Below are 66,619 nucleotides of genomic sequence, written 5' to 3'. Positions count from 1 at the left end.
TGAGACAGGGTCTCCCTAAGTTGCTCAGGGCCTCACTAAGTTGCTGAGGCTGGCCTTGAACTTGAGATCCTCCTGCCACAGCCTCAGCAACTTAGTGAGACCCTTAGCAATTTAGTAAGATCCTGTCTCAAAATAAGCAAGGGCTGTGGAAATAGCTCAGTGGTAAAACAACCCTTGGTTCAATCCTTAGTACAAAAAAAAAAAAAAGAAAGGAGAAAAAATAATGAATGGTAGAAACTCATCAACTAAAATACTTTCAGATATTGTTTTGGGAAAACTAAATGCAAACATATTTCATTGATTAAAGATATACCTAGCCAGGTACAGTGGTACATGCCTCTAATCCCAGCAACTTGGGAGGCTGAGGCAGGGAGGCTCACAAGTTCAAGGCCAGCCTCAGCAATTTAGCAAGACCTTCAGCAGTTTAATGAAACCCTGTCTTATAATAAAAAATAAAAAGACCCAGGGTTGTAGCTCGGTGGTAGGTTCAAACCCCAGTACTACTAAATAAATAAATAAATAAATAAGAAGAATCAAAAAGGCCGGGGATGTAGCTCAGTGATAAGGTGCTTGCCTGGCAAGCACAAGACCCTGGATTCAATCCCTACTATCACAAAAAAAGTAAATAAGATAGTTAATTAATTAAATTAATAAAATCTAAAATATGCCTAAAATGAAATTGCTTCAGGAGCTTAAAAGTAAAAGTAATAAAATTCTCAGTGGGTTTTAAAATAACTTGACAAGCTGATTCCAAAATACATTCAAAAGGGTAGAGCTGGAGAGTAACAGATATTTGGGTTGCTAATAGGTGCTGCCGGTGTTAGAAAGCTGAAGAAATTAAAACAGTGTAAGGGAAAGCTAGAAATACATAAAGGGAGTCAGAAGGAACAGAATAAAAAGTCTAGAAATAGTCTTATGTATGCATAAATAACAATTTAATCAATGATAAAGATAGTATTTCAAATAGACGGGAAAAAGACAACTTTACTTTCCATTTGTAAAACAATAAACGTAACAGGGCTGGGGTTGTACATCAGTAGTAAAGCTCTTGACAGCAATGCAAATAATAGTAATAATAGTCATTTTTACTAATAAGGAAACAAATACTAAGTGTAAAGTGAAGCCCCAACCCATACAAAAAGAGGCCAGATAGAATAAAGATCTAAACATAGAAACCCCCTGAAGAAGTAGGAGAAAATATAGAAGTCTATTTTTTGTATTGGGTGCTTTGTCTCAACTGCTCAGTGAATTTGAATAAACAGTTGCAGGTGAAAAACGAAGGACAGTTAAGCATATAGAAAATGCTAGTTTAAAATTCCAAATTAATCAGCAAGGAAGTCCTGTGGGAGGGAGGGGAAGGACACACTGGGCATGAGCATAAATTGGCACAACATTTTTTTTTTCTTTTTTCTTTTTGCAGTGCTGAGGATAGAACCCAGGGCCAATGAGCTACAACCCCAACCCCAACCCATGCAACAACTTTTTTTTCTTTTTCTTTTTCTTTTTTCTTTTTTTTTTTGGTGGGGGGTGATACTGGGGATTTAACCTAAAGGCACTTAATCACTGAGCTATATCCCCAAACCTTTTTATTTATTTTTTTAAACTTTGAGATGGGCCTCACTAAGTTGCTTACCACCTCACTAAGTTGCTGAGGCTGAGCTCAAACTTGCAATCCTCCTGCCTCAGCCTCCTGAGTCACTGGGATTACAGGAGTATGTCATCGTGTCAACTTCTAATGGTACAACTTTTTAAAGAAATTAACTCAGCGGTATCTATGCACAATTTAAAATGGGCATTCCCTTTAGTCTAGCAATTCCATTTCTGGGAATTTACCTAGGGGAAATACTACACAAAGAACTTTGAATAATTCTGCATGATTGAAAACAGCAAAATACTTGAGGCAGAACCTAAGTGTCCATTAACAAAAATAGGAAGAAAATTATGCCTCAGAGAAAAGGCCCTGAACCCAGCAGGTGGCTGAGGAAGGGAAACTTTCACTGTGGCTTCTGTGCCTCACAGCTGGGCTCCCCATCAGGCCCTATGCTCAGCAAAACTTTCCTCCCCAGGAGGCCACTGGCCACAGGGGACCAAGGCACTGTGACCCCAGGGGCAGGATAAGTTTTGGCTTCCAACCATCAAGGTTTCTTTTTCTTTAATTATTTTTTGCAGTTGTAGATCCACAGGATGCCTTTATTTTATTTTATTTTATTTATTTAGTTTACTTATTTATTTATTTATTTATTGTGGTGCTAAGGATGGAAACCCAGTGCCTCACATGTACTGAGTGAGTACTCTGCCACTGAGCTACAGCCCCAGCCCCCATCAGGGTTTCTTAATGTTGCTTCACCTTTGGTGACTGACTTTTATTTTGAGAAAAATAGAAAGCCTTAAGCCTTGGGTCTCTTGGTTAGGCAAATTGTAAAGGTAAAGCCAACTTTCCCTTTTAAAATAAAAGTTTAAAACAAGAAGCTGTGCATATTTTCAATTTGGGGGGCTGGAGGGAGAGGGCGTCTTTGGAAAAGGTCCCTTTTCATTCATTGGAAAAGGTCCCTTTTCATTCATTTCCTGATTCCACAAAGGTGGGACAGACAGATACAGCCTCTCATGCTGCTCCCCATGAGGGCAGGAACTCTCATAGTGTGCGGAGGACAGATATTATAATGCAAAACCACAAAATACAAAACTACAAATATCAGTTAGTCTGTGAAGGGAGCGCCTAGGATCACTGGGACTTTATCTCAGTCGGGAGGTGGGGGAGGGTTTCCCTGAGGAAATTACATTAAGCAAGACAGAGAAAGATGAAGAGCTGAAAGGAATTGATCCAGAAGAGTTGGCCCGGCAAGGGAAGGGCTTGTTCAAAGGCCAGATACAGGGCAGAGCTGGGAACATTTACTTATGACATAAAGAAAAGGCTGGTGTGAGCCCAGCATGGTGGCACATGCTTGTAATCCTTGCTACAGGAAAGGCTGAGGCAGAAGGATCACAAGGTTGAGGCTAGCCTGGGTGACATTACAAGACTCTATCTCAAAAAATCAAAAAGGGCTGGGCATGGTGGTGTATGCCTGTAATCCCAGTGGTTTAGGAGGCCTAGACAGGAGGATCACGAGTTCAAAGCCAGCCTCAGCAATTTAGCAAGGCTCTATGCAACTCAGCAAGACCCTGTCTCTAAATAAAATATAAAATAGGGCTGGGGGTGTGGCTCAGTGGTCCAGTGCCCCTGAGTTCAATCCCTGGTACAAAAAAAAAAAAAATTAAGGGGCTAGGGTTGTGGCTCAGCGGTATAGCTCTCAACTTGCATGTGCGAGGCCCTGGGTTCGATCCTCAGCACCACATAAAAATAAATAAATAAAATGAAAGTATTGTGTCCAACTACAACTAAAAAAGAAAATATTTTTTAAAAAATTAAGAAGGGCTGGGGTATGTGGCTCAGTGTTTGGCATCTTGTTGAGTCCTGGGCGGGTTCCTTGCCCATTATGGTGGCTGCCAGGAGAAGGAGAAAAGAAGAAAAAGCTGGTGTGGCCTGAGCACAGATGAGGATAGCAAAAGAGGCAGGAGCCACGCTCCCAAGGCCTCGAGGGCCACTTTTAGGGGCACTTTCAGGATTGAGATTTTCTATTTGGGGTAATTCAAAATTATTTAGGGATTAGGAAAAAACTTCTTTTTAAAAAATATGCTTCAGACCTGGCAGTCTCTACAGCTTTGCTTTGAGCAAGGGTGTGGGTATGTCCTGATCTAAACAGTTATCCACAGGAAATTGGGAAGAGAGCCAGGAAGCTGCTGAAGGACTCCAGGCAAATCTCTCCAGGCCGGGTGCAGTGGTGCATGACTCTCCTCCCAGTGACTAAATTCAAGCCTCAGCCTCAGCAATTTAGCATGACCCTATCTCAAAATAAAAATAATCTTCTAAAAAAGGGCTGGGTAGGGCTGGGATTGTGGCTCAGCGGTAGAGCGCTTGCCTGGCATATGTGAGGTGCTAGGTTTGATTCTCAGCACCACATAAAAATAAATTAAAATTAAAATGCTCATTGACAAAAAAAAAAAATATATATATATATATATATATTTTTTTTTTTAAAGGTCTGTGTAATAGCTCAATGGTTTGAGCACTTCTGGNGCCACCCCGCCTCGCTCGGGGTGAGCGCTACGCCCGCCGGTCTAAACGAAATGCCCGCTCTGCGCCTCCCGGCCAATCCCAAATCTTCCTCCTGCCCCGGGAAGTCCTTGCCTTGAAGTGGTCCTGGCCCACCCTCCTGGGATGGCCATTCCCGTGGCGCGGACTAGTGGGGGTGTTTCGGACCCCTGCTACCTGCCTCTGCCCCGGACACGCACTCCCCTGCTTCAGCTCCCTCCGCCCCATCTGGGAAAGTGCCCTGGTCCAGCCAGAGTGACTCCCCCACCACCCCGCCACGTGATGCCCCGCATCAGCAGCGTGCGAGCTGCCGCCTCCAATCTCCCGGGTGCGGGAAGGGACCTCGGATGCGGCGCGGGAGGGCTGAGAGCAGGGCTCACCCTCCGCGGACACTGCGGCAGAGAGCCGAGTGATGAATAAATGAGTGACCACATCAATATTTAAGCATTGGCTCACAGCACTGTGGCTCTTTGCGTCACGGGTTGGTGGTTTCAAATAATAACCAACACCCATTATAAGTGCCTACTGTGTGCTGAGCCCTCAGTATTACCTGGACAATTGTTTTTGGTTTTCTTTTTGTTTTTCAGTTGTAGATGGACACATACCTTTGTTTTATTTATTTTTATGTGTTGCTGAGGATCGAACCCAGTGGCTCACACGTGCTAGGCAAGCTTTCAACCACTGAGATACAATCCCAGCCCCACGGTTTATTAATAATGACAATCGTTAATAATTATAGACGTTGAATATCGGCCAATGTTGGCCCATGTGCTTTATTTATTTGTATTGCCTCGTTTTATTCTCAGAGCCACCCTATGGAGTATGATTTTTTTTTTATTTACTTATTTTCGGTACAGAGATTGATCCCAGGGGCGCTCTGTCACCTAAGCTACATCCCCAACCCTTTTTGTTTTTTTATTTGAGACAGGGTCTCACTAAATTGCTGAGGCTGGCCTCAAACTTGAGATCCTCCTGTCTCAGCCTCCCAAGTGATTGAGGATTATAGGCATGCATTACCGGCTTGGCTGTGAGTATGATTTTTATTCCGTGTTTTCCAGAAGATAAAATTGAAGTTTAAGTAAATTTGTCCAAGATTCCTAGCTGGCGGAGGTGGGATATAAATCCACACCCAAAGCCTTTGCTCTTCATTTGTTTAATTTTTAGAGCCTATACTTTTAATATAATTTTACCAGGGATTGAACCCAGGGATGCTTCACCACTGAGCTACATCCCCAGCCCTTTTTATTTTTTGAGACAGCATCTTGATAAATTGCAGAGGGCCTCGCTAAGTTGCTGAAGCTGGTCTTGAATTTGTGATCCTCCTGCCTGTACTTCCCAGGCTGCTAGGATTACAAGTGTGCACCACCCCACACCTGGCTAAGATCATTTTTAAATAAGCCAGATGCAATGGAACAATCTGTAATCCCAGCTACTCTGAAGTTTGAGGCAGGAGGATTGCAACTTTGAGACTGGCCTTGGCAATTTAGCAAGACCAAGTCTCAAAATAAAAATAAAAAGGGCTGACGATGTAGCTCAGTGGTAGAGCACTGCTGGGTTCAATACCCAGTACCACAAAATAATAATATTTTTTAAATAAAATGTAATACACAGGGGCTGGGGTTGGGGCTCAAAGGTAGAGCGCTCACCTAACATGTATGGGGCACTGGGTTTGATCCTCAGCACCACATAAACAAATAAAATAAAGATATTGTGTCCACCTAAAACTAAAAAATAAATATTTTTTTTTAAAAATGTAATATACAGCTTAAAAAATATATCAAATAGGTCAGAAGGGCTTATGATGAAAAGTAAAACCTGCCTCTTCACTCCTCAATGAAGGAATACTACTTAAAATCATTTTCCTTTATAGACCTGGTGGTTGCCTCTACATTGCTATACAAAATGCTACATAGCTATATCTGGATTTACCAGGGCTGGCCATTATCTGTTGCCTTCTGGCTCTGATAGATAGTGATTTTAGCTGGTTCACACCTACTTCCCTCCCACAATCTTGTATAACTATTCTATTATTTTTAGTTCACATTTATAGTGGAAGCCTTTATTTCTTCTTAGGGAAACTCTCCTCAGTACTACTTGACTTTCCACCCGCAAGCCATGTTCTCCACCAGGAACATGAATGTAGGAAATCAATAGACTCACAAAGGAGGCTGGTGAGAAAACACCTCGAGCCCAGGTCTGACAGCCTCCACCATAACTCTTCACCCAGCCAACTTTAGTAAGTCCTGGGCACCACCATGCAATTTGTTATGTTGCTTTTCAGTCTTTACACTGTGTTGTTGTTTTATATACATCATGGTCCTGAGGCAACTAGAAGTGTAATAGTTAAACCCAAGGAGTTTTGGAGTCCTTTTCTACCATTTACATTCTTTGTTTGATCTCCTTTACCTCCAAAGACAACCATTGAGGTAGGCACTGTGGCCACCCTCAGTTTCCCTGATGAGAAAACTGAAGCAAAGAGAGCTTGGGTAATTTCCTCCAAGTCAACAGCTGGAAAATTTCAGAGACTGGACTTGAAGTCAAGTCTCAGTTACTGTGGCACCGTGGCACTCTGTCTGACAGGTTGGCCATCTAAGCACAAACTCTGCAGGAAGTGCTCTCATGCCCATAGTACATATAAAAAATTGAGATCCAAAAAAGTTAACTGACTTAACCAAAGTTAGAGTCAGGATGAAGTTTCCACTTTAAGAGTAGATTCCCCAGCAGCTTTGCAAATGAAGATATCTTTTACCAAACTTCAACTAACATAAGTTTGGCACTCTTCTTTAAAGATTCTGTTTCAGGTTTTCCAACCGCTCCTCCTACCTCCCTCTTCCTCCTTGATAAGAGTAGCAAGGTTCCAGGAAAAGGGAAAAGAGAACTCAAAAGGGCTACTCCACCTCGGGCTTTCCTTCCTCCTGCCCTCCTTCCTCCTGCCCTGGCCCACGCAGTTTGGCAAGGGCAAGCTTCCTGCTGGCTCAAGATTGGAGCCCTAGGCGGGCAATGAAGCCAGGCAGAGCTCCCTAGGGTCATTTGGCCCTAGGAGGAAAGGGTGGGACTGCTAGCTGTCTGCAGTTGGTCAGAAAAGAGCAGAAACTCCAGATAGTGAAGACTGGGCCATCTAGAGCTGTTTCCTCCTATAGAAGGTGAGACCACCCACCCCACCCACTGCAGCTGAGAAATGACTAATTCCAGGACTAGTGCAGGGGAAATGCAAGATGAGCCTGGATCATTTTGTAAGAAATCCTCAGAGAAAAAAGGGGTGAGGGGCTGCAGTATGTCAAAAGAACACAGAAGCCACGTGCAATGGCTCACACCTATAATCCCAGTGGCTCAGGAGACTGAGGCAGGAGGATTGCAAGTTCAAGGCTTGCCTCAGCAAATTAGCTAAGCCTAAGCAATTAATTCATCAAGACCCTGTCTCTAAATAAAATATTAAAAAGGACTGACAATGTGGGTCAGTGGTTAAACACCCCTGGTTCAATCCCTGATACCAAAACAAACAACAACAACAAAAAGAACACAGGAACCAACTGCAAAGAGCTTCCAATGGGCAAAGTTAAGACAATTTGAATTGCAAAGTATTGGATTATAGTCTATAAATATTCATGAGTCTGTAGACTATATCACTATAGTGATATCAACAAATGATTGAATGAACAAATAAGAGAAATGAGGGAGAAAAGAAACATCTTCCTTACACAATTCTAAGTGATATATGAAGGTGTGACCCCTCCAAATGGTGTAGTTTAATTCCCCCTCCTTGAGCATGGGCTGGACCCAAGAGACTTCAAAGAGTACAATATGAAAAACAGTAATTTTACAATGGCAAAACCTGCAGATATCCCTTAATCAGTCATCAAGATTAACATCAGGGGCTGGGGCTATAGCTCAGTGGGACAGCACTTACCTTGCACGAGGGAGGCCCGGGGTTCAATCCCCAGCACCACATAAAAACAAATAAAAGTAAAGAGACTGTGTCTATCTGCAACTAAAAAAATATTAAAAAAAAAAAAAAAAGATTAAGATCAGCCCTGATAAATCGTTGATAGATGCACCCCTGACATGACACAATGAGAGGGGCATTTCATCTGTGCTTTTCTAAAAACCCATAGCTGTTTTTTATTTTTGGGTTTGATTTGGGCTTTTGTCTTGTTTGTTGTTTTGGATTTTGAAGTACTGGAGGTTGAGCCCAGGGCCTCGCACATGCCAGGCAAGCCCTCACCACTGAGTTATATCCCCAGACCTATTTTATTTTGAGTCAGGGTCTCACTAAATTGCCCAGATTGGCCTCAAACTTAATCCTCCTGTTTCATCCTCCTAGTAGCTGGGATGATAGATAGGCTTGCACCACCATGCCCGGCTCCCATAGCCGCTTTCTTTTTCTTTTTTTGTAACCACTGAGCCACATCCCCAGCCATTTTCTTTCTTTCTTTTTTTTTTTTTTTTTTTTTTTGAGACAGGGTCTCCCTAAGTTGCTCAGGGCCTCACTAAGTTGCTGAGGCTGGCCTTGAACTTGAGATCCTCCTGCCACAGCCTCAGCAACTTAGTGAGACCCTTAGCAATTTAGTAAGATCCTGTCTCAAAATAAGCAAGGGCTGTGGAAATAGCTCAGTGGTAAAACAACCCTTGGTTCAATCCTTAGTACAAAAAAAAAAAAAAGAAAGGAGAAAAAATAATGAATGGTAGAAACTCATCAACTAAAATACTTTCAGATATTGTTTTGGGAAAACTAAATGCAAACATATTTCATTGATTAAAGATATACCTAGCCAGGTACAGTGGTACATGCCTCTAATCCCAGCAACTTGGGAGGCTGAGGCAGGGAGGCTCACAAGTTCAAGGCCAGCCTCAGCAATTTAGCAAGACCTTCAGCAGTTTAATGAAACCCTGTCTTATAATAAAAAATAAAAAGACCCAGGGTTGTAGCTCGGTGGTAGGTTCAAACCCCAGTACTACTAAATAAATAAATAAATAAATAAGAAGAATCAAAAAGGCCGGGGATGTAGCTCAGTGATAAGGTGCTTGCCTGGCAAGCACAAGACCCTGGATTCAATCCCTACTATCACAAAAAAAGTAAATAAGATAGTTAATTAATTAAATTAATAAAATCTAAAATATGCCTAAAATGAAATTGCTTCAGGAGCTTAAAAGTAAAAGTAATAAAATTCTCAGTGGGTTTTAAAATAACTTGACAAGCTGATTCCAAAATACATTCAAAAGGGTAGAGCTGGAGAGTAACAGATATTTGGGTTGCTAATAGGTGCTGCCGGTGTTAGAAAGCTGAAGAAATTAAAACAGTGTAAGGGAAAGCTAGAAATACATAAAGGGAGTCAGAAGGAACAGAATAAAAAGTCTAGAAATAGTCTTATGTATGCATAAATAACAATTTAATCAATGATAAAGATAGTATTTCAAATAGACGGGAAAAAGACAACTTTACTTTCCATTTGTAAAACAATAAACGTAACAGGGCTGGGGGTGTGGCTCAGTGGTCCAGTGCCCCTGAGTTCAATCCCTGGTACAAAAAAAAAAAAAATTAAGGGGCTAGGGTTGTGGCTCAGCGGTAGAGCGCTTGCCTGGCATATGTGAGGTGCTAGGTTTGATTCTCAGCACCACATAAAAATAAATTAAAATTAAAATGCTCATTGACAAAAAAAAAAAATATATATATATATATATATATTTTTTTTTTTAAAGGTCTGTGTAATAGCTCAATGGTTTGAGCACTTCTGGGTTCAGTTCACAGTATAGAGAGGAAATTCTCCTCTTTGGAATAGAGACACCCCCTCCCATGTCTTCCACTGGCAAAGCCAGAGCACAAACTGCTAATCTTGACTGACGGGTCCAGGCATGGGAGGTGCACTGGTGAGCACGGTGGTACTCTTAGGTGGGGGAGGGAGTGCAGCCATGGAGTGAGGTTTTGGAAAGCTGTCAGTTCTTTTACAGGAGGACAGGTGTGGACAGGCTAATCTTAGAATCCTGACCTGAAACAGGCACTGCAGGAGGCCAGAGCCAGGTAGAGCAAGTTGCTGGAGGTATCATTTCTTGAGGGATAGGAGAGAAGGAGTGCCCGCCCAGGAGAGGACATAAATGGACAGGGCTTGGCTTTTACAAGCTAGGACATTCTTTTCTTTCTTTCTTTTGGTGCTACTGGGTATTGAAGCCACCGTCTCACACATGCTAGGCAAGTGCTCTACCACTGAGCTACACCCTCAGCCCTTTTTATTTATTTATTTTATTTTGAGACAGGGTCTCACTAAGCTGCTGAAGCTGCACTCAAATTTATGATCCTCCTGCCTCAGCCTCCTGAGTACCTGGGATTACAGGTGTGCACCACTATGCCCAGTTAAATACTGGAACTTTCTAACATAAACCTTAAGATTTCTTTTCTGTGCATTGTAATTTACCCAAAGATTTCAGGTAAGTCTGGTCACCTTCACCCTGGGCTGAAGTGGATGCTTCGTTATGTGTTCATGTCCCAAACACAGAGAACAGCTTTCCCCTTCATGCACTACTGAGACTACCAAGATGCTAAGAACATCTTTCAGGAGAGGATGGTGGTTCTGGAACTCCAGGAAGTGATACATGAGTCCGTAGCTAGTGAAAAATGCAGCAAGGAGGCACTCAAGAGATTCCTTAACCCTGAAATATTCTAGAAAGGCCAGAGGCTCGCAGAGGAAATAAGTCCCTCTGGCAACATTGACATGGGCTTAGCCAGAAGATGTGTAGGTAACACAGGATGGAATAATCAGGTATCCTTAGAAGGAACCCCTAGATACCCTTTAGGAATGCTCACAAAGCAAATAGTTGGGCTGGGATTGTAGCTCAGTGGTAAAGCACTTGCCTAGCATGTGTGAGGCACTGGGTTTGATCCTCAGCACCACATGAAAATAAATAAAATAAAAAGTATTGTGTCCATCTACAACTAAAAAAACAAAAGCAGATAATTATAATCTGTGCTGGTAAGGAAGATGTCACATCTGTACAAAATGGCTGGATCATGTCCTCAGAAGCGGATGCAATATGGCTGACTGCTGAAAGCAGCCAATATCCATCCTAAAGTAGAATTGCAAACTGCAGGAGCCAGGCAGGCCTTATAGAGGACCAAGCCAGCCCTGGGAGACAGCAAAGGATGACAGGGCACCGTTGCTCAATTCCAGGCAATTAAACTGTCATGTTGATAGGAAGGTATGTGCTGCCTGACTTTCTCGTTAAAAGATGATAAAACCATAAATCCAGATTTTAACAAAAATTTTATAATTTTTATGTGTTTGCGACCAGTTAAAAAATTATAAATATGTTTGAGGTTGGTTATTATGTTAGTTTCCTATTGTTACTTAACAAATTACCACTCAGTGGCCTAAAACAGCACAAATTTATTCTCTTACTGTTCTGGTAGCCAAAAGTCCCAAATCAGTTTCATTGTACTAAAGTCATGGTGTCAGCAGGGCCGGTTCCTTTGGGGCTCTGGGGAGAGCCTAGTTCCTGTCTTTCCCAGCTCCTGAAGGCCATCTGCATTCCTTGGCTGGTGACTCTTTCCTCCAGCCTCCCCCTTCACTTCCATCTTCCCATCTCTTACTTTTGTAATCAAACCCCCCTCTACCTTTCTCTTATAGAGGCCCATTGTGATCACATTTAGGGGCCACTCACCAGGGTAATCCAGAATAATTTCCTGTCTCTTTTAGCCACATCTGCAAATTACTTTTGCCAATTAAGATTGCATTCACAGAGCCCAGCCCAGTGGCACACACATGTAATTCAAGGTGCTCAGGAGGCTGAGGTAGAAGGATCGCAAGGTCAAGGCCAGCCTGAGCAACTTAGCAGGACCCTGTCTCAAAAAAAAAAAAAAAAAAGAAAGAAAGAAAGAAAAAGAAAAAAAAAACACATTGAGAAAGGGCTAGGATGTAGCTGAGTGGTTAAAGCACCTTTGAGTTTACTTCCTAGTAACAGCCCCCAGAAAAATGTTTCATTCACAGTTGCTGAAGTTAGGATATAAATATCACTGGGGTCATTGGTCAGCTCACCACAGATATAGAGTTGGGCTCAGCTCTCCAATTTGAACATAGAGCTAAAGACAAGGGTGTGGTGACAGGGGTATTGCATGAATGTTCAGACAGAGTGTGGATAGCTAGAACATATCAAAGAAAGAAAACACTCTCTCTGTCATTAGGATCCTGTTAGCCTGACAGATTTCCCCCGCAAACTAATATAATAAAATAAACCCCAACATCCCAATACTCTGTGTCATAAGTCTGTGATCCTTTTTTTTCAACAGCTGTATTAAGGTTTAGTATATATACACCATAAGTTGCACCCTTTGTAAGTATTCAATTATTTTTAGTAAATTTATAGTTACGCAATTGTCACAACCATCCCGATTTAGAACGTGTCCATCACCCCAAAGTTTCCTTGAGCTTGTTTGCAGTCAATTTTTACCCCTAGGTGCAGCCCAGGCAAGCACTGATCATTCTCTCTGTAGAGATTTGCCTTTTCTGTACACTTTGTATAAATGGTATCATATAACATATAATCTTTTGTGTCTGGCTTTCACTTAGCATAATGTTTTTGAGGTTCATCTATGTCATAGTGTATATTATTAGTAACCATTCTTTTTTATTGCTGAGTTGTGTTCCATTGTGTGAGCATATCACATTCTGTTTATCCATTAAATTGTTCATGGACATTTGCATTATTTCTTGTTTGGGACTAGTATGAATAATGTTGCTATGAATATTCATGTGTCTAGTCTTTGTGTGGACATATATTTTCATTTCCCTTGGACAGACACCTAGGAATGGAATTGCAGAGTTGAATGTTAAGTTTATTTTTAACTCTGTGTGTGTGTGTGTGTGTGTGTGTGTGGTGTTGCTGGGGATCAAACCCAGGGTCTTATGCATGCCAGGCAAGCACTCTACCACTGAGCTGCATCCCCTGCCCTATTTTTAATTTTTAAAGAAACTGCCAAGCTGTTGGGCAAAGTGGCTGTTCTATTTTATGTTCTCATCAGGAAGTAAGAGGGATCTGATTTCTCCACATCCTTGCCAACCTGTATTCAATACATTTTTCCCATTGAATTACCTTGGCACCTTTGCCAAAAATAAATTGACCTAATATGTGAGGGTTTATTTCTGGACTCTCAGTTCTATTCTCTTGGTCTATGCCAATACCAGATTGTCTTGCTTACTATAGCTTTGCAGTAAGTGGGTTTGTTTGTTTGATGTTTGTTTTTTGAACTTGGGGGTTGAACCCATGGTCACTGAGCCACATCCCCAGGCCTTATTATTTTTATTTTGAGACAGGGGGTGTAAGTTGCTTAGGGCCTCACTAAGTTGCTGAGGCTGGCTTTGAACCTCCAGTCCTCCTGCCTCAGCCTCTTGAGCCACTGGGATCACAAGCGTGTGCCACTGCACCTGGCTCACAATAAATTTTGAAGTTAGACCACCTGAGCCCTCCAGTTTTGTTCTTTTCCAAGATTGTTTTTGGCTATGCTGGATCCTTTGCATTTTCCACATTAATTTTAGAATAAGCTAGTCAATTTATATTAGAAAGGCAACCAGCATTTTGATAAGGATTTACTTATTTACTTACTTACTTACTTACTTACTATAGCAATTTAAAAGGAAAACCACCAAACTAGTTTTCTATACTCAATAACACCAAACGTGTGGGAGTGTTACCCACACCAAGCAATTCCCCACTTCTCTCTGCAAGCACCACTTTGGCACCAAAAGATTCAGTTCGACTCTGACACTAACCAGCCTGAGTTTATAGTTGACCCCACCGGTTAAGGACTCTGTTTCACAAGACTGCCTTCCACTTCAAATGCCAAGTCACACACTTCTGTGAGACTTGGCTACAAATCAGACGTTCCCACCACCCCCTCTTCAAGTTGGCTAATTTGTTATAATGGCGTACAAAACTCGGGAGAAACACTTAGCTTACATCTACTGGTTTATTATGAAGGACACAACTCAGGAACAGACATATGGAAGGGATGCATAGGGCAAGGTATAGGACTGGAGAGACACAGAGCTTGCATGTCCTTTCTGGGCACACTACTCTCCTACTCTTTGATGTGTTCACCAATCCTGAAGCTTTCTAAATCCCATCATTCAGGGCTTTGATGGAGGTTCCATTACACAGGTGTGATGGACTACCTCACTCGCTTTTGGTGATTGAACTCAATATCCAGCCCTTCTAGCCGGGCACGGTGGCACAGGAGGCTAAGGTAGGGGGATCTCAAGTTCAAAGCCAGCTTCAGCAAAAACTCAGTGAGACTCTATCTCTAAATGCAAAATAGGGCTGAGGATATGGCTCAGGGGTCAAGTGCCCCTGAGTTCAATCCCCAGTATTCCCGGCAAAAAATAGTCTAGCCCATTTTTCCTCCCCATAGGTCAGGGAAGCGGGACTGAAAGTTCTAACCCTCCAATCACCTGGTTGGTTCTTCCAGCAACCAGCCCACATCCTCCAAGAGGATCATCAGTTTCTTATGTTCTTTATTTTATTTTTGTTTTGTTACTGGGGATTGAACTGGGATCCTTTACCATGGAGCTACCTCCTCAGTTCTTCTCCCCAACCCATTCTTTTTTTTTAATATTTATTTTTTAGTTATAGTTGGACACAATACCCTTATTTCACTTATTTATTTTTATGTGGTGCTGAGGATCGAACCCAGGGTCCTGCATGTGCGAGGCGAGCGCTCCACCACTGAGCCACAACCTCAGCCCTCTTTCTTTTATTATTATTTTTTATTTTGAGACAGGGTCTTACTAAGTTGCTAAGTCTGACCTCCAACTGATAGGGATTTAGGATAAAGAGAGAAATACTGAATCTTAAAAGAAACACCACATGCCATTGAGATGCAGAAAGCATGGGTGTAAATCTTGAGCAACGTGCCAAGGGCACCTTGGCCCATGCCCTAAAATGAGGAAAATATGCAAGGGCACGGAAAACTGGCATGAAATTGTGCAGCTCCCCACCCCCCGGGCTCCACCTCCAGTCCAGCTCTTGATACAGTCAGCCTTTTTGTAAATATTGGACCCCCAGCCCAGGGCTGGGCTCCTCACTCTCTAAGACAATCGCATTCTCCCTTGAATGTCTATCTGCCTTCCTAAATAAACCTCGATCTACACCTCTGTCTGACTCATGCTGAAATTCTTTTCTGGCACATATGTCAAGAACCCCACTAGTTCTGAGTTGAGTTCCCCTCTCCTTTGCGAATCCTCAGACCCTTCTCTGGAGACTTCTCTTCTCCCGTGATGAATTTGCAATCCTTCTGCCTCAGCGACCCGAGTCCCTGGGATTACCAGCGTGGGCCACCGTGCCCAGCTGCGTTCTTTATTTCAACTATTCTTTTTCATTTGGTTCAATACTTTCATTTTGTTCTTTTAGCTATTTTCTCATTCTTGGTCTATCCTGCTAACATCTTACTGTTCTAATCTCTTTTGTATATTTACAGAGCTGATTTGAAATTCTTGGCTCATCCATACTAATGCTCCTGCTTCTGTCCCACTGTTTCTGGTGTTATATGTTGTACATTTTATTTTTCTATTGGTTTAGTTTCGCCCTTGGAGTGTCTCATTATTTTAGATTATTCCCTGGGGATATTGACTCCCCGTCATGCCCTTTGAGGAAGGCCAGATGGCCTCTCCTTAGTGTTTACCTACCTGTTTGGTTCAAGGAGTGAAGTGGCTCTCAGATCTCAAGGGGAGCACCCCAGCCTCTGTACGATCACGGTCAGCATCCTCCTTGTTCTCACCTGGCCCGGAAACTTCTGTAATCTTGGCCTCCCTCTCCATCCTGTGGCTGAAAGGAAGCTGTGTCTCCTGGGGACTTGAAAGGGGAAAGAGTGGAGGACTTGAGAGATTGCTCCAAAACAGCTGTTCCCCAATTCAACTCTTCACCCCAGAAGGGTTCTTGTGCTAAGTTCATGCCCATGACATTGTCCCAGTATCTGAGCCACGGTGTCCTCTGCAGTGAGGGGCGAGCAGTGACTGTCCCATGCAAAGGTGCAGAGGAGGCTGGAGTAGAAATCAATCGCTTTTCTCTTCCTTTATCCTTATAAGCCCCCTGTGCTTCAGGCTGCAACCCACCACACACACATACATATACGGGTTCTCAACAGCCCGTCAGTGGTTTCTCCTCTACTGTTATTCCCTGGATTTCATGTCTCCCTCTATCATTTCTCCCATAACAGTCCAAGTAACTCCCATCTTGGCAGGAACTGGAATAGCCAAGAGATACCCATTAGTCAACCCAAGGAAGAAGGAGCCTGTAAATTAAAATTTAGGTCTAGTTTGTGCATTCATTTCTTATCAGGTTGACTAGCTTGAGGAAGTCCTGATGAGACTGCTCACTTTGAGGATTTCACAACATATAAGTATTTGGTTCTATAAACCCAAGGCCCAGACCCTGGCCCATAGGGTCTCCAAGGTCACATATCACTCCCTACCCTGGCCATCAGACTCCCTCAGCTCTTATTTCCTGTGTCATTTTTATACCCTGGGATAATGTGAGGAGTAAATAGTGCTTATGGGAAAGTTCTGGAAAATTGACAGGGTCTGATCAACTGTTGAATAACCAATCTAACTGTAATGGTCCCTTTCTCTCTGGATGGGCAAAACAGATATGGTGTCATGAGATCCTTAAGGACTGAAGGACAAAGCCCTGCTGAAGCTCTCCAAGTCCAGTGGTAGCAGATCCTGGGGCAGAGGAGCCAGCTCAGAGAGGGTGTTGTAATTGCTCAAGTCATATCTAGGAGCTCAGGCAGGCTCCAACTCAGCCAGGAAGTTAACCAAATGGCTAGTGAAGGCACAGGCAGTGCAATATGTGTAATCAAAGAAAAAATTAGAAGGTGGGCAGAGACAGAGACTAGAGAAGTTGAGACCACTAAGAATTGGGCACCCCAAGTCTTCAGATCTCCAGTTCTCTAAACCCTCACTGTTCTGTGATTTCCTCCAAAGACCTCAGTCTCCACCCGACTCCATGAAGCCATAGCTGAGGGTCTTTCAGGAGCAAAACCATCCCACTGTTGAAATATTAATATTCTGTTTTCTGGAATTAATCTCCTAACTCTCCAACTTCTGCACTCTTAGTCTTACCACACTGGCCTTGAAACAATCAAAAACTATTGATTAAGCATCTACTATGTGCCAGGATGCCTAGGCTGACCTCTTACTTTCGATTATCCTGCCTTACCCTTCTGAGTGGCTGAGATTACAGGTGTGTGCCACCACACACCGGATCTGACTATTAGTTTCTTGTTTTCCCATTTAGAATTACCCCTTACCTCCTAAACCTGGTTTTTGTTCTCCATTTATTGCTTTCAAACTCCATCCTATTATACCTTCTACTTACTCTACTTTATACTTTTATATTGTGTGTCCCCTGCATTTCTCCCTCCTTTGGGTGACCTCCCCACCTCCATGCTCTCTGGCTCTCTCCTCACCCCTGCAGACTGCAGCAGCCCTTCCTGAAGTCACTAATATCCTCCAAGTTTGCCAAACCCAATGGGCTCTTGCAGTCCCATTAGCTTCTCTGAGATAATTGATCTTGCAGATATCTTCCTTTTCAAAGGAAATTTACACAAGTAATATGTAAGTATATTCTCAGAACAGCAAAAGAAAAAAGAAAGTAAAGTAACATTCAGCCTATCTTTCCCACCCTGCTTCTGTGTTCTCCTGTTCTAGAGGTAGCAATTATTAACAGATCACTGTAGACTCGTCAAAGCCTTTCTTATTTATTTACTTCTATGTATGCTGACTTGGGCTTTTTCCAATACATAAATCCAATCATGCTGCATAGAATCTTGGCTTGCTTTTTCATTTAACAATATGCATTAGAGAGTTTCCATGTCATTGTACATAGATCCAGCTCTTCCTTCCTTCCTTCCTTCCTTCCTTCCTTCCTTCCTTCCTTCCTTCCTTTCTTTCTTTCTTTCTTTCTTTCTTTCTTTCTTTCTTTCTTAGACAGGGTCTCCCTACATTACCTTGGTTGACCTTGAACTCCTGGGCTCAACTCCTGCCTCAGCCTCCCAAGTAGGTGGGACTATAGGTGTGTGCCACCACGGCCACCCAACCCTTCTTGATTTAAACTATTCCATAGTATTCCACCATACTGATGATCCATCATTCATTAAACTCCTACCCTATTGATGGGCAGTCAGGTTGTTTCCATATTTTAATTCTATAAGGTGTGCTGCAGGCTCCCACTTCTGGGAACATGATCTACTTGATACTTATGAGAGACATTCCTACTGTGAATTAACCAGAGCCTGCATGAAGCATGATACTTTTCTGGGATCACTGGAAACAAGGAAATTCTGGAAAGAGTAAAGAAAAGCAAATAAAAACAAGCAAAAACATTAAGCTGAAACCAGAATAGTATATGATAGGAACTTACTAGTAAGGTTTGCCCTAAAAAGAACTTAATTTGCCCTAAAAAGATCCTTTTCAATCAATCTAGGAGATCTGCTGGGGACCTGAACCCAAGACTCATGCATCAAGAAGGGAACAGAAAGGGACTGGGGCTCAATGGTAGCACACAGCCTGGCATGTGTGAGGCAATGGGTTCGAGTCTCAGCACCACATATAAAGAAGTAAAATAAAGGTCTATTACAACTGAAAAAACATTGGGGAAAAAAAGATCTATCAACAACTAAAAAAATATATTAAAAAAAGAGAAGGGAACAAAGAGGTGGGTTCCAGGCCCTTGGAGCCCACATTTTCTCCCAGAAGCCAAAGTAAACCCTCTCAGAGAAAACCATGTGAGGGGAGGGGCAGCAGGAACTCTAAACAACAGGTGCATATTCCCAGGAGGGGACTTACCTGTTCTGTTGCAAAAATGCCTACTTATGAAATATCTAAGGAAAAAAGAGATGGAATCACAAAAGTAAACAAGAAAGAGGAGATCATCTAAAAGAACAAAATAAAATTAGAAAAAAATACATCTTCTGGAAAATATAATAGAGTTAGTAAAGTAAGCTGGGCACTCTGGCACACACTTGTAATCCCAGAGACTTGGGAGACCAAGGCAGGAGAAGCAGAAATTTGAGCCCAGCCTCAGCAATTTAGCAAGACCCTCAACAACTTAGCAAAACCTTGTCTCAAAATAAAATAAAGGACTGAGGATGTGGTAAAGTGCCCCAGGGTTCAATCCCTTCCATCCCCAGTACAAAAAAGATTAAAACACTTAGTGGAGAGGGAATAACTAGAAATTACTTGTGTGTTGATGTTATGCAATAGAAACCACACAGACCAAGCAGAAAGTGGTCTTGACATACAGGAGCTCACATCTACTCAAGCCCGCAGAGCAGAGCTCTCATTTGCAGCAACACAGGGAAGAGAAAAAGAGGTTAAATGGTACCACGAGGAAGGTGAGCGACAAACCAGAAATTGGGGCATTGCACAAGACAACTGATCCAGTTTCTTCAACATGTCACTGTCACAAGAAAAAAAAATAATGGGAAAAGAGAAAGATTGCTCTAGATTAAGAGACATTTGAAAGACAAAATTACTAAGTGTAATATGTGGGTCCTAATGCACACATAGTAATTAAAAAGGGTATTTTTGGAGACAATTGGGGAAATTTGAATATGGCCTAGTATTAGAGAATATGGACCAATTATTGCTAATTATTGTGATAGTGGTGTTATGTCTGTATAAGAAAATGTCCATATATTTGAGAATTACATTGTCTAGAATTTGTTTTGAAATACTTCAGTAACAGCAAAAACAACACACACACACATGAAATAGATGAAGCAAGTTTGATAAAATTTTGATAGTTATTGAATCTGAGTATTAGCTATATGTTCTCCCCACTTTTGGAGTATGCCTGAAACTTTCCATAATTAACTATTTTGAAATTTCTAGAGAAAGATATTATACAGTATCTAAATGTTTACAGACTCTACCAAATCTTACCATTAGAGTTCATAAATTTTATTTGAAAAAAAAGAAAAGAAAAAAATTTATTTGAACAATTTTATGCTGAATCTTTCCCATTTGTTTCCATAATCAATACTGTAGAATAGTCATGGGCAGTGATGCACGCCTGTAATCCCAGCAGCTCATGAGGTGGCACCAGGAAGATCACAAGTTCAAAAACAGCCTCAGCAATTTAGCAAGGCCCTAAGCAACTTCATGAGACTTTGTCTCAAAATAAAAAAAATAAATAAATAAAAATTATAAAAGGACTGGGCATATGGCTTAGTGGTAAAGCATCCCTGGGCTCAATACCCAGTACTCAAAAGCAAACTGTAGAATACTATGTAATAGTCTCCAAGTGTGGTCACTTTGAGATCCTTGCAATAACCTGGTAAAGTAAATATTACTGGCATCATGATTTAAAAAAAAAAAAAAAGCAAAGCATGGCTGGGCCCGTAGCTCAGTGGTAAAGCACTTGCCTTGCATGTGTGATGCACTGGGTTTGATCCTCAGCATTGCATATAAATAAATAAATGGAGATATTGTGTTCATCTACAACTAAAAAAAAAAGCAGCACAGGAGACTGAGGCAGGAGAAGGATTGCAAGTTCAAAGCCAGCCTCAGCAAAAATGAGTCACTAAGCAACTCAGTGAGACCCTGTCTCTAAATAAAATACAAAATAGGGTTGGGGATGTGGCTCAGTGGTTGAGTGCCCCTGAGTTCAATCCCCAGTACCCTCCTCAAAAAAAGAAGAAAAAAAAAAACCCCACTGCATGTTGTTACTTTCTTATACATGAACACTACTAAAACATTTCACCTAAATTTTCTTGTGTTCTACAAGATTCATTTCTGAAAACACTAATTGTTTTGCTAACTTTCCAACTTAGCTAGGAGATTTTTGTTTCCTAATTATAAAAGTAATACACTGCAGGGCTGGGGTTGTAGCTCAGTGGTAGAGCGCTTGCCTAGCACGTGTGAGGCACTGGGTTCGATCCTCAGCACCACATAAAAATAAATAAATAAATAAAAGGTATTGTGTCCATCTACCACTAAAAAAGTAAATTATTAATTAACTTTAAAAAAAAAGTAATGCACTGCAAAACTTTTAACCCATAAAAACATAGAAGAGGGGGAAAAATCACACTGAATCAGAATGCCTGGACACAGCGATGCCAATCACTGTAATATATTTCCTTTCCCTCATTTAAACATGCCATCTTATTAAATACTGATAAACACAAAAGAATATTCCTCACATATGTGCAAAATATACAAGACAAAAACAGAGCAAACATCTGTGGGTCTGCCGCCCACTAGTAACCAGAATTTGTGAAATCTCGGCCATGCCTTCCAGATCTCAGCTCCTTTTGTCCCCAGTGCCATGAAGGCATTTTGGGATTTGTTGTTGTTTGCTGGGTGCTGGGGATGGAACCCAGGGCCTCAGTGGTGAAGTGCTTGCTAAGCAAGCATTTCACCATTGAGCTATATCTCTATTCCTGGAGGTGTTTTGCATTTTGTGGGGTTTTTCTTAGGTCCTTGTTTGTGGTACTGGGAATGGAACTCCAAGGCACTCCATCACTGAGCTACATCCTCAGCCCTTTAAAAAAAAATTTTTTTTAATTTTTTGTTTTGAGATAGGGTCTCACTAAATTGATAGCCTCAAACTTGTGATCCTCCTGCCTCAGCCTTCCAAGTAACTGGGATTAACAGGCCTGTGGCACCAGGTCCAGACACTTCTCCTTCCTTCCCTCTCTTTTTCTCCCCTCCCCTTTCTCTTCTTCTCCCTCTTCCCCTCCCCCTCTTTTGTACTGGGTATGGAACCCAGGAGCTCATATGTGCCTAGGCAAGTGCTCTACCACTGAGCCACATCTGCTTGTTTGTTTGTTTGTTTGGGGGGATCAGGGATTGAACTCAGGGGCACTCAACCACTGAGCCACATCCCCAGTCTTAGTTTTTTTGTATTTTATTTTTAAACTCTCGATCCTCCTGCCTCGGCCTCCCATGCCACTGGGATTATAGGCGTGTGCCCGGCTTTTTCATCTGCATGTTTTTACATATCTAAGCTTTTCGTGATAGTTTTACCACATATGAAATGGACAGTTTCAGATGGTTCAAACTTCCAGGCATGATCGCATACACCTCTAATCCCAGCTACTCAGGAGGCTGAGGCAGGAGGATTACAAGTTTAAGGCCAGACTGGGCAATTTAGTAAGATCCTGTCTCAAAATAAAAAATAGAAAGGGTTGGATGGAGTTTAGTGGTACAGCACCTTTGGGTTTAATCTCCATTGCCACAAACAAAGCGAAAAATAACAACAAAAAAAAAGAATAATCATATGGTTCTAGCTGGTACCAATTCCTAAACAATATATCCTTTTATTTAGTTTGGACTTTTATGTATATTGTACTGCGTGTATTTTCCAGAATTTTTTCACAGTTTTGTGGTCATTCGTGTTGAGTTGTAGAACTGTACTGCATTCTTCACTATCCCCCGTATCCCCATCTTGCCTAGTTTGCTTACCTATTCTATTTCCAATGTATCACATTTTTATTTCTCTGTTTATTTCATTTTATTTTATTGATACCAGGGACTGAACACAGGTTATTTAACCACTGAGCCACATCTCCATCCTTTTTTTATATTTTATTTGGAGACAGGGTCTTGCCTGGCAAAGTTCCTGAGGCTGGATTTGAACTTGCGATCCTCCTGTTTCAGCCTCCCAAATTGCTGGATTATAGGCATGCACCACTGTGCCAAGCTCTTGTGTACTTTATATAGTCAACCTCAGGTGTGTGTTGGGATTGGTACTAGAACCTCCCCAGATAACCAAATTCCAGGATGCTCATGTCCCTTATATAAAATGGCATAGTATCTATATATAACTCACTCATATCTTCCTGCATAGTTTAAGTCATCTCTAGATTATTTAAAATAGTTAAAAAATACAAACATTATCCTATGCTGTTTTGTTAGGAGAATGACAAGAAAAAAATTTTTTACATGTTTAGTTCAGATGCAAAAACAAAATTTTTTTCTGAACTGGGTATTGAACCCAAGAGCTCTACCTCTATCACTGAGCTACATCCCCAGCCCTTTTTATTTTGTATTTTTAGACAGGGTCTTGCTAAATTGCCCAGTCTGGCCTCAAACTTGCAATCCTCCTTCCTCAGCTTCCTGAGTGCCTGGGATTACAGGCATGTGCTGCTTGTCCCAATCAGATAGAATTTTTTTTTTCCTAATACTTTTGATCCCTCATTGGTTGAACCTGCAGATGCTGAACCCAACAATATCGAGGACAACTGTATATGATTGAGATGAAAGTATGTATATCTGGGGCTGGGGTTGTGGCTCAACGATAGAGTGCTTGCCTAGCACGTGTGAGGCAGTGGGTTTGATCCTCAGCACCGCATTAAAAAAAATAAATAAATAGAATAAAGGTATTGTGTACATCTATAACTAAAATTTTTTAAATATATAAAATAAGTATATATGTCATTGATATCTTGATTTTTCCACCTGAAATTATTTAAGATAATTTTGTAAAGTTTTTAAACTTTCTCTCTTTATAAGTTGATAATCTGAGGAAACTTGTTACAGTAGCTGAAAAATGACTGATACACTAATTTCTTTCATTTTTCAATTTTTTAAAATTTCTAAATATACATGACAGATATACATAACAGTAGAGTGTATTTTGATATATTATACATACATATTACTTGTTCCAGTGGATCCCATTATTGTGGTTTTATATGGTGAACCAACCTAGGTGTCATACAACAGATGAGTGAATAAAGAAAATGTGGTATATATACATAATGGAATATTACCCAGCCATAAAGAAGAATGAAATTATGGCATATGCTGGTAAATGAATGGAACTGGGAAATCCCATGCTAAGTGAAATAAGCCAGTCTCAAAAAACCAAAGTCAGAATGTTCTCTCTGATATGTGGATGCTAACCGCCAACAAAGGAGGGGAAGATTAGAAGTTCATTGGATTGGACAAGTGAAATGAAGGGAAGGGAGGGGGATGCTAATAGGAAAGACAATAGAATGAATCAGACACATTTTTCCTATCCTTATATATGAATACACAACCCATGTAATTCCACATTGTACATTATTTTTAAGGTACGATGTAGATGACTTCATAACATCCACTTTATATACATATAATAATTTACTTAAACATTCACCTAGTTAAAAAAAATTCAATTTTCCTCTAGTTGTTTATCAATAATACCACATTGAAAAGTGTTTTACTTGTTACATTGAACCACTGATTAGATACGGCTGAAGAATACCACTAAGATGAGAATTGAATAAATGACTTAAAACATAGCAAAGAGAGATAAAGGGATAAAAAATGTAACCAGGTTTAAGAATTATAGAGTATATAATCCCAGCAGTTTGTGAGGCTGAGGCAGGAGGATCACAAGTTCAAAGCCAGCCTCAGCAATTTAGCTAGGCTCTAAGCAATTAGCAAGACCCTGTCGAAAAATAAAAATGTAACTCAGTGGTTAAGCACCCCTGGGTTCAAGTGTTTGTCTAGTTAAAATCCCAGAAGGGTATCGTATCATAGAAAGAATGTGGAAAAGCAATATGAGATTAAGAAAGAATATTCTAGAACTGTATGAAATGTATGAATCCACACATATAGGTTACACAACATAATATCGTGTTAAATAAAAAGAAATCCTCCTGTAGAGTTTTGGAAAGACAATAAGAGTCCTAAAGAACAGAGTTGTGAAGACACCTTGTGATTAAAAATAAATGTATGTCCGAAGTGGTGGTGCATATCCGTAATCCCAGCTACCAAGGAGGATGAGGCAGGAGTCTCACAAATTAGAGGCCAGCCTCAGTAAATTAGCAAGATCCTATTTGAAAATAAAATAATAAAATGAAAAGGGGATGTAGCTCAATGGTAAAGCACCCCCAGATTCATCCCCAGTACAATAAAAAAATTAAGGAAATTATAATCTTTAAGCAGAATTGGAAACAATAATGTAGACCTATGCCTATCTTTCTTTCTACATAATATATGTTTTCCAGCTCTGTCCTCTGTAGAAATGACAATCCAGTAGCAATAAGTACCCCCAGAATCACTTTGGCTCTCTAAACACAGTTTCTCACTAAAAGCAACCAGGGCTTCCTAGATGAACAGCTGAGGCCAGTTCTGGGGCAGCAATGTAGAAGATGAATCTGGGAGATCCAACTGAGCCATAAACTAGGAAGTTGTCAACTATGACTAGAGTCACACTAAAAGGACATAGAAGCCAACTTGAAGGAATGTTGGTTAAAAATGGTATAAATTTAGCATCAAAAATAATCATAAATAATAATAGTTGCATTCTATGGAAGCACATAAAATATTAAAAATTCCATAATTTTATACACACACATACATACACACACACACACCCCAGTCACCATGATAGGATGTCAGCCATATTTCAGTCTAGCAGTTAATAAAAATTTCTAGTAGATAAATTCCAGTTAGTAATTGAAAAAGGAATGATACAGTGAGAAGGAGACTACCATTTTGCAACCCCCAATTAAGTAATGGATGAGGTCAGCATCAAAGCTCATCAATTACCAAACAAAAGGCACCTCCTGACCTGACACAGCAGGAAGTGCATGTGTTTTTGCTAAGAAATGAAATAAAAATCCAAAAATGAAAACAAACAAACAAACAAACAAACAAAAAACCAACTAATTTTAATTAAGGCTCTAGATAGAACTACCAATTTAAATGGGAAATTCAGTTCCAGATGACTAAGAGGAACAATACCATGAGGAAGCAATCAGACAAGTTCAGGTTGAGGGAAATTCTACAGGAAAATGGCTGGTTCTTATCAACAAATAATATAAAAGGGGATTGAAGTAGGACTGGATGAAGTAGGACTGTAATAGATGACAAGAAAAAAGACCAATTGCTCATGTGGCCTTGGTATGCTGAGTTAAACAAACTTTTAAAAGACCATTTTTGGGACAATCAGAGGAATTTGTACATGCATGAGAAATTGGATAATACTAAGAAATTAAAGTTAGCCAGATGCAGGGGTGTACCCTTGTAATCTGAGTGACTCCAGAGGCTGAGGCAGGAGGATTGCAAATTCAAGGCCGGCCTCACCTATTGAGCAAGGCCCTAAGCAACTAGTGAGACCTTGTCTCAAAATAAAATTAAAAAGGACTTGGGATGTGGCTTAGTGGTTAAATACCCCTGGGTTCAATTCCCAGTACCAAAGAAGAAAGGAAGGAAGGAAGGAAGGAGGGAGGGAGGGAAAGTCAGTTAAAATTAAACCTAGCACAATGATGTACGTCTGTAATCTCAGCAACTCTGGAAGCTAAAACAGGAGGATCACAAAATTCAAGGCCAACCTAGGCAATTTAGCAAGACCCTGTCTCAAAATGAAAAGGTCTAGGGATGTAGCTTAGTTGTAGAAGCACTAGCCTAGCATGTATGAGGCCCTGGCTTCAGTCCCCAGTACCTCAAAAAATAAAAATTAAAAATTAAATTAAAGCAGAAGGTCCTAATCTATAAGAGATATACCTGATCCGTATGTATCTGAAATTTGTTCTATAATATGCTCCAGAAAAAACAAAAAGTGCTTGTGGGTGGAGGGGCTGGAGTTGTAGCTCAGTGGTAGAGCGCTTGCCTAGCATGTGTGAGGCACTGAGTTCGATCCTCAACACCACATAAAAATAAGATAAAGGTATTGTGTCCATCTACTATAAAAATATTTCTTAAAAAAGTGCTTGTGGGGAAGGGAGGCAGAAAATATTGATAAAATACTGAAACAAATTGAAGGTAGGTATTGGAAATGTAGAAATTCATTATACTCTTCCCTCTACATTGGGGTATATTTGAATTTCTCCATAATAAAATTTGTTACTGTTGCCAAGCATGGTGGCACTCACCTGTAATCGTAGTGACTCAGCTCCAAAGACTGAGGCAGGAGGATCACAAGTTTGAGGCTAGCCTGGGTAAGCCTGGCTAATTTAGGGAGACCTGGTCTCAAAATAAAAAAGGGCTGGGAGTGTAGCTCAGTGGTAGAGAGTGCCCCTGGGTTCAGTTCCTAGTACTACAAAAAATAAAAATAAATACAGGGCTGGGGCTGGGGCTCAGTGGTAGGGTACCTGCCGTGCACGTGTGAGGCCCTGGGTTCGATCCTCAGCATCACATAAAAATAAATAAAGATAGTGTTCATCTACAACTAAAAAAATGTTTAAAAAATAAATAAAAAGTAAAAATAAAAATAAATACAAATAAAAATGTGTTAGTGTTGTTCTGGGGAGTACTGGGAATTGAACCCAACAGAGCTCTACCACTGAGCTCCAACCCCCGTTCTTTCCAATTTTTTGAAACAGGGTATCCCTAAATTGCCCAGGCTGTCTTTGAACTTGTGATCCTCCTGCTTCAGCTTCCCGGGTCACTGTGATTACAGGTGTACACCACTGTGCCTGTCAATAAAAGCTTTTTTTAGTTTTTGTTTTTAAAGGCAATCAGAGAGGAAAGTCATATCATCTACAAGGAACTATTGAACTGAAAGATTTTTCAACAGCAAGAGTAAACAGATCGTCATAGAATACTATACTCAAAGGATGAAGAGAAAATAACTGTCATGCTAGAATTATATATTCAACAAAAACAACTTTGAAGAATAAGGTGGGTTAAGGTCATATTTAGATACACAAAATCTAAGTTTAGCACCAATAAACCTGTACTAAAAAAACTGTCTTCAGGTAGACAGAAAATGATCTTGGGAGGAAAGTCAGAGATTTAACAAGAAATGGTGAGTAAAGAAATTGGTAAATATATAGGTAAACAAGTGTTAATAAAACAACTATATCTTTTGACCTTTTTTGTCTTGTTTTGTTTGTGATGCTGAGGATGGAACCCAGGGCCTTGAACATGCTAAGCAATCATTCTACCATTGAGCCACATCCCCAACCCAACCTTCACTGTTTTTTGTTTTATTTGGGAGGAGGGTACTAGGGATTGAACTCAGGGGCACTTGAACACTGAGCCATATCCCCAGCCCTATTTTGTATTTTATTTAGAGACAGGGTCTCACTGAATTGCTTAGCACCTTGCTTTTGCTGAAGCTGACTTTGAACTCATGATCCTCCTGCCTCAGCCTCCCAAGCTGCTGGGATTACAGGCATGCGCCACCGCAACCAGTTTCAATCACATTATAACTCCTAATTCCTGAGTCCAACCCTGCTTTCTCAGTTTTGATTAGAGCCACCATGCCAGGCTTAAATAATTTATTATTGGTACGTAGAAGAACTGTTGATTTGTATGTGGTGATATTGTATATATGGCTACTTAATCCTCTTGTTATTTATGAGAGTTTTCAGTTAACTCTCTTTTCTAGTTATACAATATTAATAACTGGAAATAATATTTGGTCTCTTCCAAAATGTATACTTACTTTCTGTTTTCTTGTTCTGATAGGACTTTTAGTGTTGGTTGAATAATACAAGTGATAGTGGTCATTAATTTTATGGGAATGCTTTCAACATTTCACCATTTAGTATGTCATTGGCTTCTGGTATTTTTCATCATCACGTTAAAGGACTCCCCCACCCCATACCAGCTTGCTAAAGTTTAATAAATTATAATAAAAGTTGAGGTCTAATAAAAGCAGGTTCTGTATTGCTCCAGAGCTAAGTACTGCAGTGCATGCCTGTAATCCCAGTGACTCTGGAGCATGAGGCTGGAGGATCTGAAAAAGACCAGCCTTGGCAATTTAGCAAGACCCTGTCTCAAAATTGAAGGGTTGCAGGTATATAGCTAGGCAGTGGCGCAGCACCCTTGGACACCTCCAAACACACACACACACACACACACCCCTACAGTGTCCCACCCAAAGATATGTTATCTAGGCCCCAAATAGAAATCAGGAAGACATTTCAATTCTTACTCTCCCAAAGACACACTTTCTAAAACCCTCTTTTGCTCTTTCACCCTACAACTGTTCTGGAGAATCTCACTCTCAAATACCAAAATTTTCTTCAGTTCCAATGCAATGACACATCTTGCTTGTTTTTACTGTATGGATGAACTTCCCCAGCTGAGGGCCCAGTTTTCCCCACAGCCCTTTGGTTTTCTGTGTTGTTTTTCTGTTCTCTGGACCATACATCATAAAAGGGCCTGAGACTAGGTGAGCTGCACCCCCAGCTCTTGCTATTTTTTGAGTCAAATTGCCCAGGCTGGCCTCAAACTTGCGATCCTCTTGTCTCAGCCCCGAAGTAGCTGGGATTACAGGCGTGCGCCACCGCAACCAGTTCCAATTGCATTATAATTCCCGAGTCCAACTCCGCTTTCTTAGCTTTTGTGCAGCAAACGCGCGCGCACACACACGGTCGCGCGCACGCGTCCATAAGTGGAGCAGCGGTGAACTGAGTGCGCCCTCTGCTTGTGACTTAGGGAACTACAATTCCTTCTGGTGGTGTCACTGGTATTGTAACTGGAACAGGACTTCATTCTCACCACGGAATAAGGTCTCTTTGCCTCCACCAGCAATAGGTCCCCAGGGTGGTCTTCGAGAAGCGAGGAAGTTGGATTTTCCTCTTTTCCCAGCCCCTGGCCATCCTTACAATCACCAGTGCTCCATGAGGCGCATGCCCCGCTGACCTCTGCGTTGTTAAATAAATATTTAGAGTGCTCCTCCATGCACTTCATAGTGTGGAGTCTGAGGATGAGGGAGGCATTTATCCCAAGTTGATCCCCTGGGGAGATGAAATGGAAAGAACAGATCCGAGAGGCTAGAGGCAAGAGCTGATGGTCCTGTGTAGGACAAGCTGAGTGCCTTCAGACAGCCAAGAAGCCCATTAGATGGCTGCTCTACAGACTGGCTCCCAGGAGGGACAACAGGAGCTGATAGGACCTGTTAGGCACCCTCAACATACAAACAGTACCTGAAGCCAAGGGGACAAGTGAGCTCTCCAGAGAGAGGGTGTGGAGTAAGGAGAGAACAGGACCCAGGAGGGTGAAGCTTCAAGATTATCACCTTTGAAGTGGGGCAAAGGGAAGCAAGACCTGCCATAGAGCGCCCTGGGAGCACACAGGCAGGCAGGAAGCCCAGATTGCTCAGGAAGGAGGAAGGGGAAACAGCAGTGAAGTCCTTGAGGAATAAGGGACCTGGGAAATGTCTGTTGGACTTAGCTACAAGGAGTTTGGGAGGTGCACTTGCCAAAGAGATAAAACACAAAAGGCAGACCACTGCTTTTAAGAAAAGTGGACTGAGCTGGGTGTGGTGGTGCTGTAATTCCAGAGGCTCGGGAGACTGAGGAAGGAGGATGAAAAGATCAAGGCCAGCCTCAGCAACTTGGCAAGGCCCTAAGCAACTTAACAAGACCCTGTTTCAAAAATTTAAAAAATAAATAAAAGGGCTGGGGATGTGGCTCAGTGGCAAAGTGCTCCTGGGTTCAATCCCCAGTACCAAAATAAACAAAAGAATAAGTAAAAAAGTAAAAACAAAAATAAAATGGCCTTCAGGAGTAGTACTAAAGTGCTGTCTAGTGTTGCTAAGCACAAGAAGGCTGTCATTGCCTTGCAGAGAAAATACAGTCATGTGTTGCTTAAGGACAGGGATAGGCTCTGAGGAAATGTGTCCTTAGGCGATTTTGTCATTGTGTGAAAATCATAGACTATACTTACGCAAACTAAGATGGCTACAACATCCCTAGGCGATGTGATTTTATGGGAATACTATTGTACATGGAGTCCATCATTAACTGAAATGGCACTATGTGGCACATTACCGTCTATGTGTTAGGTAAGTCATTCAGCAGTGATTTATAATGTATTGGCAATGAATTCAATGCTAGGGAATCAACAATATATGTTAAAGTGTCTTGAAACAAAAACATATTGATCATTTGACCAAAGGCTCACAGGAACCTACCCCATATTTCCTCTAGGAACTGCAGTTGAGTATCTGCTAATTCAGTGTGAGAGCCAACTAACTATACAGAACACGACTACTGCAAAGAATGAGAACAGACTGTATCATCCCACAATTTCTTCAGGTTAGAAATCTGGGAGCAGCTTAGCTGGGTGGTTCAGGCTCAAGATCTCTTATGAGATTGCAGTCAAGATCAACCTGTCATCAAAGGCTTGACAGAGGCTGGAGGATCCACTGCCAAGATGGAACACTCACATGGCTGTTAGCAGGAGGAGGCCTCAGTTCCTCACCAGAAAGTTCTCTCCAGAGGGCTACTTGAGCATCCTTGCAACATGGCAACTGGCATCCCCCAGAATGAGTGATCCAAGCCAGAGCAAAGCAGAGAGAAAGCTGCAATGCTTTTCATGTCCTGGTCTGGGAAGCCTGCCCACCACTACATCCACTAGATCACATTTGTTAGGAGTGAATCACTAAATCCAGCCCACACTCAGTGTGTGGAATGGAGTGCCACCTCTTGAAGGGAGGATTATCAAAGAATTCTTGGATATTTTAATACCACCACAACAAAATATCTCTGAAAAGATACACAAGATATCATAGTAATGATGTTAGTAATGAAAGAACTTGGAAGCTGGAAAGTGGAAGTGAGGGAAGATTTTACTTTATATCATTTTTATCTTTAGAATTTTTAACAATGTAAATCCATTTTCTCTGTAAGGCAATGACAGCCTTGTGCTTAGGAACACTAGACAGCACTTTAGCACTACACTTGGAGGCTATTTTAAACAGTGAAACCACCAAGAAAAAGCACAAAAATACAGGGTAAAATGTGGCACTAGGGCTGGGGATGTGGCTCAAGCGGTAGCGCGCTCGCCTGGCATGCGTGCGGCCCGGGTTCGATCCTCAGCACCATGTACAAACAAAGATGTTGTGTCCGCCAAAAACTAAAAAATAAATATTAAAAATTCTCTCTCTCTCTCACCTCTCTCTTTAAAAAAAAAATGTGGCACTAAACAGACTGTGAAATGGACACTTGTTTAGGGTAGGAAAGCCAAGACAAGAAAGAAGAATCTCACCTCATTCCACCTCCGAAGGGAACACGTGGGGTGAGCAAAAGACAAAAATAAATAAATGCAGTTTGGATGACTGTGCAATACTGTTTTTTTTTTTTAAGAGAGAAAGAGTAAGAATTTTTTAATATTTATTTTTTAATTTTCGGCGGACACAACATCTTTGTTTGTATGTGGTGCTGAGGATCGAACCCGGGCGAGCGGGCTACTGCTTGAGCCACATCCCCAGCCCCTACAATATTGTTTTTACAATTAAATTATTATGAGATCCAGTTTGATTTTAACTTGAGACTGGTTTCAGTCCAGCATAGTTGCTAAAATGATACCCATGAGAAAATAATAATGGTTGAAGTGGGGCCACAGAGGACAGGATTCTTGTTAAGGAAGAGGGATAAAGTTTTGAGGTTAAAATTAAAGGATTTATTTATTTTACACAGTGATTGAACCCAGTGGGTGAAATCGAGTGCCACCTGCTTAATCACTGAGCCTCATCCCCAACCCTTTTTTATTTTGAGACAGGGTCTTGCTAAGTTGCTGAGGGTGGCTTTGAACTTGGGATCCTCCTGCCTCAGCTTCCTGAATTGCTGGGATTGCAGACATGCACCAACTTACTAGCTGTTTTGGTTTTTTATTTTTTTTTCTTTTCCTTTTTTTTTTTTTTTGGTGTGTGTGTGTGTGTGTGTGTTTTACTGGAGATTGAACTCTGGAGTGCTCTACCACTGAGCTACATCCACAGTCCTTTTTATTTTTATTTTTATTTTTTTATTTTGAGACAAAGTCTTGATAAATTTCCCATGCTGGCCTCAAAATTTCCCATCCTCCTATCTCTGTCTCTCAGGTACCTGATTAGAGGGTGTGCCACCACACCTGGCAAGGGAATTCCTTTTATGGCAACAATTTTCTTGGTGACATGGAGGAGAGGGCTTTAGCTAAAACATGAAGTGGCACATCACTGAAGCTGGCTGAAGTATGGAGTGACAACACTCTAGGAGAGTAATGCATAAGCCCAGAGGAAGACATGAAATTGAGGAGGGCACCCCAGGGGAACAGGTGAGGCGGGTGGGAAGGTTGGGCTCAGTGTATGAAGGCCGCTGAAGGCAAGACAGCAACAGGACATTATTTGGGGAGCACAGAAAACTTCTGATCGGAGTTTTGACATAATTAGAGACTTGCTTGGGGAAAATCAATCTATGAGTCAAGTGGAGTTTGGATTGCATAAGGTCTGGAGGCCAGACAACCCATTATAGGACCATCTCAGTGGGTAAGAAGGTGCAGTGACCTGGTCACATGCTCAGGCTCTGAACTGCTTGGGGCCAAATCCTAAATCCACCGCTGATTAGCTGTGTTACTGAATGTTAACTATCAAATGTTGACAGAATCTTTCTGGTAAGGTTATGTGAGGTTTATGTTTGACTGGTCATTCTTGCAGTGCCTGGCCCTATAGTGAATGCTCAGTAAAAGTTAACCTTTATTGTTGAGGGGAGTCCAGCCCCAGGGTGTTGGTTATGAGAAACAGTCTGGGAAGGGTAACTGATTAGTGAGAGGACAGAGTAGGGGGTAAGGGGAACAGTATAGATATGAACATGGAGTAGGGGGCACAAGGACCCCCAAGGATAGCTCCTTAAACAGAGCCAGGGAAGGCAGCCAAATGGTGAATCAAGTTCAGGGTTTTGTCACACAGAATGAGCAGGAAGTTGATCAGTTAAAAAAAAAAATGTGCCTGCCTCTCCATGCATACCATCTTTTAAAAAATATTAAAGTAAAGGATAATGAAATTACCTGGGGAGCTAGAAGACCGAGAAAGATATTTGCTCATTTTCTTAATTTCCTTTTTCTCCCCCACGTCAGATAGGTAACATGTTGGCATCATAACAAGGTTCAGAGGGAGGCACATCTCACACAACAGCATGAACACCCAATCATCACACTTAGGAACTGAAAGTTTCTTTTTCTAACTTACTATATGACCTAACAAACTCACTCTCTGGTATTTGGCCAAGACAAATGAAAACTTTTGTTCTGACAAAAAGTCTGTACACCAATGTACATGTAGCTGCTTTATTTATAGTAGCCCAGAACTGGAAATGATCCAAACAAATGTCAGCCATAATGGGTAAACAACTGTGGTACGATCATACAATGGAACACTACTCAGCAATAAAAAGGAAGAAACTATCAATACATACAAGAACTTGAATGGTCTCAAATATGTGTTGTGGAGTGAAAGAAGCCAGACTCAAAAGGCTGCTCCTGGTAGCATTCCATTAGGTGACATCATGGGCAGAACAGCTGAGTGTTGCCAGGGATTGGGGTGGAAAAGAAGTTGAGGGATGAGACTGTAGAAGGAAATAGGGGGTGATGGAACTGTTCTGCATCTTTATTTTTTAACACTTATTGTATTTTTTTATTTTTAGGGTTTTTTTTTTTTTACGTGGTGCTGAGAATCAAACCCAGTGCCTCACACATGCTAGTCGAGCACGCTACCACTTGAGCCACATCCCCAGCCCCATTTATTGTATTTTGTAATACTGGGGAACTCTACCACTGAGCTGCAACCCAGCCCTTTTTGTATTTTATTTTGCAACAGTATCTGACTAAGTTGCTCAGGCTGGCTTGGAACTTCTATCCTCCTGCCTCATCCTCCAGAATAGCTGGAATTGCAGGTGTGCATTACCATGCTCAGCTTAGATCTTGAATTAAATGGTGGTTACAAGGTTCTTTGCATTTGTCAAAAACTCTTAAAAAAAAAAAAAACTATCTGGGCTTGGTGATGCAGGCCTGTAATCCTAGGGACTAGGGGGGCTGAGTCAGAAGAATCTCAAGTGGAGCCTCAGCCTCAGCAAATTAGCAAGACTGTATCTCAAAAATAAATAAGTAAAAGGACTGAGGATGTAGCATAGTGGAAGAGCACCCCTGGGTTCAATTTCCAGTACACTAAAAGAACAAAACAAAACTCATAAAACTGTTTACCAAAAAAAGAGTGAATTTTGTGGTATTCATTTTTTATTTTATATTGGGAATTGAACCCAGGGGCGCTCTTCCACTCAGCTACTCCTCTGACCTTTTTTATTTTTTAAGATGAGGTCTTGCTAAATTGCTGAGGTTGGACAAGAACTGGAGGTCATTCTACCAGTCGCTGAGAATACAGGTTGTGCCACTACAATGGAGGACTGTATTCACTTTCAAATGTCAGGGCTGCTTCTCAATATTTCCATTCCCACTCTTGTGTGTCAATCATGGCAATTCCAAAAGAAATGGGGGCGCTTTTGCAGGAGTGGCCTTTTAATATTTCTGAAAGCTACTTTCAGGTTTCTAATAGAAAATATCATGCCCTAATATTGAGGAGATGCGAAAGTAGAAGGTGCTGGCCTGGGGGCCCAGATGTTGGGAACAGGCTGGTTCTGGGTGTGTGAGGAGAAAGAATTAGGAAAGCGTTTTGGAGAGTGCGTTAAGATGCTTTTCGGTGGGACGAGGGAGGCTGAGGGCCCCTGGGGAGAGGTGTGGCCTTGCAACCAGCACCAACACCTGGAAGCTGCTTAGAAACAGAAGAGGAGGTGTCCTTGGTGGACAAGAGCAAGGGGAAGTGGCAGGGGCCGCCCTCACCTCCCCAGCGGCGGTTAGGTTGTTCTCCTGGGTCTACAGAGTGAGTGTTCCACTCGGCCCGAGGGGACAGAGGGAGGTGGGCCTGGCCTGGGGGGCCAGTGAGGGCTGAGATAGGCCTGGTTGAGTGGGGTGCCCAGGGGTACGGCAGGGGTGGGGTCATGCCTAGGCAGAGACCAGGCTGCCGGGCGAGCTCACCCTGGACCTGGAGTCGTGGCTTATCGGCCCCATCGGTGCCGCCACACTCCACCTCCACGTAGGGGGGAGGGTGGAAAATGCGCTCCCCGGACTTCTAGGCGTTTCTGCAGTTAATCGACCTGCAAAGCACTTCCCGCCGCCCACCCAACCTCCACAGTGGGAGGAATCTGGAGGGAAATCAGTGTAATAACAGCTTGTGAGTACCAACCGCCGGCTCTTTTCTTGGACTCTGGATTTATTAACCCATTTTACCTTTACAACTCCTTGACAGGCTGGGCGTGGTGGCGCACGTCTGTAATCCCAGCAACTCCGGAGGCTGAGACAGGAGAATCACAGGTTGGGGGCCAGCCTCAACAATTTAGTGAGACTGTGCCTCAAAATAGAAAATAAAGGGAGCTGGGGATGTGGCTCAGTGGTTGAATGCCCCTGGGTTCAATCCCTGTTTTAAAAAAAAAAAAATTACAGAAATAAAATAGGAAATAGAAGTTAAGGAACTTGCCCAAGACCACACAGCTGGTGAGGATTGGAGTTTTGAGCTTGGCTAGGATTTGCTTGCAGTTCCTGACTGTTGGGGGAGGAGGTCCGGACCCCTCTTAAGGAGTGCGATGGGTTCTTCCTCTTTTTTTTTTTTTTCTATTAGGGGGCTGCCTGTAATGCCTCTCAGTTTAGGAGGCCCCTGAGGTGGGGGTAGGTAAGCAGCGGTTCCGTTTTGATTCCTAAGTGGTTGGAAAGGTAAACCTTTGGGCCGAATCTGCATTGATGGGAAATGCAGCCAGAGCTGCCACCCAGCGGTCATGTCGTAAAGGACATTACTCTGTGCCTTCAGGGACTTGAAACTGAAGACAAAAGAGTTCTACTGAGGCCATGGGTCCCAGGGGGCTTGATGTCCAACCTTCTCCAGGAGACCTGGAGCCCTAGCAGTTTGGGAAGTTTTTCTAGACTACTGTTTGGATGCCATTGGTGCTCATGAAATCTACTTAGAAGGTCACAATTAGTTGAGTGTGTGTGTGTGTGTGTGTGTGTGTGTATGTGTGTGTGAGAGAGAGATGCTGGGGATGGAACACAGAGCATCAGCATACTAGGCAAATGCTCTCCCTCTGAGCTACCAAGGAGCTACATCCCCAGCCCACAAACTGTATTGTTTGTTTGTTTGTTTATACATAACTGGGAATTGAACTCAGGGGCACTTAACCACTGAGACACATTCCGAGACCTTTTAAAAAATTTTTTGTTTGAGACAGGGTTCACTAATTTGCTGAGACTAGCTTAGAACTTGTGATCCCTCCCCCGAAGCTGGCTCTGAAGTTTTGAATTTGTGATCCTCCTGCCTTAGCCTCCCAAGTTACTGAGAGTGTACCACCATACCTGGCCTGATTCAAGATTTACTTATTTATTTTTGTACTGGGGATTGAATCCAAGGGTGCTTAACCACTGAGCAACATCCCCATCCCTTTTTAAATATTTTATTTAGACATGATCTTGCTGAGATGCTTAGGGCCTCACTAAGTTGCTGAATCTGGCTTTGAACTTGTGATCCTCCTGCCTCAGCCTCCCCAGTTGCTGGGATTACAGGTGTGAGTCACCATGCCCAGCTGATTCAAGAATCTTAACAACTTAAGTTTAGGAATCTATTTTCTTAAAGTTACTGTAACTCCCACATCCTCCTCTATCCCATTCTTTCTTTCTCTTTTGCAGTATTTCTGGCTATGTATTTTTTTTTTGAAAGTCTAAATTAATATTTTAATAGGATATTGACATTAAAGGTTTTTTACATACATGACAACAGTGGAATGCATTACAATCATAATTATCCATTCACAACACCATTTTTTGTAACTCTGTATATAAAGTATGTTCACTCCAAATTATGCCATTATACAAGAGTCTATTATTTTTTTTTTTTTTGCATTACAATTCTTAATACACCTTTATACCACAATTTATCATATCTCTGATTGTATATAAGGTATGTTGACACCAAATTCACATCTTCATATATGTATTTTGTATAATGATGAGGGTCTCCTCCCACCATCCATGCTATGTATTTGTTTTAATTATCAAATTGCTATTAAAATGTTTATAGCCAGGTGCAGTAGCATAGCCTGTAATCACAGCTACTCAGGAGGCTGAGGCAGGAGGATTCCAAGTCTGAAGCCAGTCTGGGCAATATATGGAGAACTCGTCTGAAAAAAAAAATTAACAAGAGCTGGAAATGTAACTCAGTGATAGAGCATCCCTGTATTCAATACTGGTGCTGGAAAAAACAAAAGAGCTTAAAAGAACCAGGCATTTCAGGCCTATAGAGAATAAAACAAGAACACACACCTTCTCCCCTCTCCATTCCCAGAGCACAGAGGTCATCCCAAGAATAGTTTGGGGTGCCTAGTTTCAGGCCTCTTTGCAGAGATAGACAAACACGTGTGTACACATGCACATCATTTTTATTTTAAATTAAGCTGTACAGACAGGTAGTGCATTTTTTTTCCCACTTTAAAATATCTTAGTGATCTTTTCCCCTCCACACATGTAAATGTATCTCTTTTGTCTCCAGGGCTGAGGGATATTCCATGGCCTGAATGAACCAAATGCATTTAGCCTTCCTGCTGTAAGTTCCTTACTTGGCTGCCCAATGAAGAGAGCCACTTAGCTCCCTTCCCATACATTAGGGGGAAGCCTCTTTCTCTTCCTTTTCCTGCCTTAAAGAAATAGGGTGGGGCTGTAGCTCAGTGGTAGAGCGCTTGCCTTGCATGTGTGAGGCACTGGGTTTGATTCTTAGTATCACTTATAAATAAAATAAAGGTACATTGACAACTAAAAAAATATTTTTTAAAAAAAGAAATAGGAATTCTACAGTAGAGCATGAAAAGAATGGGATGAGGGGTAAAACTTGAAGGACTAAATAGAAGGCTCCAGAAGGTTCTGCTGCCCTCTCCTGTGACTCTCAGCCTCTCCTCAGCAGCCATTGTCTAAACACCCCTCCCCTCCTTCTTTTTCCAGTGCAGTGATCGCTCTCATCCTGAGCAGAAACCCAAGGAAGCCTTCTTCCCACCCGGGGCTGCTCCCAGCAGCCTCCCAGCATTGGCCTGGCCCTGGCTGGCAGCAGCCAGAGCCTGGCAGGAGGGAACTTCCCGGACTGGGAGACTTAGTTGAGGATGCTTAGCAACACTCTGAGTTAATTATTTAATGGGGTGAAACATCCATTAGGGAGGATTCTCACTTTCCAGACAGCCTGTGAGTAAACATGTCGAGAAGAGAAGAGTGAGGTGTTGGCGAAAGCTGCCATTCACCCTGGCTCCTCCCCACCCCCACTCCCCAGCTGGGGAGGGGGACCCCAAAGGATTCTGCCCAGATGTTTCTGCAGGCTGAACCCGGACAGGCAGGCCAGGCAGGCTTCAGTGGGGACAGATGGTGGCCAGGAGGTGGGAAGCTCAAGGCCTCAGCCCTGCTGTTGGATGTAGGAGGAACAGCTCAGTCAGGGAAACCCCTCACACCAGGTGGCCCAGGAGAGAGGGCACTGAGTTTGAGAGCCTGGTCATGGGAGCATTGGAAGAGCTGAAAGCAGAAAAAAAAAAAAAAACAAGGAGGTCACCTGAAGGTGGACACCTGCAGGACGCTGCTTCTATCCCAAGAGCTAGTCAGAGAGAGGGGGTGGTGCTTACCTGAGCCCAAGATCTGGGCTGCAGCCCAGACCCCTGTCTGGGGCAGGTCCTAGCTAGGAGGTGGAGCTGTTTAGGGGGCTGCCTACTCCCTCCTCCCTCCTTCCAGTCTCCCCCCAGTGCTTTGCCTTGGTTGAACCCAACAGGAAACCAGTGGAGCAGGCAGTCTGGCAAATGTCATGTGCAGGACAAAGGACAGAACAGGGGAGGGGCAAAGGTAAATGGAAGCACAAACCAGCAAATAATTGGCATGTGGGTGGGCTGCTCAGAAGCCCAGCATGGTGCTGGTTTGGCTCATGTGAAGGACAAGGCTTTCTTTGGCAGAGGGAGAACTGTGATAGGTGCTGGGCCATGCACGGGTATGCAGGAGAAAGGCATGCCTGGTTTGCACAGGTACCTGTGGGTACTTGTCAGGGTTTAGTGTAGAAAACCCCTCTGAGCATTTTAACTAAGAAGAGATTATAGAGAATTTGATACTTTTTAAATTGTTGGAAAGGGTCAGGCCCCTGTAATCTCAGATACTCAGGAGGCTGAGGTAGAAGGAACACAAGTTTAAGGATAGCCTGGGCAACTTAATGAGATCCTGTCTCAAAGTTAAAAAAAAAAAAAAAAAAAAAATTAAAGGGCTGGGGATGATAGCTCAGTGGTAGAGCACTTGCCTGGCATTCACGAAACCATGTGTTCAATCCCCAACACAGCAATATTTTTTTTAAAAAAATATTGAGAGGTCCAGAATAGTGGCTTCTCTTTTTTTTGGGGAGACAAGAGGGTACCAGAGATTGAACTCAGGGGCACTCGACCACTGAGCCACATCTCCAGCCCTATTTTGTATTTTATTTAAAGACAGGGTCTCACTGAGTTGTTTGGCGCCTCGCTTTTGCTGAGGTTAGTTTTGAACTCACAATCCTTCTGCCTCAAGCCTCCCAAGCCGCTGGGATTACAGGTGTGTGTATGCCACCCCACCCAGCCAGAATAGTGGCTTCTAACATGAACATCCAAGAATGACTTCCAGGAGAATTCTGAACTCACTCCCAGTGGCACTGAAACTGGAATTTCTTTGCTTCTGTCAGCAGGTGAGATCTGCTTAAGCTACAGGCCTCTGCCACCCAAAACGCCTATTGTAGAGTTAGCAGCTAATCAAGGCAGGGGCTGCCTGCCAGAGTCAGCTCTGAGGGTCACAGCCAGCAAAGCCCAATTCTCCACTACCATTGTGTGGAGTGTGGCTGTTTTTAATGGCAGGCTATGCCCTCCTGTGTTGCAGCTGACCCCAAAAGCTCACCTCCAGCTTCTTTCTAGGTTCTTGTCTTGCAAATTCCAAAGACTGAAATCCATAGACAAGGCAGACTGAGTACAAAAGCGCAGAATTTATTCATGTGGGAAGCTCTCAGAGGGCGAGAGGGGACCTGATGGGGTGCTGCTTGAGTGTGCTAGTCTAGGGGTTCATATAGGACTTGAGTCAATTGGTTCAAATTTATGCTAATTGGGGTTTAGAAAAGAACCAATTCTGTTGGTTCTGCAATATCCATTCAGATCCGCTCCACTTCCTTTTTCCTACCACTTGTTGGGAAGCAGGAGGTTGAGACTGGAGGATCATGGATGCTCTGGGGTTCAGGGCTGCAGGGTGGTGTGAAGTGGGCACCCCAGCCAGTTCTGCCAGGCTGCCAAAGTTCAGTGTGCACCCTGGTTTGCCTGGTCTGGCTCCCCGCACCTCAGGCCTGCGCTGGCATGGCCGACTGCCTGGCTGCAGTCTGTGCTGGCCGCCCACACTCCAGCCTTCCCAGGTGGCTGTTCTGCTGCTGCTTCTCCCGAGTCAAGGGCTTGGACTCAGAACCACACGCCCTGGAACTATGGGTTCAAAATCACTAACTGCTGGGTGCAATGGCGCACGCCTCTAATCCCAGCAGCTCAGGGGGCTGAGACAGGAGGATTGCAAGTTCAAAGCCAGCCTCAGCAAAAGTGAGTTGCTAAGCAACTCAGTGAGATCCTGTCTCTAAATAAAATTACAAAATAAGGCTGGGGATATGGCTCATTAGACAAATGCCCCCTGAGTTCAATCCCCGGTACAAAAAAAAAATTACTGTAACTGGGCTGGGATTGTAAGCATTTGCCAAGTATGTGTGAGGCACTGGGTTTGATTCTCAGCACCACATATAAATAAGTAAAATAAAGGTCCATTGACAATTTAAAAAAAGTAAAAATAAAATCACTGTTAATTCTAATACAGAAATTAAAAACACAGAATCAAGTGGCTACTGATATTATTAACACTGCCTTTGCCTCTTAACACCCAGAAACCAGATAAAGGACCATGGGATTTCACTGGAGAAAAATATGAATGTGTTGCTATGATCTTGCTAGTCATTAGAAACCCAGGACAGGAAATCCTTAGTCTCACGTCCACCTTCTCAATTTCATGACTGTAACTGATCAATGGACCCAATTACCTTCTTAGAACCCTTGCTGCAATGGAATCTGGGAGATGAGGTTTTTGTTTTTTGGTTTTTTGTTTGTTTGTTTGGGTACTGAGGGTTGGACTCAGGGCACTTAACCAGTGAGCTACATCCCCAGCCCTTTCTATTTTTTATTTTGAAACAGGATCTTGCAAAGTTGCTAAGGTCTCACTATGTTGCTGAGGCTGGCCTTGAACTTGTGAGCCTCCTGTCTCAGCCTCCTGTTGCTGGGATGACAGGCATATGCCGCCACACCCAGCTCTGAGATGCAGGTTTTTCTTTTTTTAATTTTTTATTTGTTCTTTTTAATTATGCATGAAAATTGATGTATCATACATACATGGAGTATAACATCACATTTTGTGATTGTACATGATGTGGAATTACACTGGTCAGTATTCATATATGAACATAGGAAGGTTATGCCCGATTCATTCTACTGCCTTTCCCATTCCTGTCACCCCTCCCTTCCCCCCACTCATCCCTATCCAATCTTGGGAACCTCCAACCCTCCCTCCCCTGCCTATTGTGAGCCAGAACGAGATGAGATGCAGTTCTTAATGTCCAACCTCCCAGGTCACTTCCTCTCAGACAAGAGGAAGTGACTGACCTGGGAGGTTGAGGGAGCCCTAATGTCCACAGGAGCCCATGTCCAGCACATCACTCATATCAGGTGAAGGACATGGGGTAAGGCTGCAAGCTCCACAGTGGGACAGGAACTCCAAATGCTGCAGAAGTTCCAAGAGGGCCTCTGGCCCCATGGACTGTATGTAGCATGAGGAGGTTCTGACCATGAGCTAACATATATGTACACCCATGAGAATCAGCCCATGTGGGGCTTCACCTGTGCCACTCACTCCATCTCCCCTGACCTCACCAGACAGGTCCCACCACAGCTCCACTTACTCACAGGAGGCTCAGACCAGTGAACCGACCTGCAGGGTTGTGCACTTTGGCTGAGTGTGAAGGAACGGACAGAAAGAGAGTAGGTGGAGGGAAGGATAGGGCTGAAGGAAGACCCTCCAGTGAGAGCAGAGGCATCAGGAGGATGAGAGTGGGGAACAGATTCAGTGAGCAGGTCTGGAGGTGGGGGGCGAGCACACTGAAAAGGGTAAGAAGAGGTGAACCAGAGGAGGCTTCCTGCCCGCCACACAGGAGGGCAGAAAGGAGCTTGGAGGGGAAAAGGATCTTCAGGGGCTGGTCCTAGGTCTGGAGCCAGGGGAACAGGAATGGAAACTGGAGGCAAACACAGGGGACGAGGAGGTGACAGTCTAGATGAGCCTGGAACAAAGGTGGCACCCTCTCCCAGGAGCGAGCTGTTCTTTTTGTTGCCTCTGGGCTGGAGGACATGCATTCCAACAAAACAGCCTTGCTGACTGCTGTTCAGGAGCTGGGGGGTCCTGCCCATCACTCCACACCCTGGTGGCTAGCACTCCTCAGTGGGGACTCTCCCACAGCCTCCAAAACAGCAAGACCAATTGAGAACTGCTTTGTTCTTCTCAGAAGACCTTTATTTATTTATTTATTTATTTATTTTAGAGAGAGAGAGAATTTTTTTTTAAATATTTATTTTTTAGTTTTCGGCGGACACAACATCTTTTTTTTCTTTTTTTTTAAGAGAGATAATTTTTTAATATTTTTTTTTTAGTTTTTGGCGGACACAACATCTTTGTTTGTATGTGGTGCTGAGGATCGAACCTGGGCCGCACGCATGCCCGGCGAGCGCGCTACCACTTGAGCCACATCCCCAGCCCAGAAGACCTTTTTTTAAAAAAAAAAAACAAAAACAAAAACTTTTTTTAGTTGTCAGTGAAGCTTTTATTTATTTTATTTATATGCAGTGCTGAGAATCAAACCCAGAGCCTCACACATGCTAGGCAAGTGCGCTACCACTGAGCTGCAACCCAAGCCCCCTCAGAAGACCTTTGCAGCTGACTTCCACCAGCTTCAATGCCTCCTGTGGCTGCCAAAGCCAGGCCCAGCTGTTTAGGTATAGGTCCTAGGCATGTCCCCTTGCTTGGTGTCACAATATTCTGTCATGGCTATCTTGAAATTCTCAATGATTTCTGAACAAACTTCTGTATATGTTCATGATGCTCAGGCCCACAAAGTATGCAGTCTGTCCTGCCTGGAACCAAGAATAATTTAAGTTTTCCACGGTTCCTAGGCATGGTTCCTCATGGACCTTTCAGGAAAGATGGACTCAAGGACTTGAAAGACATTGCTCCTTTGGTTTTGTGTTTCGTATCCAGCTCCTGATCTCTAGGCCTTGCACCCATCTGGCGTGTTCCTTCATAAAAAAGTGCCATCCCTCCATGTTTCATGCCCTGCTCCACTCTAAGCCCTGAGAAGCAGGGTTTGTGTCATCAGTTTAATACACAATGACCCCCAGCCAGGCCCTCAACTCCATAAAGGACCATGCACATAGTAGGGGCTTCATGGGTCTTACTGATCCTGACTGAATGCCCAGACTGGGTGGACAGACTGACAGCTGCTGGGGTGCTCTTCTGTAGTGTGGGCAGGAGTAGAAGGCCAAGGGAAGATTGTGTGTGTGTGTGTGTGTGTGTGTGTGTGTCTCAGAGGGAGGAGGGGAGGGAGCGCATGAAACAGAAACAAATAAAGAGTTCAAATGTGAAACGATTAAAAAAATAAATCGAAGGGAGTGAGATAAGGCTGTGGAGCCTCTGCTCCCTAGTTAACATTCATTGGATTGAATAATCAGGCTTCATTATCTCAAATTGTCTGCATATTTGCCCTCAAAATGCTAATTTACAGTTGGCTGGGAGCAGTCTCGGCCTATTTTGACTAAAATATTATTTCACTTTATTGAGCATTGTTCTTAGCTGTCGGGCATCTTGGTTTGCAAGGGGAAGGAGGGGAAGGAATAGAGGGAGAGAGGAAAACATTTTCTATCAAAGCTCTGCCCCGCTCAAGTCTGATTATGGGCTCCCTGTTTTGCGTAGAAATGGCATTTCTAAGCCTCCAAGTAAAATTAGAGTCTTTATCATTTTCTTTTAGGGGATAGACAGTTTATCATTAATCTCAGAGAAGGAAATAGGAGAAATAATTTTTTTTTGTTTTGTTTTACTGAACGGGTGAAAAATCTTGAGCATCACTGCCCCCACCCCCCACGGTAGAGGCAGCCAGCTCCCTCCTGTCACTTTGTCTGTGACCTCCAAAGGCCTGGAATTCTCTGCCTCTTGCCTTTCTCTGTCCTCCAGCCTCAGTGACCAAAGAAAGGGTCCCAGGCTGCTCGAATCAGCTCTGGAATCGGGTGGAGTATCTCAGCCCTGGAAATCTGGAGATGCAGGCTCCAACTTTGAATCAGTGAAGACACAGCTCTCCTTGGAGCTAAAAGTCTGTGAGAATCATGAAGCTTTGTTTGCACAAGAGCTCAGTAAGCCAGGCAGCAAGATGCGGGACCCCAAGCTGGGTCTGTCAGGATGCACCACACTGAGCCACCCACCCTCTCCACCCAGTTTCCCTGAAAGAGGACAGGAGGCAGGAAAGGCCAGCTCTGGCCAGTCCGAGGCCAGGCTAGCTCTGCCTGTGGCTAACTCTGGGGAGTCAGGTGAGAAGGAGACTTAAATTCACTTTATGCCACTTTATTCCTCTAATGAGATGATGAAACTGAGGCCAGAAATATCTTAGCCATTGGTACACACCCAAGCAGAGGATCATCTTGGCAACGCCTATTACTGTTTGGGAGGCTCCTGTTATCTCCTCTTGACCAGGTCCTCTGGTCAATCTTCCCTCTGCTGTTTTGTCTTCTACATTGTCATAGCTCTCCCACAGCCAGTAGATGGCTATTCTGACACTATGGAGCTCTGGGTTCCTGTGTCTTCACTGTAAAGGTCAGTCCAGGTCTCAGGAGAAGTATGCCCAGCCCCAGATCTCCAGCTGTCCTACAGCCACAGCTAGTCCCTTCCTAGTCAGGTGTTCCCTCTCTTCCATGGTGTGAAGAGGACATTCTCTTCTATTCAGCAGTCTAACATCCACCAGCCACAGAGGAAGCAAAAGATGATAGATTTCCAAAGTCCAGCTTCATTGTGTATAGTTGGGAAGGTTGAATACTGCACAAGAGCACCTAGACAGGGAGAGAATGGAGCTGAGATCTAGCTCCTATTCCATTCACCAAGTCCTCTACCCTGGCATGAAGATGACTTTGCCCAGAAGGGTTCCATGTGGGATGGCCTGGCCCTCCAGAGCTGGTTCACTTCCCTTTCCCACCTGCCCCAACCATCTGATCTCAGCCTTTACCCAAGGCTCCTCTCCTTTTAAACTCTCCTGAACCTGAATATATTGTCTAGATTGAGACCCATGTCCATCCTCTTCTGCTTGGGATCTATGTGGCACATGGGACCTCATCATCTAACAGGATTTGTGGTCTCCAAGCATTGGCCTCTGTCCACTTATTGTAGCTAGCACCTTGGTCTCCAAGCCATGGCAGTTAACTGCTGTATCTCAGTTCCCTGACCTCCTGCAATACTGGGCTTCCAAGACCCTACCTGCTTGCCTCCAAGGGCCAGCAGCCTCTGGCCAGGCAAAGCCACTGATAGAGAGGGGATCTCACCAGGCATTTTTTTTTTTTACAGCATTGTAGTGCAGCCTGCAGCCCCTTCCCCACCACTACATGCACACACAGCAGATGACACACACATGCATCCAAGCCACACCATAGAACACCATAGACATCACTGACCCTCAGCAAACACTGCAGAACCACAGACACAACCCAGGAGATGCTACCATATACCTATAGTCCCCAGACACACGTATCCCGTCAACGCCCCCAAACCTACACTCATATTCAATAGAATCCATACATACCCTCATCTGATATCTCACACACATCCCCAAGAAGACGCATACATCCAGACACAGCAGACACCACACCCACACCAAGAGATAGCATACTCACTTCCACTCATTTGCATATGCACTGTCACATTCACTGGAGTCTGTGGCCTTGAGAAGAGTACCCTTCCGCCAGCCCATAGCTACACAGTTAGGCCCAGACATTGCATCTTCATAATTTGCAAGATGTGCTCACTAAATAAGAAGGAGGTCCCACAACCCATGTACAGAGAGGCTTCTGGGATGCGGGACCCTGGCTTCAGCCCAGCTCTGGATCACTGTCTCCTCTATCAGAAAGGCAGTTGGAGAGGGACTTGTCTAACCAAAATCTACAGAGGGTCTAAGGTACCAGGTGTCTACCATACAGCATGGGTTGAGGCTCACCCTGGACTGGATACTGCAGGACAGATCCTTATCGGTCAGGCCAGGCTTGGTCCCTGCCTTCAGGGGGACCGGGAAGAGAAGAAGGGCTTGATATCAGAGGATACAGGACAAACACACACCCATTGTACAAAGCAAACAATCCAAGGGTGGCTGCTGCTGCTGCCTTTGTCTAGAGGGAAGAATTCTGGCAGGCTTGGGGGAGAGGAGGATAGGATGTGGGTAGTTACTCATTCAGCTCTCATTAAACACTATGTGCTGCTCCTGGCAGTGACTGCCAGAGCTGAGGTCCCTGCCTTGTGCTATAGCACCTGAGAGGTAGTCAGTACCAACAAACTGAATAGTGAGGATGGTGGCAAAGTGGCATGGGGCTGTGAGGCAGATCAACAGGTACTGGGCAGCTGGGTGCAGGGCCTATAACTCCAGTGACTTGGGAGGCTGAGGCAAGAGGATCACAAGTTTAAGGCCAGCCTCAGCAACATAGTGAGACCCTGTCTAAAAAAAAAAAAAAAAAGGAGGTATCAGATGAGGGTATGTATGGATTCTATTGAATATGAGTGTAGGTTTGGGGGCGTTGACGGGGTACGTGTGTCTGGGGACCGTAGGAATACGGTAGCATCTCCTGGGTTGTGTCTGTGTTTCTGTAGTGTTTGCTGAGGGTCAGTGGTGTCTATGGTGTGGCTTGGATGCATGTGTGTGCATTCTGCTGTGTGTGCATGTGGTGGCAGGGGAGGAGGCTGCAGGCTGCACCACGATGCTATTAAAAAAAAAGTTACTAGAGATGTAACTCAGTGGCAGAACCTAGTATGCGTGAGACACTGGGTTCAGTTTGATNTTTTTAAAAAAAGAGCCTAATATGCAAAAAAAAAAAAAAATGAACCAAAACAAAAACTAAGGTAATGGCCAGTGATAAGGACCCAATGTACAAAATTCACAGACACTACCCCTACACTTGTGCAACCTTGAGAAAGAGCACCCCTAAAACCGTGTGCCTTGGTGGAACTTCACATGCCCTACCCTAGTCCACCCCTCTTCAGGGAGGCACAAAGGCAGGAGGCATTTGTTTGCAAAAGAGTCCTCTTCACCAGAAGCCTGATTTCTTTCCCATAGCTCTGATTTTGGGTTCTTGTTGTGACCCAGCCTCTGTTTCAACCATGGGCTTTTCTTTCCTGATATGGGTGTCTCAGGAAGGCCCAGCTCCAGGGACCCTATGGGCTACAGCCCCAAGGTTTGCCCCTACCTGGAGAAGCCAAGCTTGATAGATTGATTGATTGATTGTGATACTAAAGATTGAATCCAGGAGTTTTATTTGAACTGTGGGCATAAATCCAGGGAGGTGGCTCAGGAGGCAAGTTCAGCTTTCCTTGCCTGGGATGTTACCTGGAAGAGAAAGGGAGGAATGAGAAGTGGAAACATGAGGGGCAAGAAATAAAACACACTCCAGATGAGAACAGGTCCTGTGCCTATGAAGCCCACCCAGTGGTCAGTGGGGCTCCTCTCATAGCACCCTTTCCTGGCCCCTCTCATGTTCTTCAATAGGCCATGGCATGTCCCAACTGGAACACCTGCATGAGGTCACTTGGAGGCTCCTCTGGGCCACACAGGAAGAGGTCCTGATCACTGCACAAGTGCTGGGTTTGGACGCTTAGGACCTCCCTGGCTAGATAGTGAGCTTTCAGGGTATCGAGCGAGTCGAACTCACGGGTCCCCTGCACGATGCTAAGGGCAACACGGTCTGGCACTCCGCCTCCCTCAGCCTGGGAGGAGCTGGTCTCTGGATCCCTTTGGAAGTTTGGGCATGCTCCCCTCCGTCCCACCCGCATCTTCCTCTGCAACCTCGAAGCCCTTTCCAGGGACATTCTCTGCCTCTGAGTCCGGAAGGACCTCGGCTGGAAGAGGGGTGGGGGTCCTGACAGCCTGCCGGGCCCGGGTGGGGGTTGGGGCGGCCCCTGGGGGCCTGGGCNTGCCACATTTGGGATGCAGCGCCGCGCTCGGCCTGTTTGCTCGCCAAGCGGGGGCCCCGGGGCAGGAAGCCAACTCGCAAGTGTATGGGAGATTAGGACCCGCGGGGCAAACACCGCGCCGCTCAATCCCCCGGCCTGGATTCCGCCCGTGGCGCAGCCCGGCCGAGACTCGGCCTGGTGGGGGGCTGGGGAGCCCCGCGTCTCGGGGGAGGACCGCACGCGGGCGGGGCGACTCCGAGGGGCCAGGCACCCGGCGGGGAACGATGGACGGTCTGCTTCCCTCCCTTGGAATCAATTTTGCGCCTTTTCTATAAAGAGTGTGCGCGCGGAGGACCGAGTCTCCTTGAACACTGGGTTGGTACAAAAGATCCAGATACAAGAATGAGGAAAGAGGAGGGTCAGGAGGACGAGAGGAGGACAGCGGGGCGCCACGTCCTTCCCTCTCCCCACACCCCTAGATCCCCAGGTGTCAGGTGCGGGGTGAGAGAAAGGGTACCTGGTTGGGAATGGGGAAGGGAAGAGATCCAAAGGCGGTGATGGAAGCGGCCGGCCGCTTTGGGCTTGGTGCCACAGTCCCAGCGGCCCAGGATGGGCAGGTGGAGGACAGAGTCCCTGCTGACCAGAGAACCTCGCTGATCACTGACTGCCCCAAATCTGAGTCCTCTGACTTCTATGGGAAGTGAACCTTTGACTGCCTTGCAGAAGCTCCAGGGGATCTCAGAACTGCCAAAGGTGGGGAAGGACAGTTAGGACTCAGAACAAGCTCTTCTCCTGGAGCTATAGGACTCATTCCCATGGGAGCCTCCCTCTCCTGTATCTCTAGAGCTGGAGCTTCCCCTGCCCTGCCCTTGCCCTCCACCTGGTCCACTCTCAGTCCCTGTACCTTCCTGGGACATACTGCTCATTCCTGCAAAACCACCTTTGCTCAAGCTTCTCAGAGGGTCCAAATCCTGCCTCTCTATGAAGGTACAGTTAGCTCCCAACTTCTTCCAGCAGGAAGCCCTCCAGTTCTCCATTTCAGAGGCTGTGAGATTCTGTCTCAAGGTCCTCAGCCTTCTCCCTTTTTCTTTGAACCCAAGCTAGTTTGTTTGGGCTGGGAGATTTGGCCAAGGATAGGATCTCCCTCACTTCCAGAAAGACATTGGACTTGAAAGAGCAGTTGGGTGGTGGGCTTGAAAGCCACCAAGGTGGCTCCTCTCTTTCAGGAGAGGTACAGGGACTTCCCCACTTGTGAGTCATACCAACGCGCTGCTCTGTCACCCACCCTTGAGAGACAAAGCACTCAGTAACCATCCTTCTTCTTGGAGGGGTTATGAGGTTCTTTCTCCTGCTATTGACACTTCTGACATAACCAAAGAAACCTCATCCCCTCTTCACCCTCTCCTGAGTTCTTTACAACTACTAAAATTCCCAAGAGTGACCTGATCTTCTTTCTGGAGGAGGGGTCAGGAGCACTTGCTTCTCCCCTGCACTAAGGAAGCAGTGACTCCACCAGCTTCAGAACACCCGCTTCAGTGCTGGACACAACGTCCCCCCGCCCCCCATCTTCTAGCTCTCGGGGTACACCCGTCCTCCACAACGCCTCTCCTCCCCGGCACCAGCTCCATTTCCCCGTAGCTTGGAGGGGTCTGTAGGCCGAGACAAACCTAACTCTTAGGTTCTGTATAAGGGGCCTCTCCCTCCCATCTGCGGTCTCTCCTGCGCTCTTGCCAGGTCAGCTGAGACCTGGAGAGTCTGTCCCAGACTGCTGCCAGAGAAGGACGGTCTGCGCGCGCCCCCTGCTGTCAACCACGAGAAATGACATGCTCTGAGGATCTATCCCTTCAGGCTCTGGGTTCCAGCACCCTCTACTTCTTAAACCAAGATGTCTTCTTAAATCTTTGCTGGGACAGCGTCCGGTCCGTGAGGGGTAGGCAATTAGGATTGAAAAAAAGAAAAATACATGGTGAGGGGTAGGGGTAGGGATGTAACTCAGCGGGAGAGCGTTTGCTTAACATTCAGGAGGCCCCCCCCCACACACAAGCAAGGGCTCAACAACCTGTCCCTACAATAGCGGAGGGCTACCCGCAAAGGATTTAACTGAGCCCATGAAACAGACAGTAGGCAGATTAACAGAAGGAGATATATAAATAGTCTATATGCAGAGGATGCAGAAGGGGGTCATCACAGGAAAGTGAATACTCGCAAACCCAGTGAGAGAGCTGGGGCCTTGGCACAGGCCTGTAATCCCAGGCTGAGGCAGGAGGATCTCATGTTTGAGGCCAGTGTCAGCATTTTCAGTGAGACCTTGTCCCAAAATTTAAAAAATTAAATTAAATTAAAAGGACCAGGACGTAGCTCAGTAGTAAAGCACCCCCTGGGTTCAATCCCCAGTCAAAATAAAAATAAAAAAACCAGTGAGATCTTGATAGTTTCCTCATAGGAGAGAAGTGAAGCAGGATGTAGACCATTTAGGGGAGAGTAATGATCTTTGGAAAGATAAATGAGCCCTCAGAAGAATAGACATGATAGCCTATGACAAAGTGGGCCTGGTTTGGTGTCAACCTCCCGTCTCCTGTCTCCTGTCTCCTCTGCTACGATGTGGGTTATCTTCCTGGGTTAATGAGATTTCCTGGGAAGGGCGTTCCTTTGGAAGGTCTGTCTTTAGGCAGATAAGGGAAGTTCAAAGAAAGCCCTACCTTTTCTGCTATTCCCCAAGTACCCTCAGTTTGAAAAAAAAAAAAAAAAACAACATCCCAAAGGTATTTGGGGTAGCATTTCCTGAACTTCTTCACCCTCATCCCCCTTCCCAATGAGCCTAGTTACTATATTGTTCAGTAAGACTAGAGCCCAGGTTTCCTGATGGAAAGTCTAGACTTCCACAGACCATTAATGGAGGGCTTGGTTCCCCAGGGCCCTGTATGAGGCACTCTGCAGAGACTAAGAAAATGGGATCCTGCTCCCCAGGAACCAGTACCCTCAAAGCAGGCACAGATCTGATTCTGATTTGGGCAGTGCTATGAGTCAAGTCCATCTGTTCTCTTTTGGGTCCATTTTGTTGTTGTTGTTGTTGGGCAGATCAAACTCAGACAGTGAGCACTGACAGGGACCTTCCTAGCATCAAGTCCATCAGTATCCCAGCTTCAGGGAATCACCTGTACCCCCAGGGTTGCAGCTGTAAAAGGGCACTGAGACTATAGGTTCCCTGGGTGAGAACCTATAGTCTCACCTTGAGAGGCAAGGTCAGGGCCAGAGGAGCCTGGAGGCAGGTGAAGATGCCCCTTCCTTTCTGTTATTTACTGGCTGTGTGACCTGGACAGCTGGTTGTGCTACCTTCCCATCCTGAACCTTGTGTTCCTTACCTATAAAGTAGGATTGATGATTTTTTTTTTTTTTTTGGTAGTAGGGATTGAACCTCAATGCACTTTACCACTAAAGCAACACCCCAAGTCTTTATTTTTTATTTTGAGACAGGGTCTCACTAAGTTGCTCAGGCTGGCCTTGAATTTACAATTCCCCTGCCTCAGCCTCCTGAGTCACTGGGATTACAGGCATGTGCCATCAAGGATTGATGACTAGGATTGATGACTATTAAACTAGGATTGATGACTATTCATAGGTGTGGTAAGCTTTTGCTGCTATGATTTTGGCCACATTCAGCATATGGCAGATGCTCCATAAAGGTGGCCCCTGAAATCTTTAGGTGCCCTAATGATTGCCAGTCAGTCCTCATAACTGCTTGGTTGTAGCCAGTAGCACAGATCAGCAGGTGCTGTTCTTTGCAGCATTGTTCATATAAAGAAAAACTGGATACAACAAAATGTTCTTTAGTAGTATACTGTAATAAATAAATTGTAGCACCTTTGGAATACTTTGTCAATGAACATTAGTAAACTAGGGCTCCACGTGGAAAACTCACAAACATGGTGAGTGGAAGAGACAATCTGAAGAGCTTGGTGCAGTGTAATATCACATATGTAAAGTTTAAAAGGCTTAAAGTTTTAAATTTAAATAAAACTGGTATAAAAGTAGGAAAAACAGTGGGCATGTTAGTGCACACTTATAATCCCAATGGCTGGAGGCGGGGCCTGAGGTAGGAGGATGTGTGTTCAAAGCCAGCCTCAGCAACTTAGGGAGGCCCTAAGCGACTCAGGGAGACCCTGTCTCTAAATAAAATATAAAAAAGGGCTGAGAGTATGGCTCAGTGGTTAACCACCCCTGGATTCAATCCCTGCACCAAAAAAAAAAAAAAAAAGTAGCAAAAGCTGCAGTTGATAAAGTTGAATGGTGGTTTTGAGTATTTATAATATTGTATATATAACTATCTTATTGTTTGAAATATTTTATTATAGTTTTTAAAAAGAGAAGAAAATGAAGGAAATAATTGCTCACTTAACAGCTGATCCTCTGATATTCTGTTTTGGCATCTCAACCCACTGATCTCCCTGTTTCACCAAACTGCCCCATGTCTTTGGTCTCATTTATTCATGTTTTTCTGTTCAAAATAGAACTTACATGAAGACAACTCTTAAATCTTAACCCTGTCCAGACCCTCTCTTATCCAACTTCCTATCAGATATCTCCCCTGGGTTGTGTCTCAGACATGTTTTACTCCATATACACATCCATAACTTGATCTGTGTGTGACCAGAGAAAAGACATGTTGAAAGAAGATACATACATACATCTTACTGAAACTTTGGTGTGTGTGCTGGGGATGGAACCCAGGCTCTTGTATGTGCTAGGCAAGTACTTTACCACTGAGCTAATCCCTCAGCCCTTGTTGAAACTTTTGAATACTGACGATGGTGGGGAGGAACCTTTCCATCTTTCTTTTTTTTTTTTAATTTTTTTGTAGTTGTAGATGGATAACATACCTTTATTTTATTTGTTTATTTTTTTGCAGTGCTAAGGATCAAACTGAACCCAGTGTCTCACGCATACTAGGTTCTGCCACTGAGCCACAACTCTAGCCTCTTTCCATCTTTTTGACAATAGAAAAGATTTTTTTTACAAATAAAAGATCAATCTGACATCAGACTTTTATTTACAAAAGATCAGATTGATCTTTTATTTATAGAATATGAAATATTTTCCAACATGAAATATTGGAAAACAACTATTAAAAGCTGAGTGTAGTAGCACATGCCTATAAACCCAGCTCTACAGGAGGCCAAGGCAGGAGGATCACAAGTTCTAGACCAGCCTCAGCCACTTAGTGAGGCCCTAAGCAACTTAGCAAGACCCTGTCTTAAAATAAAAAATAAATAAATAAAAAGATCTGGGAGGCTGGGGTTGTGGCTCAGTGGTAGAACACTTGCTTAGCATGTGTGAGGCACTGGGTTCAATCCTCAGCACCACATAAGCGGATAAATAAAATACAGGTATTGTGTCCATTTACAACTAAAAAATTTTTTTAAATTAAAAAAAAAGCTGGGGATGGAGCTCAGTGGTAAAGTACCCCTGGTTCAATCCCCAGTATGTATAGATAGATAGATAGATAGATAGATAGATAGATAGATAGATAGATAGATCGATAGATAGATAAAATTCAATAAATGAATATGTTTGGGGATGTAGCTCAGTGGTAGGGTGGTGCCTAGCATGCATAAGGCCCTTGGCTTGATCCCTAGCACATAAGAAAAAAAATAGTTTTGAGTAAAAAAATTAAAATGAAAGATTTATACACAATATCATTTACATAATCTAAAACATATACAGTATATATTTTACATAGACTCACCAAAAAATCCACAGAAAATACAGGAGAGAAGAGTTTGGTAGAAGAGGAAGAGAAAATTGCCAGAGGATAGGGAAAAAGAGTAATAGAAAAAAGGCAAGTGGGGTCTGGTAGACTTCTTTTGTTGTTGTTGTTTCTTTGTTTGTTTGTTTGTGGTGCCAGGGACTGAAACTAAGGGTGCTCTACCACTGAGCTACATCTCCAGCCTTTTTTTTTTTCTTTTGGACCCAGGCTCAAAGAGACCTTGCAATTAGTGTAATGCTTTGCTATTGCAATCTTAAAATTCTAAATAATTTTTGAACAATGGACCCCACATTTTCATTTTACACTGGGATACACAAATTATGTAGCTGATCTTGGGTGTCAGAAGGTGGCTAGGGCTGGACTATCCAGGATCATATCATTCACAAATCTAGGGTCTTGGCAGGATTGGCTGGGAGACATGGGAGCTCAGCCCCCCCACCCCCAACACATACACACAGGCACCTTCACATGGCATCTGGACCACAGGATCAAACACCCCAAGCAAGGGAAGAAGGCCTTTATGGGTCTACCTTAAAAGTTACAGAGCATAACTTTCTTCACATTCTAGTGACCAAAATAAGTCATGAGCTAGCCCAGATTCAAGAAGAGGGATGGGGAAATGACAAGGCCACTTTGCTGAGGACCATGACCGAAGCCATCCTTGGAAGCATATCCTACCACATGAGGTTTATGTCTTATCTGCCCAACAGGCCTAAGTTTCACAAGAGGACTAGAGAAGGCTGCGCCTGTTACTTCTGTTCCTTCCCTTTGCCCCACTCCACTGCACTCCCCAAAAGGAAATGAGGTGAATTGGTTTGTTTCAGGCAGGATCAGGGATCAGTTTTGTCTATTTAGATCCCAGAAAATCTTTGAGGACTGACTTGGCCACACAGGCTGTGAGGTCTATAAATGGCTTGACCAAGTAAGGGTAGGCTGGGTGAACAGGTACAGGTAGCTTGAGGACATGGCTCTGCCCACTTCCCTCTGAGCAGTGACAACTGGAAAGAGAAGGCCAAAGCAGAGACAGTGCCTTGCCACCCAGTGTATGGTCCCCAGACCAGTAGCATTAACATCCCCTGGGGGGTATGTTAGAATGCAAATCCTCTAAGACCCCAATCAGACCTACTGAGTCAGGAGTCACAGTTGAACAGGACCCAGTGATAATGTGCACATTAGGTTGTGGTGGTGGGGTGCTTCTCGCAGTCGTGCTTGGCATTGGCTACACAGTGGAGTCACCTAGAAAGCTTTTCCAGTTCCTGACACCTCGGCCACAAGGCTGACCAACCAAGTCAGAATCACAGAGGGGCACCAGCGTTAGGATCATGTGTTTCTCCATAGAGAGTTCCTGGCTCAGTGAGGAAACCAATCCCACATCCTTCAACTGAGGGTTCCTCATTGGATGGACTCCCACAAGTTTCTTCTCAGGAAAGGAAGGAGCTAGGACTGAGCCTCTCACCATCTCATGCAGCTGCCGGTGGGGTCCAACCCTCCCCTCTCCTCTTCAGGAAATTGTAGACATTGCTTTCCCAGATTATTCTCGAGTTCTGGGGACTCTGAGTTCAGCCCATGTTCCCCCTTCCCTAAACTGCTCCTATGTTTGAAGCCAGGACTCCATGGGGAAGCTCTCCATGCAAGTGTGAACAGCAAACAAATCCATCTGGGTACAAACTTCCTCACAGGAACCTCAGTGCCGTGCTGAGCAAACAGCCAGTTGGAGCCCCCATCCCACTCTCAGACCTCCAGGAGGCAGGTGGCTAGGCCCAGCCTCTGCACCTGGCCTGGGTGAGGAGGTTTCCCAGGACTCCTAGTGCCCTCCCCCACTGAGGGCCTCCCACCTGCCCCCCTCTTGGAATCACCCTTCAGGGGTGATGGCAAAGGCTTGGTGACAACTCTAGAAGCCCAGGTGTAGAAGAGCACTAAAAAAAAAACAACAGGGGTTAAGGAAAGGTCTGGGCTAGTATGCAAAAAACCCAGGACAAATCTGTATTCTTCCTCCTGCTCAACCCCCTGGAATCTACCTGCGAGGCACACTCACCACCAGCACCGGCACCAGCACCTCCGTTTTTCTCTCTACTGAGCAGATACTTCTTTCTAGGTGGTTCTCTCATCCTCTCCCCTCTGTGACTCCAATTGCTCATAAGGCACTTGGAGCGGTCATGCCACCCTAACCCAACATTCTTTGTGTCTGTGTATTCCCACAATGCCCCAAGCTCAATGGTGAGAATGCTGAGAGATGAACTGAGGCTAAGATAGGTGATTTTTAAAAAGGAACTCACACTGGGCACACACATGTAACCCCGGCAGCTCTGGAGGCTGAGACAGGAAGATCACAAGTTGGAGGCTAGCTTGGGCAATTTAGTGAGACCCTATCTCAAATGAAATTTTAAAAAATAAATAAATAAAAGGAGCTGGGGATGGAGCTCAGTGGCAGAACACTTGCCGACCATGTTTGAGACCCCGTGTTCAATCCCTGAGAGTGCAATGAATGAATGAGAGCGCATTTCTTTGTTCTACTCTTCTACTGGGGTGGGAAGTTCAGTCAGTTATGAGTAAACTTAGCCTTTAACAGAGTGTGTCCCCTACACACTCTTCTACCTCAACTCTATTTCCTACTCACCCCCTGAATGGAGGGGAAAAAAATACCTCTTTCACTTCCAAGTCCTGTGGGCCCAGAAGTGAAATCAATTCATTTCATCTTTAAATATTTAAATGCACACTCTGATTGTGGGATTGTTTTTTTTTTGTTTTGTTTTGTTTTTGCTTTGCTGGGGCTGGAACCCAGGGCCTTGCCTATGCTGGGCGAGTGCTCTACCACTAAGCTACAGCCCCAGCCCTCATTGTGGGATTTAGAGCAGGACAGGCCTAGGTTTGAATTCAAGCAGCTTACTAACACATCACTTAGATCCTCAGGATCTAGTTTCCTGCTCTTATAAAATAGGAATAAAGCACATTTGTGGGGATCAACAACATAGCATGTGAGTACACCCTCATGGTGCTTGTGGTATAACAGGGGTTCAGTGGGGACCATCCCTCTTTCTTCAGAAACTAGACAAATAGGAAAGAGATTTTCAACTCAATAAATAAGTGCTAAGCACCATGTGCATATGGCCAATGGATACAAAGGTGAATGAGGTGGGGCACTGACCTGGGCATTGGATTGTCATAGAGGTGTCGTATAGAGTGAGTTGGAAGTTCAGAGACCTGGATTAAGTTTTACCTTTTGGAAAAGTTGTTCCTCGCTTAGTGGGTCTTCAATGTCCTTCTTATTAGAACAAGAAAGGGCTTTCACTAGTTTGCTACTAAGATTCCAACCAGGCCCAAAGTGCTCCATGTGGCTAGAAAACATACTAGTCTGACTGCACACAGGTTTTCTACCCTGGTTCTCACCCTTCCTCTCTGGTCATTCCTTCTTCCTCTGTCTTTGCCCATCTTCAAAGATGGCAGCCCCCAGGGGTCCAGACTAGCCACTCTCTCTTCTAGTGTTTTCTTTCTGCATGGTCTTACCCACTCCTGAGCCTTGGTAGACTTACCTCTCTTCAGAGGCACCTACAGAGGAAAGTCTCCTCCAAGAAGTCTTCCTGCACCTCTGAAGTTATCACTGATCTCTCTATCCTTCAAAATCCCATAGAATCTGTCCCTTTAGTTGGGCAGTTGCCTTAGTTAGTTGTGGATGAGCCTCTTTGTTCCCTCTCCCCACCCCCAGAGACTGTGAGATCTCTTTGGGCAGAAATGGTATTCTTCATTGCTCTTTGTACCCCTCATAAAACCCCACACACTGACTAGGCCTCAAACAAAAGCATGTTTGTTGACTTCAGTTTAATTAAAGAGTATAGGATTTCAGAGAGAGAGTCTTAAAAGCAGCATACATAAGAAAAAATTAGGAAACATTAGGTAGCTGCAAAGTGCAATGTGTGTTAGCACACATAGCACCTCCTGTCACTGTGCATTCCTGGGAGGGAGGAACAAACAACTTGTTTGCTCTTGGCCTGTCAGGTGCAGGGGATGCAGGGGGGGGCAAAGGAAGCAAGTGTGGGCTGGAGCTGAAACAGCCTGGGCAGGGTGAGGAGGTGTGGAGTTCCCCAAGGCAGCCCTGGGGCCTCTCACCCTGCAGGCTGGGCTTGACTTGAAGCCCTTTGGTGTGGGCCTTGTGTCTCAACTCTAAAGAACTGCATGGTTTCCATTTAGTGCCTCTTCTAGATTAAAAAAAAAAGCTTCCCCTTGGAAGGATAAGGGGGAGAAGGGGAGGGTGGGGAGGGAGAGAGAGAGGAAGAGGGAGAGAGAGAGAGGGAGAGAAGGAACTGTAAAAGAAGGAAAGAGACAAGGATTTACCAGGTGTTTGGGAGAAAGGATGGCAAAGGGACCTCCATCACATCTTTTCCAACATCCTAGTTCCCCAGTGGCTCTGCCATCTCACCTAGGGCTAAAATGTTGGTATCTGTATCTATGCTTCTTCCCTCAATCCGGAGGAAGGAAACTCCTTCTCTACTTAAGTGAGACATCCAGGTGCAAAGCTCAAGTGATCTGGAAATACTGCCAGTTAGTGTTATTACCACTTTCTCTTCTTTTCCTCCTCTTTCTCTCCTTTTTCTCCTCTCTACTCACTTTACCTGTCCATTAGTGAGTTTAGACAGCATTAGTGGGGAGGGAGGGCTGGGTAGAGGGGAGGAATTTGGTTAGGGGACAGCTAGAGAGCTTCTGGACAAATTTATCCATTCTGTTTATTCATTGATTGACTGACTATAGTACTGGGGATTGAACCCAGGGGCGCTCTACCACTGAGTACATTCCCAGCCCTTTTTATCTTTTGTTTTTGAGACAAGGTCTCTCCAAGTTTTCCAGGCTGACCACCAACTTGAGATCCTTCTGTTTCAACCTCCCAAATAGCTGAGATTACAGGCACATTCAATTGCACCCAGCTTTATACATTTATTTATGTGTTTGTTTTAAAAAATTTTTAATATATATTTTTAGTTGTTGATGGACCTTTATTTTATTCATTTATTTATATGTGGTGCTGAGGATCGAACCCAATGCCTCATACATGCTAGGCAAGAGCTTTTCCACTGAGCCCCAGCCCCAGCCCTACATTTATTTTTTCTTAAGTTGGTCAACTGAATAATCCACCAATCCCATGATAATTGTTATATCCAAGTGAATACTTGGTCAAAGCTTTGACTTCTATAGGCACCTGATGACAGCTAGTACAGGTGATGATACAAACCACTTTTTTCTCTTCATTATATATCTTGGAGTACCAGACAGCTCTTTACAGTCAGTAATCCCTGGTAAGGATCATTTGTGCCTTTAAATGTAATTAAATTACAGAACCAATTCTAGATAACACATGTCAAATTCAGAGAACTCTTAAATACAAAATAGGGCTGGGGATGTGGTTCAGTGGTCCAGTGCCCCTAAATCCAATCCCTTGTCCCCCCCCTCAAAAAAAGCCAAAAAACATAATTACACAGTAAATGCCTAGAGACATTCTTGGGCATGATAATCAAGATAGAGCTGAGCTCTGGGAGGGCAAAAGGACTGGGACTAGAGAGAGAAGTGTGGGCTGTCAACTTTTTGTATTATTTTATTTCTTAACACAAAACAACTTCAGTAAACATGTCTGCTAAGGGCTGGGGTTGTGGCTCGTGGTAGAATGCTTGCCTGGCACACATGAGACTCTGGGTTCGATTCTCAGCAGCACATAAAAATTTTAAAAAAAGGTATTGTGTCCATCTACAACTAAATATCTATATAGAGAAAGTTTGCTGAAGTTGGGTAATGGTAGATATATGGATTTTTTTAATGATAATTTTTTATATACCTTTATTTTATTTATTTATTTTTATGTGGTACTAAGGATTGAACCCAGGGCCTCGCATGTACTAGGCAAGTGCTCTCCCACTGAGCCACAATCCCAGCCCATGGATACTCTTTTTATTATTCACTTTCCTTATCTATAGGCTTGAAAAGTGTCAGATTTTTTAAAGAGAAAATACAACTTGAGATGGGCATGATGGCACATGTCAATATAACCCACTTACTCAGGAGGCTGAAGCAGGAAGATCACAAGTTTGAGATGAGCCTAGGCAGTTTAGTGAGACCCTATCTCAAAATAAAAATAAAAAGGGTAGAGATATAGCTCATTAAGAGTACTTGTTCAGCATGCTCAGGCCCCTGGATTCAACCCCCAGCATTGCAAAAAAATTTTTTTTTATATTTTTCTTCAGCAAAGCATGAATTTCCTTCATAATCCCTAAGAAATTTTAAACATCTGGATACTGCAGCAGTTTTGAGTGCTTTCTGAGCAGCCTCTCTAGCTTGGTGGGTTTGCAGTACAGCTACAGCTTCACAGAACAGAAAGACTCTGGAGATACAAACATATGAAGAAATTCTATATTATCAATCTCAATTGATAATATAGAATTATTATCGCCAGCCCCTTCCTCTGCTCAGGGGCATTCAGGTGTTTCCAGCTTCTGCCCAAACATAACAGGAAATAGATACCATTTGAAATAGCTATTGTACCCTGGTGCTATTATTTCTGGACAAAAATGTCCATGAATAGGATTAATGGATGAAAATTTATATGAGTTTATGTTTATGCCATATTTATTTCCAAAACACTCTAAAGATCCACATGGTCCTTGGGCCCTAGCACAATGCAAAGGATTCAGTCCTTGAATTCCCATCCCAAGGGCCATGAAAAAAATCTGAAAGTCTTATGGGACAAATTGCATTCCCAACCTCACGGATCTCTTCTGTTAAAAATTAGAATATTGATTGGAAAGTAAGACTAAAAATTATAATGGAGATATATAGGGCCAGGTTCCAATAAATCTAGGGACCTGGAGTTCCTAAATTCTGTGAGCCTTCTTTTCCACCTCTCTCTGAATATAGATTCCCCTTGCTTAAGGGACCTAAACCAGACTTCTCCTAAGTAATAGCCCTTGAGATATACCTCCATCACTTCTCAGTGCTTATAGATTCAAGTCCAAACAGTCTCTAGAGAGTGAAATATGAAGCATGACCCATAAGAAGGTGTTATACACACCCAAACAATAGCATGATGTTGCCAATTTATATCTATAGGAACCTAAGGAAATATATGGACATAGATCCCAAAGACATGAGATCAGGTTAGAAGCAATATATATCATATGAGGCTGAATTTCTTTCTAAGGGCTCACTAAGCAGAGATTATTGATTCAATGTGTTAGATTCAGTGACTCTGCTTATCCAGTTGGTTGACTGAAATCTGGGAAGTTGATGGTCTGGGTCTATAGCTCAGTGGCAGAGCACTTGCCTAGTGTGTGTGAGGCATTGGGTTCAATCCTTAGCACCGCATAAAATAAACAAATAAAATAAAGGGATGTTGTCCATACACAACTACAAAAAAAAAATTAAGAATCAAAAATAAATCTGAAAGTTGAAATGCCAGAACTTCTTTGGTATATTGTAAAAAGAAGACACCTAATGGCTAAGAAAGATAGGGCAGATTTATCATAGAAACTGTTCATTGTCTCTTACTATGTGCTCAGGAAGATCCAGAGAATACTCCCTTTACCATGCCTGTGAGAAACACATTCATGAGTAAAGCCCTGATGTCCTTGAAGAACTCTATAGTGGCTATTTCCTGCAGGCCAGAAGTGATGGTAGAAACTTCTGCCATAAAGCTGGGCTACCTGAATGATAAGATCCCACGTCAGCAGGACCATGTACTGGTATTCAGTCACCGAAGACAAACTAGATGTGGTTACTTGTTCTGGATAAACATGGTATAAAAGACCTGACCACAAAGTACCATGAGACTGAAAAAGAGACAGATTGAGGATTACCCAGAGTGCAGCTTATTGACAGAGGATGGCAGTAAAACCAGTGGATCCCCACAATTTGGGTCAAACAGAGAGAGTTTTATAATGGTAGGACAAAATTGAATTCAGGGGGCTGGGGACATAGTTCAGTGGTAGAGTGCTTGCCTAGCACGCACAAGGCACTGCATTTGATCCCCAGCACCACATTAAAAAAAAAAAAAAAAACTAAATAAACAAAATAAAGGTATTGTGTTCATCTACAACTAAAAATATATTTTTTTAAAAAAGTGAATTCAGAGGAATCACCTGATTTATCTCTCATTAACATTTAACAGTGCCAGGAGCTGTCATAAAATGCCACATACCATTTTAATAGTTTTGTTTACTGATAGTATGCTGGGAAACTCTGCAGGGTGGTAGTGATTGGAAACAGGCCAAGATTACTCAGGGGGAAATCATGGTGGTTTCAACTCCTGATGGCTGTAGTCAACTCAAGCTGGGACCCTACATTATTCTAATGGGCTCATGAAAAATGTGGCCATGGTGGGAGGGATGGAGGTCAGGCATGGGCTTAGTAACATGGGTACCCAGTTACCAAGGCCAATCTGGTTACAGTCACTGCTGAGTACCCAAATCTCCTATCAACTGGGATAAACACTGAACTTCCATTGTGAAAGTCAACCATCCACTTGGTGGCTGGCTGGTTACATAGAAAGAAGTTTTGCTTTGTTCTCATTGAAAAATCCATTTCTTATGACACAGATTTGTCTTCTGCCAAAGTTACCATCTGTGAGCTTATAGAATGCCTTATTTTCAGCAATGCTCTGATCAAAGAATTTATTTCACAGCAGATGAAGGGCAACAGTAGCCTCGGGCTCATGGAACTCATTGGTCTTACCATGTTCCTCATGGCTTGCTTATGGCACCAGCTGGGTGGCAACTTCTTGCAGAACTTGGGTAATGTCCTTCAGGCTGCAGGATGTGCTCTAAACCAGCAACCAACATATGGCACTAAGGGAAATCCCAAACTGAACAGGAAGAAGAGGATAGAAATGAGAACAGATTCTATCAATATAGCACAGTGTGTTTATCTAGCAAAACTTATGCTTTCTACCTCTAAAACTGGGAGCTCTGCTTATTTAGAGGCCTTAGTTACCAAGAGAGAAGTGTTTCCATAGGGGAAACAGCAGTGGTTCCATTGAATTGGAAGTTAAGACTACCCCTGGCTATTTTGGACTTCTTCTGTCAGTGAATTAACAAAAAGGATTAGTGTACTGACTGGAGTGATGGATCCTGAGTATCAAGGGGGAGAACAGGAAAGGTCTCGGTTTTCCCAAATCAAGGGATTAAAGTCAAAAGCAAAACTACTACAACTCAATTCCAGAAGGACTGCTAATGGCCAAGACCAGGTATAGGCAAGGTAAAGTATTTATGTGCTTCACATGCTAAATATCAGGCTTCTAAGATGCCTGTTTTAATCCATCAACCCCCAGAACCAATAAAACTCATAGATGACTCTGCAGGATTGCAGACCTAGAGTGCAGTGACCCCAGACTTCAGACACCTTCACTGCCTTTTGGGACACAGATGTATTTTGCTTGAGTTACTCAGGAGGCTGAGGCAAGAGGATTGCAAGTTCCAAGCTGGCCTCAGCAACTTAGTGAAATGCTGTCTCAAAAAAAAAAAAGAAAAAAGAAAAGAAAGGGCTGAGTATATAGCTTGGTGGTAGAGCGCCCCTGGGTTTATTCCCCAGTACCAGGGAAAACCAATCAGTAAACAAATAAAAATAAAAGTTAGGGACCTAATACAAAAATAAGCAAACCACTGGAACAGGCACTTCACACAAAAGAAAATGTCCAAGTGGCTGATAAGCATATGAAAAGATGTTCACCACAAACAGTCTTCAAATAAATGTAAATTAAACCAAATACTAGGCAGATTTAAACCAAGACTATAGTTAACTTCTCTTTTTCTCTCTTCTCTCTCTCTTCTCCCTTTCTTTCTTTCTCTCTCCCCACCCAGGGGGAGTGATGGAGGTGGCATCCAGGGGTCTTTAACACTGAGCTACATCACCAGCCTCTTTTTTAAATTTTAAGTTTTTAAGTTAGGCACTTGTGAAATTGCCCAGTCTGGCCTTGAACATGCAATCCTCTTTCCTCAGCCTCCAGAGTTGTTGGCATTACAAGCATGTGGTACTGTGCCCAGGTCCCAGTTCATAGTTAACTTCTCTTGCTCTATTTACTCCTCTCTGACCCAGGACCCCTTGGTTGGAACACAGTAAGCTTGGAGCTGGGACCAGTCCTGCCATTCCTCCCTCATTTCACCCTGGATAACCTCACTTCCCACGCTGCTTTCAGGGTGGATCAGAAGGCAGCTGGTATTTGCTGAAAGGGGTGGAAGGTTCCTCTAACTCCTACCTGGCCAAGAAGAAGGGACATGTTTGCATCCCAAATAATCATAGCCAAAGAGAGTGTGATGGAACAGACCTGCTCACTCCATGGCATTGGTGAAGGGGTGGACAGCAAGCCAGGGACAAGTATACACTCCCCCAGTGACTTATTTTCTCCAACTAGGCCCCACCTCCTACAGTTTCCACAACCTTTCAATAATCCATTTAATTATGAACCCATCAATGGATCAATCAATTGATAAGATCAGTTTTCTCATGATCCAAGCACTTCCCCAAAGCCCAACTTTTAAACACTGCTGCACTGAGGACCAAGCCTTCAACAGATGAGCCTTTGAGGGACATTTCAGATCCAAACCATAACAACATTATTGAGTAGTTTCAGTGTAGGTATCAATTTAGCAAGAGAGCATGCAATGGGAGCTTGGGAATCAGGAATCCCTAGGAGCCCCACAATCATATCCTGCAGCTCACCACATACTAATACTAAAAGTGTTGCATATACTAACTCACTCATTCAATCCTCACTGGAACCCCAGTGTAGCCATTATTATCCATTTTACAGGTAAGAAATACAAACTAACTTGTAACTTGCCTAAGGACAACAGTTATAAAGTACTGATTATCTATCTGTAAAATGAGAGTGCAAATGCCTGCCCTGTACCCATATACTGCAAGTCATACTCATGTAAGGCAGCCAACTCCTACGTATTGGCAATGAATTAGATTTCTTATTCAAATTCATTACAATACTCTGAATTCTGTATATAAATTTTCCGTGTTTCCCCCCCCCCCCATTCCACATCTTTTTGGACATAGGAAAGTTCTTTCCTGTGAGGACCTATGTGTGCAGGCACAGAAAATTCCTAGAAAGATGGGCCTGGTGTCGCTAGCCTATAAACCCCAGCGGCTAGGGAGGCTGGGGCAGGAGAATTGCAAGTTCAAAGCCAGCCTCAGCAACTTAGCAACTTAGCAAGGCCCTAAGGAAAAACTCTGTTTCTAAATAAAAATATTTTTTTAAAGGGGGCTTGGGGTGTGGCTCAGCGCCCTTGGGTTCAACCCCAGTACCAATAAATAAATAAATAAATAAATAAATAAATAAATAATAATAGTGAGCTCAAGGTCTTTCCCCCAACAGCACAGGAGTGGGCACTTTTAGTTTTTATTATTATTATTTTTATTTTTGGCAGAGGGGATTGCACCCAGGGGCGCTCTACCGCCGAGCCACATCCCCAGATCTATTTATTTATTTTTATTTTGAGACAGATTTTTGCTAAATTGCCCAGGTTGACCTGGAACCTGCAATCCTGCTTCTGCTTCCCGAGCCTCTGGGATTATAGACGTGCGCAACCGTGCCGGCGGCTGGGCGCTTTCAAATGCGATGGGAGGGAGAGAGCAGAATCCTTAGCGCTGTGCCCACCTTGCTTCCCCCGGAGTAGGGTGCAGCGACGGATTTAGAAGACCGCGCCGGTGCAGCGAGGGTTGGAGGTTGGAGGCTGTCTCTTATAC

At 43.7% G+C, this 66,619-nt stretch overlaps 1 long non-coding RNA gene and 1 other non-coding gene across 2 annotated transcripts; both read right to left on the bottom strand.

Annotated features, from left to right (window-relative positions):
* Positions 1-33,885: 33,885 nt before the first annotated feature.
* LOC125617371 lies at positions 33,886-33,987 on the bottom strand. Its single transcript, XR_007348343.1, has one exon. It is a non-coding gene; the product is annotated as a small nucleolar RNA U13 (small nucleolar RNA).
* Positions 33,988-48,478: 14,491 nt separating this feature from the next.
* Positions 48,479-49,080, bottom strand: LOC125617301. Its single transcript, XR_007348283.1, has 2 exons — positions 48,891-49,080; positions 48,479-48,568 (listed from the first exon to the last, which is right to left on the bottom strand). It is a non-coding gene; the product is annotated as an uncharacterized LOC125617301 (long non-coding RNA).
* Positions 49,081-66,619: the final 17,539 nt, after the last annotated feature.

The sequence above is a fragment of the Marmota marmota genome, unplaced genomic scaffold, assembly GCF_001458135.2.
Source record: "Marmota marmota marmota unplaced genomic scaffold, marMar, whole genome shotgun sequence".
In the NCBI taxonomy this organism is placed as follows: Eukaryota; Metazoa; Chordata; class Mammalia; order Rodentia; family Sciuridae; genus Marmota; species Marmota marmota.
This window is presented reverse-complemented; position numbering and strand designations above follow the sequence as displayed.